We start from the raw sequence: 72,089 nt of genomic DNA on the forward strand, positions 1-72,089 counted from the left end.
TATAAATTTGTAAGTGTTGTTAATATAGTTTCACTTCCTTTTTGCTTAGGGTGGGAAAGCAGTGCAGTATAGGTAATTGGGCATGCTATCGCTGCATGTTGTACTTGAGCAGGTGTGTAGCATTCATTGCAAGTGTCCGGTCTACGAACAACTTTGAACTTACCAGACACATCTTGAAAGATCCCCATGTTTTCCATATATTGCTCTGCACACTCTGCATGTTACTCCACTACAGATCTGGAGCCAACAACGGCACGTGTGCTACAATTAAGGATTCTTTCAGGCACTTAAAATGATAGGTGTAAGTGACTCTGACAATTTCCATATCATCAATGTAATTGCCAGTAATGATCCTCATGAGAATTGCTTTATGTGTCTGCCTGAATCATAACCAGTTGTCAGCATAAAATTCAGCTGCTTAGCCATGTAATTGGGAAATCTAGAAGAGTTAATTTAACATTGTCATTCAGGTGGCACAGTGGTGCTGCAGGTAATGCACCTGTCTCATAGCTCCAACAGCCTGTGTTTGATTCTCATCCCAAGTGCTGCCTGTATGGAGTTTCCATGTTCTCCCAGCAGTCACGTGGATTTCCTTGTTTCCTCCCGCATCCCAAAAACATGGTGGTTGTTAGGTTAAACAGCTGACGTAAATAATTTGGTAAATTGGTTTATTATTGTCACGTGTACTGAGGTACAGTGAAAAGCTTGTCATGTGTACCATTCATACAGATCAATTCATTACATAGTGCATTAAGGTAGTACAAGGTAAAACAAAACAGAATGCAGGATAAAATGTTACAGTTACTGAGGAAGTGCAGTGCTGGGTAGACAATAAAGTGCAAGGTCATAACAAGGTAGATTGTGAGGTCAAGAGTCCTTCTTATCATACTTGGGAACAGTTCAATAGTCTTATGACAGTGGGATAGAAGCTGTCCTTGACCCTGGTGGTACCTGCTTTCAGGCTTTTGTATCTTCTGCCTGATGGGAGAAGGAAGAAGAAAGAAGATCCATGGTGGGTGGGGGCTTTGATTATGCTGACTGCTTCACCAAGGCAGTGAGAACTATAGATAAAGTCCACGGAGGAGAGGCTGGTTTCCATGATGTGCTGAGCTGTGTCCACAACTCTCTGCAGTTTCTTGTTGTCACCATACCAAGCCCTGAGCCATCCAGATAGGATGCTTTGTATGGTGCATCAATAAAAATTGGTGAGGGTCAAAGGGGACATGTCAAATTTCTTTAGCCTCCTGAGGAAGTAGAGGCGCTGGTGAGCTTTCTTGGATGTGGCATCTACTTGGTTGGACCAGGACAGGCTACTGGTAATGTTCACTTCAAGGAAATTGAAGCTTTCAACCTCAGGATCTTTGATGTAGACAGGAGCATGTGCACTGCCCCCCTTCCTGAAGTCAATAACCAGCTTTTCTGTTTTGCTGACATTAAGGGAAAGGTTGTTGTCATGATGCCATGTCATTTGGCTCTCTATCTCTTTCCTGTACTCTAACTCATCGTTATTTGAGAGGTGGCCCACTACAGTGGTATCATCTGCTAATTTGTAGATGGAGTTAGAGTAGAATGTAGCCACGCAGTCATGACTGTCTCGGGAGTAGAGGGCTGAGGACGCATGGCGGAGATGTTGCTGTCTATCTTTACTGATTGCAGTCTGTTGGTCAGGAAGTTAAGAATCCAGTTCCAAAGGGAGGTGTTGAGTCCTGAGTCAGAGTTTGGAGATGAGTTTGATTGGAATTATAGTATTGAAGGCAGAGTTGTAGTCAATAAACAATAGTAGGTGTCGTTACTGTCCAGATGCTCCAGAGCTGAGTGTAGGGCCAGGGAGATGGTGTCCACCATAGACCTGTTCTGGTGGTAGGTGAATTGCAGTGGGTTGAGATTGTCTGGGAGGCTGGAGTTAATGCATGCCATGCCTAGCCTCTTGAAGCACTTCAAGATGATGGGTGTCAGAGCCACTGGGTGGTAGTCATTCCTCTTTGCTTTTGGGATGATAGTGGTCTTCTTAAAGCAGGTGGGAACCTCAGAATAAAGCAGGGAGAGATGTCTGCAAATGTCTGCAAATACCCCCTCTGGCTGATCACAAGATCCAAGGACACAGCCAGGGACACCATCCGGGCAGGATGTTTTCCATGGGTTCACTCTCCGGAAGACTGATCTTACATCCGCAACTGTGACTATGGGTTCAGGTGCATTGGAGGTTGTCAGGGTGGGTGGTGGCATTTCAATCCCCTTCCAATAACTACTTGTGGAGGTGGCTAGTGGGACGATCAGGACTGTGTTAATAGGCACATGTTACAGGGAAATTAGTCATGGAATGACGTGACAGGATTGCTCTGAGAGACAGCAGAAACCCAATGAGCCAAAAGGACTCCTTCTATGTCATAAGGAAGTATGATGAAACACTGAGCTCAGGATCTGTATATTGTTCAAATACTTAATGGCAGTTGCATTACTGGCACTATAGCTCAACCTATGACAGATAGTATGACAAGAACACTTGGGAAACTCATTGCAAATATTTCAGAAATGTCATCATCAAAATCACTGGGAATACATGTCATTTTTGTAAGTGGCCTTGTAGATACAGATCATGGCAATGCTTTGCTTTATCGTACAATCGAGGCTTGAGGAGGAACCATGCATTAAGGAAATCCATTACATTAGAACAAGTCACGTAAGACATGAGGTATTGTGATCATTTATCTGAATTTGTGAAAAGAAAGAAATCTTCATATGGGCAGGGATTGTCAATGATAGGGCCCTGCATTGTAGGAATGTTAATTATTAACCAAACAATAGGTTGTATTGACTACTGCAGCAATGAATTTGGAATCAGAGTTGACATTAATTCATCTATTGGTGCCCGTGCAATGGATCAGGTCTGGGATGAAGGATGTTCACTATGTAGTCCCTCTGATTGACATGAAGGAATTTGTTACTAACAATCTGAGAGGAAAATGCATGTCATTTTACTGAACACACTGGTTTTGATGAAATGTTTTAAATGATTTTTCCCCAATGATTTCACAGGGTTAGTCATGGTGTTATTGTTTTCAGGAGCTTTAAATAACTGAGAGGATAATGATATGTGGTCATAAATAGGACAGACCAGGTAAAGTTGGCAGAGTTCCTTCCCATGAATGTCACCAGTGAACCAGAAAGCCTTTTAAAAAATAGTTTCATGGTTGCCAATACAGAGTCTATTTATAAAAAAAATCCAGATTTATTTCATTACTTGCATTTAAATTGCAGAGATGCCATGGTGATACTCATGCTTGTGGGTCAATGGTTCATAACTTTGGTTGCAGTCCAGTAACATCACCACCATGTTATCATGTTGGTGCTCACTGTGCACAAGGGTAGAAGCTCTTCCTGCTGTAGGTGTTGATACATATTAGCTTTTTTATCTGGAGTTTGAGAAGCTGGAGTGTCAACCTTCTAGTTCACTGCTCTCGGAAGTACTACACTGTCCATAGAGATTAGCATTTCAGTGCTAACTTTATTTCCCTGTGCCATTCAAAGCCCCTGGCATACATCAGTCAGTCCACCTGGACAACAGACATATTTTACAAAGCTCTGGACCGTTAGTGATAGAGCTTGTCAAATGCAGTCACGGAAGTGACTTCCACATTATCTCAAAAAGCTATGACCCATGTTAAGTAGAAAGTAAATAGACCTTCTCATGGGATAACAGCCAGGCTCTCTCAGAAAGACTTGAGGAAATAAAAGAAGTGTTTGTAAACTGCATATGTAATATACATATATTTTGGAGTAACACTATATAAGTACTCTGGTAAATGCGACACTAAAAAAAATTAACAACTCATTGGAAGTGTTTCTACTTCAAGTTTATGCATAACAAGTGATGCATGAAAGTAACAACTGTTTGCTTCTAGTCTGACACCACTAACTATTTCTGTTCTGACAGGTCTAATATTATCTTTGAAATAATTTGAGTGGATAATACTGAAAAAATCCACCCCTATCTGCTTTATGTAAATGTATGAAGGCAAAGAGACTTAGGTGAAAGAATAGGAAATTTATAACAGTATATTGTTTTCTCAGTGCAAACAAGAATGGTTTCATATTTAGATTATAATACAGGTATTTATTTTTCTCTTAGCTAAACCTTTTGCTGACAATCATAGTAAAAAGCCTCCTTAAATTAGCAATTATGTGATTGTGGTATATTTACATGAATGTAACCTTCAAGAGGTTATGGAAGGTAATGAGTGTAAGTATATGTTGGTGTGTCTTGTAGTTCGACCAGAATGTCCTTGTACCTGTCCTTGTTTCAAAGATCCTGGTATTTCTTTGGTGAAGAGCTTCCCTGCACTCTGGCATAATCCAAGGTCCACCCAAAGTATATTACAATTGGCAACAAGTCACAATTTAGCTCTGGAGCGAAAGGTGGTCACGAGAAAAGGTTGTTGCTGTATCTTCAGAGGATCAGGCCTACACTATGGTCATCATGAATCCGCAAGAGAAAACTCCATGGTTGCAAGCTAAAAAGCAGGAAATTTCCTGAACTTTGAAGCTCTAGAGTACATGCTCAGTACTTTTAGAGAACATAGAAAAGTACTGCACAGAACAGGCCCTTCGGCCCACAATGTTGTGCCGACATAGTTCATCCCTTCTGCCTACAGAATAGCCATACCCCTCTATTTTCCTCTCATTCATGTGCCTATCTAAGCCCCTCTTAAAAGCCCCCAATGAATTTGCCTCCACCACCCTGAGGCAATGCATTCCAGACATCCACCACTCTGTGAAAAACGTACCCCTAACGTCTGCTCTGATCCTACCCCCCTCACCTTAAATGCATGCCCTTTGCACTTCGTGCTTTGCATTTGCACTTAGACTGGCCAGTTCAGAGAGAGGGACAGAGAGGCAGAGGGGGACAGAGAGGCAGAGGGGGACAGAGAGAAGCAACAGCAGTCCTCTTAAAGCACCAAGTAATGTCAAAGTTAAATTAAAGCAAGGTAGGTAGTGTTAGCTTGCAGCATGGTAGAACAAGCAGGATATAAAGTGCAAACAATAGGAGGTACAAATACTGTTGTCCCACTTTAGGAAAAGAGAGGAGATGTCAGTTCAGCACTGTGAGGGTGTATAAACAGCCTGCAGGCATACAAGGCTGGTTTGAGCACAGTGATCTATTGGGCCTCTTTCTGTCCTGCATGTCTGTGTGTGAGCAAGATATATGAATCCGTCACATCAAAAAGGATAGGGATGTTTTTTCAATGTGATCGAGGTGGATGACTATGTTGACAATATGCAGGCATTAAATGCTGCATTGAGGGAACAAAAGGAAACAATATTGCTTACTGAAATCAGCTCTAGTGCATATCATACACTCACTGACTTAGCAGCTCTGCAGAAAGCTAAAGACGTCTTATTTGCTGAAGTAGTTCAGAGTGAGAAGAATACTTCAACCTTCTGCATTTGAGATAGCGGAGAGCTATAAATTCAGAACTGCAATCCAAAAGTGATAAAAATATTGAAATATCTACTAAGGCACTATAACATTTCAATTATGCACTGAGAAGATAGGTTTCTATGTGATTTAGGAGATGAAAGAAGCCAACCTAAGCTGTTTGGCACATAAAGCTTCACACTTCACTTGCAGGATTGTGACTTCCATCAAGGATGCCAGTAAGTTCCACCTCAAGTCAGCCACAAATCCTGCAGTCACCTGTAGTCATAGGACAAATCCTAAAACTTTGTCACAGAAAGAAGAACAGCATCACATGATTTTGGTTGTCTTAAGTCAGTGTTCTAGATGCACTGGCAGTCATTTCTCATGCATTTGTTCCAAGAGAGGCATGTGGAAAGACAAATCTGAAGCACTTCCAACATGTTCAGCTAGAACTGCTGAGCGGAAGATCCATCTTGGCTCCCCACTGAGATACATACCATCACATAAGTCAGTCTTCTGCCAATTCAATTCCCAACACCTAATATTAAGAAATTGCTGAGAGCTCTGAGTATGGCAAAAGATAAGTGACCAGACGACAACCTGAAAGTAGTACCAAAAGCCTGGGTTCTACACCTCCAGCCAACCTACTCCAGTCCATTTACAACATTGCCATCCAATCAACAAAATGTTAAGTTGTCCCACTATGTCCTCTTCAGAAGAAAGGGACACATCCAATTTGGTTAATTACCACCTTCCTCATGTACTCTCAATTAACATAGATGTGATAGAAGGCATTGTCTACTGTGGTAGCAAGCAGCAGATATTCTTCAAGATCCTGCTCACTGATACCCATTTTGGGTTTTGCTAGGACACTCAGCTTCACACCTCATCATAACCTTAGTCCCAACATGGACTAAAGCCCTGAATTCCTGATGTGAGATAAGAGTGTCTTCCTTTGAGTTGAATGCAGCATTTGATCAATGATGGCATTAAGGAGCCCTGGTAAAATGGAACTCACTGTACATCAAGGTGAAAATACTCCAGTGGTTGGAGTCATACCTCACACAAAGTTTTTTGTTGGAGGTCAATCACACCAACTCCAGGATATTATTGCAAGAGCTCCTTGGGACAGTATCCTCAGTCTGATCATCTTCAGATGCTTTGTCAATGGGCTTCCTTTCATCATAAGGTCAGAAGTGGGGATGTTTGCTGATGATTGCATGATGTTCGGTTCCATTTGCAAGTCCTCAGCAGATGAAGCTGTCCAAGTCTACAGGCAGCAAGACCAAGACAACAGTCAGGCATGGCTGATGCATGGCAAGTAACATTTGCACTGCAAAACTGCAAGGCAAGAGAATCTAACCAACTACCCTTGATACTTGATGGTTAGACTCTCTTGCCAATCTCCTGGGAATCACAATTAACCGGAAACTGAAATCAACTGGCCTCATGAATAGTGTGGGGTACAGGCACAGGTAGGAGGCTGGGTATCCTGTCATGAGTGACTCACCTCCTCACATCCCAAAACTATTCCACTGTAGCGGTTGCTACCGTGAAATAAAACAAGACGCTAGTCGGAGGATTGCCAAACAAGAACTGGTTTATTTTCCCGCCTTGCGCTGGCCCTTTAAGGGAGACTGTTCCCACCCAATGCAACCTGCAATGACGTAGGTACTACGTTATCAAGACTTTCCCGCACGTGGGTTCTCCCTGTCGCTCGGAAAGACGAGGCCCGCCACCAGCTTGGGGTTTGTCGCTCCGACGCCGCGCGACCCGACTGCCGAGCCGGTTCGCCCGACTAAACGGTGAGTCGCCACACCACCATCAAAAAGGCACAAGTCAACTCCTTACTTGGCAAGACGAATCCAGAGCTAACAGCAGTCAAGAAACTCAGTAGCATCTAGGGCAAATCAGCCCACTTAATTTGCACTGCATCCACTGCTTTCAGCATTCATTCTCTCCATCACCAGCACATGTGCACAATTTACTGAAGTTACCCACACCTCAGCTTTTCCAACAATATCTCCTAAACCTGTGACCTTATCTCCAAAAAGGACAAAGACAGTAGTTGTATGGAAATCCTAGCAGGTTTATGCTCTTGACCTGGTACTATTTTGCACTTTCTTCTTTGTTTAAACCCTGGAACTCCCTTTCTAACAGTGTTGTGGGAACACCTTCACTGGACACTGCAGCAATCCATGCACCACCTCCTTTAGGACAACTAGAGATGGGGAATAACTGCTGGTCTTGCCAGCAAAGGCTGCATCCTAAAAAGTGAATAGAGAAAAAGGCAGGCTATATTTGTGTTGGAGGCAGTTCCATGAAGGGTCAGTAGTCTGAATTCTAGGATGTAGTGTCTGGCTATGAGGAAGGATTAAATAACCTAGTATTATAATCCCTTAAATTTAGCAGAATAAATGATGATTTTATTTCATCATCTTTTAAGAAGTTCGACAGTGTGGTTGCTGAGGGATGTTGCCCCAGGCTGGAGTCTTGAACTATGAATTAAGGATGCAGAATAAAGAGTTAGCATTTTTAGACAGAGTTCAAGATAAATTTCTTCACCCAATGGTTTGTAAATCTTTGGAATTATTTATCCAATGTGTTATGGATGCTCAGTCATTGAGCATATTCAAGACAAATATTAATAATGTTGGAAAGTCAGAAATCTTATTGAATTGTGAATAAGGCTTTAAGGACAAAATGGCCTCTGAGCTGTTTTGTTATGTTTTTGTGTTCATTGCTCTTTTTGCAGTTTTTCATTGTACTGAGGCTGACAGCCACATTTTCATTTATAGTTGGAAATGATATCTAACAGACGATTAGGCTGTCAGCCCTACAGCAGTACAGTGTGGTTATTAATGGTGGATACAGAGTTAAAATAATACCGAGAACCATCGCCCATCACCCCCATATAAAAATTCAGCTGGAAATGTATATGCTTGCTTTTGTTTGAAATGATTGCAAGGGGCACAGGGGTTCCTCCACTGCCTCACCCCCACCACATCCCTGTGAATGAATCTGAGAAAAGGAGGCACAGGTTCTGCATTAGGGGTTTCTGCTTTAACACCTAGATCAGAGATCAAAAGGAGGCAACAGGGCATAGAAGTAGAAAGCTCCACCAGAACATATGAAATTGTCTATTTTGACAGGAAAATAAAAAAGAAGCATGTTATCTAAACATTGAGATGGGGCAGAGAGGACTTGGTGTCCTAGTACAAGGTTCAAAGGCTAGAAGGAAAGCTCAATGAATTTTACTGTTCATCTCATGGGAAATTGAATACAAATTAGAGAGGTTATGCTTCAGTTATAAGGGGCATTGGTGAAATCTCATCTAGAGTACTGTGTGCAGTATTGGTCACTATTTAGGGAAGGGTTTTAATGCATTGAAAGCAGTTCAAAGAGGCTAATTAGAAGGAATGGGTTGTCATATCAGAAAAGATTGGGCAGGCTTGTATCCACTGTTTAGAAGAAACAACTGAAACATATACTGTAATATCTGAGGGACATTGACAGGGTGGATGTGGACAGGATGTTTCCTGTTGTGGGAGAATCTAGAATGATGGATCACTGTTTAAAATAAGGGATCATCCAATTAAGTGATGAGACAAAACACTTCTCAGAGAATCTTTGGAACTCTCTTTCTCAAAGGGCAGTGGAAGCAGGCTTTGAATATTTTAAAAGCAAATTCTCAATAAGCAAGGGCAGGAAAGGTTTACTGTGGGTGAACTAAAACATTGAGGTTAAAATCAAATGAGCCATGATTTTACTGAATGTCAGAGCAGGCTTGAGGGACCAGGTGGCCTACTCATGGTCCCAGTTTGTATTTTCACTTGTCCCTATGTGATTCCATCAAATAGGAGCAATGCAGAAAGAAATTTCATGATTTTAATAGAACTGGCAAGATCATGCTCTGATCAGAGAAACAGAACTGTCTCTCATCAATGCAGCCTTGAAACAGGTACAATCCACAGCTGGAGTGCTTGTCACAATGTTGAGCAAAGAGCAAGCTCACAGAGAACCCAAATGCAGCACACTGGTACAAGACTGGAGTCAGGATGCTTTCTCAGAACCAAACACAGGCAGCAACTGGAAGGAATCTTGCCTCGGGGATCTGAGGTGGAGTCCCAACACAAAAACAGGATATCCTAAGAGGAACCATGAAACTAGGACTGCTCTAGAGCTGACAACTCTCAGCAGCCAGAAAACAAAGTATACCCAAAGGTTGACCAATATTCTGGCAGCTAGTGCTAGAGAAACCCAGGTACTTATGCTAGGCCCCTGATGGGATTCAGGTGTGTGTCATTATGCAATTAGTCATGCAGGGAATCCATGTGCTGCCGAACAAGGCATCATCAATGAAGCCGAAGTGAGGCCAGTACTTGGAACCATGACAGTGCTTATACATCTTGAACCCCAACTCAGTGACAAACAGACTGAGACACATGCACATACACAGACAGACATGTGAACACATACACACAGTGTATGAAGGTGTTCTTGACTGCCATTTGCTCTCCTCACCAAATCTGAACATCCAAACAACACACAAAGCTCAGAAACTAAGGTTGAACCAGCAGATTCTTTGATTATTTGATGCAGAGGTGGCTTTTCAAAGCAAGGAACTGATGATTTCTCCATAGCAGTACTACTGTTCCAGAACCCCATGTGGACTGGTCTGCCCTTTAATGGAAACAATTCGCCTGTCATGTCAGCTTTGTGCAAGCTTTTCATAACATTGATTGAAGACATTGGTCATGGCCAGCAGGAGCAATGAAGTTTAATTTCTAGACTAGAGGGATTAAGATAAGTAGGAATTGGATATCTACACCCTGCTTTAAAAGGAGAGATGGATAATCACAGTAAGTTCAGGTCAATTAGACCAACATTGGTGGTGGGGACATTTTTAGAAATAAATTCCTGGGTGACAAATTAATTAAAATTATTTGAAGTATAAGGCAATAATTGAGAGTTTGTCCAGAATTGATAAAGAAAAATTATGTTTGTCTACTCAAGTTCTTTGATGAAATGATAGAAAGAACTGATGGATATTGGGGCAGTTGATGCTATATATGTTCTTTCAAAATCTGATTAATAAGGCACTTGCTAGCAAAACTTAAGCCTGTGGAATTAAATAGGCATTGGGAGCATAGGTGCATAATTGGCTGAAAGAAAGAAGTGCTTGTATTTATGTAGTATATGTCAGAACAATGAAACCAAAGAAATACAGTGTCAGCAGTGAGGTCACTGTTGTGATGTTAGAAACACTGCTACCAACATAGAACAGTACAGCACTGGACAGGCCATTCGGCCCACGATGTTGTGCCGATCTTGATGCCAATTTATATTATATGCCCTCTTCCTGTATGTTATTCATATCCCTCCATTCCCTTCATATTCATGTGCTTATCTAAAAGCCTCTTAAACTCCACCAAACTGCCTGTTTTCACTACTACCCCAGTAACCCATTCCAGGCACCTACCCCTCTAGGCATAACAAATTTGCCCTTCACATCGCCTTTAAATTTCCCCCCTCTAACCTTAAAAGCATGTCCTCTGGTATCTGACATTTCTACCTGGAGGACAAGATTCTGAATGACTACCCTATCTAGACCACTCAATTTAAAAAACCTCGATCAGGTCTCCCCTCAGCCTCTGACACCCGAGGGAAAACAAGGCAAATTTGTCCAATCTTTCCTTACAGCTCATACCCTCTAATCCAGGCAACATCCTGGTAAACCTCTTCTGCACTCTCTCCACATCCTTCCTATACTGGGGTGACCAGACCCGCACACAATATCCAAGTGCGGTCTGAATGAAGTTTTATATAGCTGCAGCATGGCTTCCTTACTCTTCCACTCAACACCCCTACCAATGAAGGCAAGCATGCCATATGCCTCCTTTACCACCTTCTCCACTTGCGTAGCCACTTTCAGTGAACTATGGACTTAGACCAAGATCCCTCTGTAGCTCAATGCAATTAAGGGGCCTACAATTAACTGTATATTTTCTCCTTTCATTTGACTTCCCAAAGTGCCACACCTCACACTCACCCAGATTAGACTCCATCTGCCACTTCCCTGTCCATTTCTGGAACTGATCTATATCCCATTGTATTCTTTGATTGTCCTTTACACTGTCGACAACTCCACCAGTCTTAGTGTCATCTGCAAATTTGCTAATCCACCCATCTACATTTTCATCCAGCTCATTGATATATATCACAAACAACAAAGGTCCCAGCAGCGATCCTTGAGGAACACCACTGGGTCATGGACCTCCAGCCAGAATAACAGCCTTCCACCCCTATTGTCTTCTGTGGGCAAGCCACTTCCGAATCTAAACTTGCAATTCACCCTGGATCCCATGCATCTTTATCTTCTGAATCAACCTACTATGAGGGACCTTATCAAATGCCTTGCTAGAGTCCATGTAGATAATGTCCACTGCCTTCCCTCATCAAGCACCTTTGTCACTTCCTCAAAAAACTCAGTCAAGTTTGTAAGGCATGACCTGCCCTGCACAAAGCCATGTGACTGTCCCTAAGCAAGCCATACCTTTCCAAATGTGCATAAATCGTATCCCTCAGTATCCTCTCCAATAGCTTCCCTACCACTGACGCAAGGGTCCCTAGCCTATAATTACCTGGGTTATCCCTATTTCCCTTCTTGAACAAAGGCACAATGTTTGCTACTATCCAGTCCTCTGCAACCTCGTCTGTTGCTAGTGAGGACACAAAGATCTTTGTCAAAGCCCCAGCAATCTACTCACTTGTTTCCTTCAATGTTCTGGGATACACAGTATGCCATCAGGTCCTGTGGACTTATCCATCTTAATGATTTTCAGAAGATCCAGCACTACCTCCTCTTTAATCTCAAAATGTCCCAACACATTAACATGCTCCACTCTGTTTTCACTATCTTTCAAATCCTTCTTCCCAGTAAATACTGATGCAAAGTACTCATTTGGTATCTCAGCCACTTGCTCTGACTCCAAGCACTAATTCCCTCCTTCATCCTTGAGTGGACCTATCCTCTCCTTAGATATCTTTTTTTAATGCAAGTGTAAAATGCCTTGAGATTCTCCTAGACCCTGCTCGCCAAGGACATTTCATGGCCCCTTTCCATCTTCCTAATTGCCTGCTTGAGCACTTTCCTGCTCTCTTTATATTCCACAATGGTCCAGTCTCATTTTGGCTTCCTAAACCTTCCATATGCTTCCTTTCACTTCCTGACTGAATTTAGGACTTCTCGGGTCATCCAAGGTTCCCTTACCTTACTATCCTTGCCCTTACTCCTTACTGGAACATGCCGATCCTGAGCTCTGAGCAGCTGGTCTTTAAATAACTCCCACATGTCAGACATGGACTTGTCCAACAGCAGCTGCTCCTAATCAACACCCCTTATCTTATCCTGTCATAATTTGCCCTCCCCCAAGATCCAATTTTATCCTTACTCATAACTATCTTAATGAGCATAATGAGCTGTGGTCACTATTCCCAAAAACTTTCGCCCACTATCAGGTCTGTCACCTGGCCTGGCTCTTTTCCCACAACCAGGTCCAGCATGTTCTCTCCTCTAGTTGGACTCTCCACATACTGTTTCAAGAACCCCTCTTGGATGCACTGAAGAAATCCTGCCCCATCTAAGCTTCTTGTTTTAAGGAAATTCCAGTCAATACTGGGGAAACTAAAGTCCCCCACTATGATGACCCTGTTGTTTCTGCACCTTTCCATAATCTGTCTACATCTCTGTTCCTCCACCTCTCAGTGGCTATTGGGGGGGGGGGGGTCGATGGTATAATCCCATTGCACCTTTCTTAGTTTTGATCTCCACCCAAATTGCCTCTGTGGATGAGCCCTCCAGCATGTCCTCTGAGTGCTACTGTGACATTCTCCTTTATCAATAGTGCAACCCCTCCACCTCTTTTACACCCCCCCCCCCCCCCCCACCACCATCACATCTAAAATAACAAAACCCAGGGACGTTGAGCTGCCAGTCCTGTCCCTCACGCAACCAGGTCACTGTAATGCTATAACATAATTCTATGCATTGATCCAGGCTCTAAGTTCATCCTCCTTACCCATGTTACTCCTTGCATTGAAATAAGCACATTTAAGCCCATCAGCCCCACCGTGTTTATTAGCCTGTCCCTCGCTGTCCTTCCTTTCAGTTTTACTTGTCACACCATCTTTCTTGCCCTCAGCCCTACCACCTGTTGCCCTGCTGCTGTGGTTCCCCTGGCACCAGCAAACCTCCCGGCGAGGACATTTGTTCCCCTCCAGTTCAGATGCAAATTATCTTGTTTGTAGAGGTCCCACCTGCCCTGGAAGAAATCCCAATGATCCATAAGTCTGAAGCCCTCCCTCCTGCACCAGCTTCTCAGCCACATATTGAACTGCACTACATATCTACTTCTCACCTCACTGGCACAGGTACTAATCCTGAGATTACAACCCTGGAAGTCCTGCTTTTTAACTTTCCAGCTCCCTAAAATCACTTCGCAGGACCTCATTCCTGCTCCAGCCTATGTCATAGATACCAATATGGACCACGACCTCTGACTGCTCATCCTCCCCTCTCAGAATGTCCTGTAGCCGCTGTGAGACATCCTTGACCCTGGCACCAGGGAGGCAACAGACCATCCTGGAGTCTCAAATGCAGCCACAGAAGTGTCTGTCTGGGCCCCTTACTATTGAGTCCCCTATCACTATCGCTCTGCCAGACTTCACCCTTCCCTTCTTTGCCTCAGAGCCAGGCACAGTGCCACTGACCTGGCAACTGCTGCTGGTCTCTGAAAGGTCATCCCCCCCCAACGATATCCAAAGGGGTATACCTGTTACTGAGAGGAATGGCCACAGGGGAACATTGCATTGTCTGCCTACTCCACTTACTTCTCCTGGTGGTCACCCACCTATCTGTGGCCTGCACCTCGGGTGTGACCACCTCACTAAAACTCTCATCTATGATGTTCTCAGCATCCTGGCTGATCCTGAGTACATCCAACTGCATCTCCAGCTCCCGGTCTGTCAGGAGCTGCAGCTGGATGCCCTTCCCACAGATGTAGTCATCAGGGAGATTGCAAGGTTCCCCGACTTACCACATCTTGCAGGAGGAGCATTCCACTGCCCTGACTGCCATTTTGTCTACACTAAGTCAAAGGTCACAGATTAACACAAAAATAAAAACCTTACTTGTTCCTCTCCTGTGCCTCTTTGCTGAAGCCTCTTGAGCCAGAGCCAAAGCCTCAGAAATCCCACTCTGACAATGGCTGCTCTAAAATGGCCACTCCACTTGATCTTACCTTCCTTTTATTGGCTGAGTTGTACACACTTAGCCAATCAGAAATGCAGCTCGCACAAGTGGTTCCTTTTCCAAGGCTCCCGCTCTCTCACCGCTCTGCTCAGCTCCTCCTCCCGGTATTCACTGATACTCCTGATACATATTGAAGTGTTGGTAGTAAGCACCCAAGAACAGCAATGTAATAATGAACTGCCTATCTGTGTATTGATGTTGACTGAAGAGATAACTCCTGTACCCTTTCTTGCAATAGTGCAACAGGATCTTTTAAGTTCACCCGAGAGACCAGACTACATCTACATCCGACAGACTTAATCTCCATCAGTACAATAGTGCTGCTTCAGAATATCAGCCTAGATTTTCATATTCAATGGAGTGGGACCTTTTGTCTCAGGGATGAGAGAGCTACTTACTGAGATACAGATGACACAGTTAAATAAAAAAAGGTTGAAAAGCAGAGCACAGTAGCAAATGGTTGTCTTTTAGAATGGTGGGAAGAGTGCATTGTTTTCTAACAGTTGGTCTTGGGGCCACAGCACTATGTGATACATATTAATGATCTAATGTTATATGGAGCATAATTTCAAAATCTACAGATGAGGTAAAACTCAGACAAGGAGCAAAGATAGAGCAAGACTGTAACGTTCTCCAAGATGATTTAAACAGACTGTTGAAAACTGTTTCATAGAAGATGAAATTCAACACTGAGACGTATGAAGTAATTCATCTCAGTAGGGAGAAGGAGGAGAGGCAACATAAAAAATGGTACAATTTTAAAGGGATGGAGGGATGTGGCATTTTGAGTCAGTGCATAGTTTAATCTTTGAAGGAGGCAGGCGAAATTAAGTCTGATTTCAATGTAGATAAGATACTTGTCTTTATGAATAGAAGCATTGAAAATACAAGTATATAATTTATGCTAAACCTTCATAAATCACTGTAAGGGCTCCCAACTGAAGGAATGATGTTGATATTGACAGAGATGGGTTTTCAAGGAAAGTGGGGAGTTGTGGTTGGGAAATCCAATTAACTTGTACACAGGGTGAAGATGGTGTTGAGATTCCAGAAATGCAGGGAAGTTTTAAGACTTGGACAAAACATTCCTTCTCCTTCTAGCCCACAATCAGTGCTGAAAACATGTTTTTCCTGAAGCTGCTTTTTGCTCCTTTGAGCTGCTGGATTTTCTGAGAACTGGGAAGTCAGACTGACCAAGATTAAACCTGCATCTACATCGCTGAGACCGGACGCAGACTAGGTGACTGATTCGCCGAGAACCTGCGCTCCGTCCGCCATGGCCGTCTGGATCTCCCAGTCGCCAGCCATTTTAATTCTCCTCCCTATTCCTACACCACCATACCTGCCCTCAGCCTCCTCTACTGCCAAGATGAGGCTAAGTGCAAAGTAGAGGAACAGCACCCTGTCTTCCGCCTGGGTAGTCTACAACACGGCGGCATGAACATTGAATTCCCCAACTTCCGGTAAGCTGTTCCCCTCCCGTCCCTTTTCTCTTTCCTCTTGAACTGCTCAGCCCCCATCACCCTGTCTCTTTCCCCACCTCTACCCTCTTCATCTGCCCATCACCCGCACACTCTTCCCACTGATTCCCCTCCACCGCTACTCCCATCTGCCCTACCCACCTCCCTCCCTTTATTCCATACTCCACCTTCCTCTCCTATTATATTCCATCATCGTCAACCCTTTGTCACTTCCACCTTTCACCTCCCAGCTTCTGGTGCTATTCCCACTCTCCCCTCCTCCAACTGCCTTTCACCACACTACCCTCCCCCCCCACCTGGATCCACCTATTGCCTGCCACCTTTTACTCCACCCCTTCCCTCCACCTTTTTATGCTGGCTGTCTCCCATCTTTCAGTCCAGATGAAGGGTCTTGACCCGAAATGTCAGCTTTCCGTTTCCCTCCATAGATGCTGCCTGACCTGCTGAGTTCCTCCGGCTTTTTGTGTGTTGCTTGAAAACAGATTCAATGTTCGTCTCCCAGCTTTGTTGTAATACTTGTGGATAGTCTGGATATGGATTGGCTGCCCACCTCTTTACATATGAAAGTGAGGGGGTTGGATGCAGATTATAAAGGAATACGTTGGGTATACAACACAGAAGCAGGCAATATGACCTCAGCACTCCATGCCGGAATGTATGACCCATTCAAGGATCTTCTCATCTTTCCTCATTTAAATCTATCAGTATAAACCGGTCTTCCCTCCTTTATATTATCCTTGTCCAGCATCCCCTTATATATAATCTGTACTATGCCTTCAACCAGTCCCTATGTAGTGAAAATTCCATATCTTCAATACTGGTGAGGTAAAGAATTTTTTTTTCTGAATTGTCTGTTGGATATCTGTGCTTATCTAAGAATGTTATATTGATGACCTCTAATTATGGTCTTCTCCGCAAGTGGAAACATTTTTCCTGTATCAACTCTATCAAAACCTTTCCTCATTTTACAGAGCTAGATTATTCTTCAGCATTTTTTTCTTAAAAGAAAATAGACCCAATCTCCTCATCCTTTTCTGAAATGTATTCCCTCTCATTTTGGGTGCCATACTTGTAAATCTTCTCAGCATCCTTTCTATTGCCACTATACTCTTGTTATAATATGGCAATCATAACCCTAATTAATGTGTCAGATGTAATCTAACCAAGGTTCAATGCAGGTTCAGCATAACTTCTCCCTGTTTTAAATATAACCTTCTAGGAATAAACCCTCTTGCTTGGTGTGTTTTCTTTAACCTCTGCAACTTATGTGATTGGTGCATTTGTACTCTGAGATCCCTTTATTCTTCTATCCAAGCTAGACCTGCACCTTCCATGTGACGTGACATCTGTATTTTTCCTACCAAAATGTAATTGCTCTCATTTGTCTGTGTTGAACCTAATTTGCTAATCATTTGTCCATTGAATTACAGTCTTCCTCAGTGTTGATTAACATTCCTGCCTCTCCACACCACACCACCCCAATATTGTATGCTGTATAAAATTCAGAAAAGTATATTTGGATTCCAGAGCCTAACTCATTAAATTGTCTCCAGCAGTGGTCCCAGCAGTGATTCCTGTGGAACACCATTACCCACATTCTTCCTCTGTGAGCACTTTGCTGTCCTGAAGCCAGCCAGTATTCTCTTATTTATCCTGTTCCACATTCTTGGACCTTATTTTGAACTACTTTGAAGAAATGTTTTTGAAACTCTAGACAAGTTACATCTGCTACACCACTATTGTCTACAATCTCTGCTACTTTAAAAATGTCAACAATGTTGGTGAAACAAGACTTTTGGAATCCAAGCTGAATATCCACTACTATTTGTGTATTGTCCCTTTACATTTGATCCCCCAAAGTGCACTTATTTTGTTTCCAGATGGTCTATTCTCTCCTTTGATATTGGTTTAATCATTTTTCCCACCAACAATATTAGGTTGACTTGTCTATAATTCTCTGGATGAGTTTTATCCCACTTCTGAAATATACTTATTACGTTAGCTATCCACCTACCCTCTGTCACTGCATCTTTTCCTAATGAATTATTAAGGATGTTTTGAGATCCCTCTGCTTCATCTTCCTAAAATTCTTTCAGAATATGTAATTGAAGTCCATCTGGACTGTGGGGTTTCATGCTCTTTGAGGTGAATCAACTTATTTAATGTATCTCCTCTTCCTATTTTAAAGGCATTTACCTTATTACTTACTTCATCATGTCATGTCCACATGTTCTATCTCCCTGGTTAATATCAAAGGAAATAATGAACCCAATTGATAGCTGTACTATTTATTGTCCTGTCCATCCCTTGATGCTTTATTCTCATTCTTTCTTTGCTTTTTTTGTTGGTGTGTTTGGGAAGTATTTTACAAGTATTGTTTTATGTTTCCTGATTCATATTTCAGATTATTAAAGTGTCTGCTTTTCACTACAATCCATGGAGTTTGGAGAAAACGTGTCCATTTCTGGGTGCCACACTTTATGAAGGATGTCAAGGATAGAGAGGTGATAAAGGGCTGTGGAATGACTGAAGAAGTTACAATTGTTCTACATAGAAAAGACAAGTTAAAGAAAATTTGATAGAAATGTTCAAAATCTCTCTTCTCCCTCCTTCCAATGGGCAGAAGATACAAAAGTTTGAAAACATGCACCACCAGGCTCAAGGACAGCTTCTATCCTGCTAAGGGTAACCTAACCTAAGGGTAAGACTCTTGAATGGACCCCTTGTATGTTAATGATGAACTGATTTCTCAATCTACCTTATCGTGGCCTTGAACCTTATTGGTCCACCTGCAATGCACTTTTTCTGTAACAGTAACAGTAACACTATATTCTGCATTCTGTTACTGCTTTTCCCTTTGTACCATCTCAATGTAATTATATTTTAGAATGATCTGTCTGGATGGCATGCAAAACAAAGATTTTTACTGCATCTTGGTACACATGACAATAATAAACCAATTACCAATTAACGGTCATGAAGGTTTTTAATAAAGCAAGTAAGATGAAATTCTATTCAGTGGCAGGAAGGTCATTAACCAAAGGAGACAAATTCACAGAAAATGGCAGCAGAACCAGAGGCAAAATAAAGGGAATAAATATGTAATGAGTTGTGATTCTTGAACTGTCAGAGAAGGTGGCAGAATTCAGTGATAACTGTCAAAGGAAAATTGGATAAAACCTTGTAATGGAAAAGTTTCTAAGCAATAATGAAACTGGGGCCTGGAGACACAGGTGACTGCAGATGGTGGAATCTGGAGCAACTCACAAGATGCTGAAGGAACTCAGTGATTCAGCAGCATCAATGAAGCGAAATGGAAAATCGACGTTTCAGGTTGAGACCCTTCATCTAGACTGCAGTATCATTTCCCTCCATAGATACTCCATAGATGGGCGGCACGGTAGTGTAGCGCTTAGCGCGACGCTATTACAGTGCCAGCGATCGGGGTTCGATTCCCATCGCTGTCTGTAAGGAGTTTGTACGTTCTCCCGTGTCTGCCTGGGTTTCCCCTGGGTGCTCCGGTTTCCTCCCACATTGCAAACACGTACAGGTAGGTTAATTTGGGTTTAAAATGGGCAGCGCGGTCTCGTTGGGCCAGAAGGACCTGTTACCACATTGTAAATAAAATTTAAATTAAAAAAAAAATTTATATTTAAAAATACTGTCAGACCCAATGAGTTCCTCCACAAAACTGGGTCTAATAGGTGAACAATTTTAAAGAGCTAATACCACACGGTGTGTGTTAGAGATTACTCTGGAATTAGGAAATTATATGGAGATAGCAGGTATTAATTAAAACTGAAAACCAGTCATCAGAAAATAAAACCTGTTCACAATTCAACTTCCACTGATACTTTAAGGCCATTGAAACCAATCATTTTGTGTGGGAGATTCTGATCCTGTACCATTGTAATTACACAGGGGAGGAGAATAAATGGATATTCATGTTTTGAGAAGGTGACGAAGGTAATTGTTGAGGATAGAGCTGTGGATGTTGTCTACATGGATTCTAGTAAGGTGTTTGACAAGGTCCTACATGATAGGCTCATCCAGAGGATTGAGATGCATGGGATCCATGGTGACTTGGCTGTTTGGACTTAGAATTGGCTTGTCCATACAAGACAGTGGGTAGTGGTCAATGGGACATTCTAGCTAGACGTCCTTGACTAGTGGTGTTCCACAGAGGTCCGTATTGGGACCTCTTCTGCTTGTGAGATATATAAAAGGATGAAAATGTGGATGGGTGGGTTAGTAAGTTCACAGATGATATAAAGATTGGTGGAGAAATGCCAGATGGAGCTTAATCTGGCCGTGTGAGGTGATGCATTTTGGGGAATCAAATGTTAAGGGAAAGTGCACAATTAATGGCAGAACCCACTACAGTGCTGATATACAGAGGGATCTTGTGGTCCAAGTCCATAGCTCCCTGAAAGTGGCTGCACAGTTTGATAGGATAATAAAGAAAGAGTATGGCATGTTTGCCTTTATTAGTCAAGGCATTCATTTCAAGAGTTAGGAAGTTATATTGCAGCCTTATAAAACTCTGGTTAGGCCGCATCTGGAGTATTGCCTTCAGTTCTGGTTGCCCCATTATAGGAAGGACGTGGAGGCTTTGGAAAGGGTGCAGAAGAGGTTTACCAGGGTGCTGCCTGGATTAGAGGCAATGTGTTTTGAGGAGAGGCTGGACAAATTTAGGTTATTTTCTCTGCAGAGGCAGAGGCTGAAGGGAGACCTGATCGAAGTTTATAAGATTATGAGAGGCATAGATCGACAGCCAATACCTTCTATCCTGGGTCAAAAGGTCTAATACTAGAAGGCATGAATTTAAGGTGAGAAAGGGTAAGTTCAAAGGAGATGTGCAGGGCAAGTTTTTTCCGCATAGAGCGGTTGGTGCCTGGAATGCGCTGCCAGGGGTGGTAGTAGAGGCAAAGACGATATTGGTGTTTAACAGATTCTTAGATAGGCACATGGATATGCAGAGAATGGAGGGATATGGACGTGTAGGCAGAAGGAACTAGTTTAGAAGGCTTTTAATTACTAAATTAGTTCAGCACAACATCATGGGCTGAAGGGCCTGTCCCTGCGCTGTACTGTTCTATGTTCAATGTTAATTGGCCCTCATTGAAACCTTCATGATGAGATCAGGGAAGCCATAAAGTGGCCATCTCCTGTATTAGTACATTGTTAAAGACATAAATCTGCCACTTAATGCACAGTTCAAGGCATGTCTGTTTTGTCACTTAACAGATATGCCTTGAACTGTGCATTAAGTGGCAGATTTATGTCTTTAACAATGTACTAATATATATATTCCGGCTATGTGTATATTCAGGGAGCAATCCCTCAACACTAACAAAAGAGGTATATTTTTGGAGACTGAAGTTTGTGCTCAGAAGCTCTTGGACCAGCCACCAGTATTTGAATATTCAAAGGGTTTCTGCTAGTTTGGATGTATTCTTCAGGAGTTACCTGACTATATTCAATATGTTAAAGTTGTGGCTAACTATAACCATTAAAACTGTAATTAATTGTTTATTGTTGTCACTGTGTTTAAAAAGTATAAAACATTACTATATTGTTGAGTGTGGGGAGAGGAGAAGTATATTCTTCAGAAGATCTGCCATGTTGAAATAAAGACCTTTTATATCTCCCAGCTACAGCTTCCATGTGGCTCTGTTCAGCAGTCACAACAGTGTGTTAAGTAACCTCTGCTTTGCTGCGATATTTTGTAATTTATCTCCTCATCAGAGTGCAGCATCAAAGCCAGGAACCAGATACGATGAACAAAGATAATGGCCAGGAACAAAGTCCAAAGCTGCAGTGTTGATTAACTATCTCACCATAGTGTGGAGCCAATGGAGCTTGGTAAAATGAAGTTGGAAATGTCAGAACTGGAATGGACTTAAGGTGAAAGTGGAGTGAGGGGAAACCTTGCAGTTCGACAGCGTAAGGAAAAGTGTGCATTAGCAGCAATATAAAGGATGAAACAGTTGTTTAATAAAACTGAAGGCTGAAATCTATTCAAGGGATAAGATTTCTTGTAGTTTTACAAATGTTGGTAGCGGTGGAACGTGGAGAAAAGCTTACACTTCATAGCATTGACAATGTAACCCTGAATGTGGCTGCACTTATATACAAGTTTCAAAGAGATTTCAGCAATGTTGGCTGTGCTCATTTGGTAGCATTCTTGCCTCAGTCTACAAATTCTCTAACACAATCCAAAATGATATTCTAGTACAGCATTGATGGAGTTTTATATTGTTTGAGGATCAGTCTTTTGAAGTATCTTTTCACAAATGTATATCAAGTCTCCATGGTATTATTTTAAACAAGAGGAGAGTTATCCTTAATACCCTGACCAATAATTTTTCCCTTTATCATCATCATCAGAGAATTTTATTTGGCAATTAACCAATTGCAATCTGTGGAAGTTTGTTGTGCACAAGTTGTCAACTGCATTTTCCTACATTATAATAGTGACCATACTTTGAAACAGCTCATTAGGTATAAAGGTTTTGGGCAACCAGATGTTGTGAAAGGGCCTATATAAATGCAAGCCTTCCTTTCTATACAAACATTTCAGTTACTATTTTGTAACTGGTTTCTAGAAAAGTAGGTCTTCATACTGGAATAAGTTGGTAATCTAAAAATTTCTGATTTGGAAGGAATGTGAGCAAGTGATTGGACATTGCATGAATAGATTTTCCTACCTGTTGCTTGAATCTATATGAATCTTCATCAAATCCTTGAATCCAAACATTACCTTGAGCTATGCTTTCATTTTAAGAATGAAAATTAAACACTCTTGTGTCCAAATGTGATGTTGTAAATTTATTGCTGTCTAGAATTTTTATGTAAGGAAATTGTACAATTATTAAGCCACATCATAATAATTTCAGAGTTATCATAAAAGTTCACATTTGCAAATTAGCAAAGACAAGTGCAAGTTCTCTTTTTAGTTTGAAATCTATTTCTGGTATAAGACTTTAGGTCAATTGCTGTTTCCATTAACCATTGAGGTCTTCCCTCTTTTAGTTACAACTTTTACAACAGACTTTTCTCACACAAGCTTTTGAATGTTAATCTCTGGCTCCAATTCCAACTAGTCCTCTTTTGAAATCACTCTTGCTTTAGTTGATCTCCTATTTTTGCCCTTACTTCACATGGGCAGCTGGAAAGTAAGAGACTAGTTTTCTTTTTAGTATTGAGCAGTGGAGCCTGGAAATAGGGAACAGAATTAAGGATCCATAATACAAGTTCGGGGACCAAATGAGTCCAGGGTATAAACCTCCCTAGGTAAGTAACTAGTTGGAAGGAACTAGATGTCATTTAACTAACACAGATGTGGTGTCACACTTCTTTCTGAGCTAAAACTGGATAAGTTTAAGAATGTGCATAGAAGCTGGGTGTTGAATGTTGCTAGCTTTGGTCTGTGATCAAAGGAGCTCTGCAGGTGAAGCTAACTGGTTTAAGTTTTCTGTTGGTTATTATTCATTATGTTTATTAGTTTGGCAGCAATGATCTCCAGCATCCTGTACACCTTGGTGTTATGTACCACTTACAATTGCTACCTCAGGACACTGGAGAGGTATTACCAATGCTGCCTCCACAAAATCTTGCAGGATAGGAGAACCAATGTTGGCATCCTCTCCCAGGCCAACAACCCCAGCGTTAAGGTTCTGATCACACTCATCTGGTTCTGGTGAACTAGCCACAGTGTTGGGAATCTCACACATGATTCCCAAAAAAAAACACTGCTCCAAACTTTGTCATAGAACGAGATTACCAGGAATGCCTAATATCCCAAATGATTGTCCTAATGCGGGTCTCGACTCGAAACATCGACAATTCCTTTCCTCCCACCTTTGATGCTTGACCTGCTGAGTTCCTCCAGCAGATTGTTTGTTGTGTGATCCCAAACTATTTACCCAGCTACCACCCGTCCCGCTTGTGGCAAAACTAATGGATCCTGCATGAGGCTCTTCAGACACTCCAGAACCCACAGAACTGGAGTGGAGAGAATACCTAAGATGTGGGGAGAATGGGGAAATCTTGCCGCAAGACAATTGCATCCTGTGTGAGCTAGTGCTCTTGTTGCAAATGGCTGCTGGCTAATGGACACAAAATTCCTTCTCCCTATTAATCTGTAGTAAAATTTTTAAACCCCGAGCACCAAATTTCTAATTTTGAATGGGTGCTGAATCTAAAATAATGTCATCACACACTCACCAAATTTCAACGTTGGAAACGTGGTCAGTTTCAGCTAAGTGGGCGAGTGTGATTGTGCACCATTCAATTTATGTTTGGGCAATTTAGCAACAGGTCAGTAAATCCCAGCATATTTTGTTAGTGTATTGTCTATGATACATTTTTCCAATAATCAAAAGGCTTTGGGCAAAATGGGGAGAGACCAGCATGAAGGAGTAATAGAATAATCTGTAAATGAAATCCTTGATGGTTTTGCTGATGAGGTCCCTCTTGGGGAGTGAATGAATTGCAATTATATTAGATAAGATTTCTTTACTAGTCACATGTACATCAAAACACACAGTGAAATGCATTTTTTGCATAGAGTGTTCTGAGGGCAGCCCAGAGGTGTCGCCACGCTTCCGGCGCTAACATAGCACGGCCACAACTTCCTAACCTGTACGTCTTTGGAACGTGGGAGGAAACCGGAGCACCCAGAGGAAACCCATGCAGACATGGGGAGAACATACAAACTCCTTACAGACAGCGGTGGGAATTGAAACCGGGTCGCTGGCGCTGTAATAGCGTTATGCTAACTGCTACACCACTGTGCCTGCAATGACTATTATCCAATGAGTATTATCTAATGAGTATTGTGATGGCAGGACTATTTCCAGATCTTGCTTATGTTATGATATTCCTTGAGATGTGCCTGTAGCATTCTCACTGTTGATATAATTCAGGGTCAGCTTTGTGGAGGAAACAAAACTATTGGGGCATGTCCTTAATCAAAATGAAGTAGTTATCTGAGTTGTGACTTGAACTTGTACATAGAGAGCAGGGACAGGAGGCTGCTCCTGGTACTCATTCTGCCTGGTGCCCTGAGCTATGTCTCCTAATTCCTTCCCTCCCATTTCTTCAAAGCAGAGAAACAAGCAGACACAACAGGTTTCCAAAGCTTGATCTGCAAGAGTAAAGCAAAGAGAAAAAATAATTATAATCCAGAAAGCACAGAGAAATAATTTTAAAATCTTTATAATGTTAAATAAATTTAAAATCTTTGTAACTGTAAAATAAAAGCCTTAAGAAAACTTCAAAATAAAATTTCACAAAAATAACAAAAACTTAAAACTAAACTTGATTCAGATAACCGTAATAATAATCTGATGAAGCATCATTGACCTGAAACATTCATTCTGTTTCTCTCTCAACACCACTGGTCACCGACCTCCAGGCAGAATACGCTCCATCTACCACCACCATCTGTCTTCTATGGGCGAGCCAATTCTGAATCCACACAGCCGAGTTTCCCTGGATCCCATGCCTCCTGACTTTCTGAATAAGCCTTCAATGAGGAACCTTATCAAATTCCTTACTAAAAGCCATGTACACCACCTCCACTGCTCTACCTTCATCACTGTGCTTTGTCACATCCTCAAAGAATTCAATCAGGCTTATGAGGCATGACCTGCCCCTCACAAAGCCATGCTGACTGTCCCTAATCAGCCTATGCTTCTCTAAGTGTCCATAAATCCTGTCTCCAAGAATCTTCTCCAGTAATTTGCCCACCACTGAAGTAAGACTCACTGGTCTGTAATTCCCAGGGTTATCCCTACTCCCTTTCTTAAACAAGGGAACAACATTTGCCACCCTACAATCATCTGGCACTACTCCTGTGGCCAGTGAGGATGCAAATATCGTCGCCAAAGGTGCAGCAATCTCTTCCCTTGCTTCCGTAAATAACATTGGGTATATTCCGTCTGGCCCCGGTGACTTATCTTATCCTAATGTTTTCCAATAGTTCCAGCGCATTCTCTTTCCTCACATCGACATGCGAAAGACATGCAGGTTGGTAGGTTACCTGGCCGCTGCAAATTGCCTTTATGTGTAGGTGAGTGGTTGAATCTGGGGGGGGGGGGGGGGGGGTTGGTGGTGGAAGTTGATAGGAATATGTGAAAAATAAATAGAATTAGTGTAGGTGGGTGCATGATGGTTGGCACTGACTCAGTGGGCAGTTTTGTGCTGTGGACTCTGACTGAGATTGATGTTGTTTCACAAAAACTAAAATTTAGTAAATGTAAAGTTTTTGCAAGGCTTGGACAAGAGAGAATGTCTGAGAAGCATATTTTTGTAATCTACTTGACTGAATTGTGATTTTTCTGTGTAAATCACACAAATGTAATCAAAGTGTAGTTCACATTGGCCCATTAAATTACACTCATGACTGACATTCACATCTTGAGGGCGGGCATGGAGGATGTCACTTGAAGTGCTGTGTTCATTTGTAGAGTCACAACTTAATGACACAAGAGAATGCAGATCCTCTTGCAGATGAGAAATCTGAAGCAACACACAAAGGAGCTGGAGGAACTCAACGGGCCAGGCAGCATCTGTGGAGGGAAATGGTTTTTTTCTCAATGTTGCAGGCCTGTCTGATGTTCTGGGAGTGATGGCCTTTGCTATTTGTGTAGAGTTCTGGGTTTACCAGGGGTGACCAATGTACCATATGAATATAGTGACCCTCTCGCTGAATCGTCAGGAAGCCTGCAATCTTCTCAAATCCAGAATTTCAGGGCTGCACCTGTACCTGGACTCCTCTACCTTGATCAAATATATTACCACTCTGGACTTTAAAGGTCTTCATTTCCTTCTGCTTAAATAGAGACTATCAGGCAAAACAGGTCTATGGATTTGAGAAGATTGCAGGCTTCCTGATGATTCAGCGAGAGGGTCACGGTATTCATGTGGTACATTGGTCACCCCTTGTAAACCCAGAACTCCACATGAATAGAAAAGGCCATCACTCCCTGAACGTCAGACGGGCCTGCAACATTGAGAAAAAAAATCATGTTCAGTGCTATCTTTCCACAATGCATTTATTTTGAGAGATATCAGCAGTAACCACCATATTTCAGCCACTATACTGCACAGAGGACCTGTACTTCGTGGGGAGAAGGGTTAAACCTTCCTTTCTTGACTCCTAACTCTTGGATGTGAACCTATTAACTCAGCTGAATACCATTACTCCTACAGGCATGGAACCATTGGGAAACCAGTGGAGAGTGTCATCAAGGGTGTCAAGATGAGACTTTGTTGCCTGCATCCTAGGAATAGCTGGATACTTTGCTGCTGTCTGTTTCATGCTCCACAATTTTTGCATCAGTGCCTAAAAGACTTTAGTTGAGGAGAATAAGGAAAAGGGGAAGGAATAAGAGCATAAGGAAGAAGAGGAGGAAGGAGGAGAGGGCAGAAGAGAAGGTAAAGAAAAAACATGTTAACAGAAAGTCCCTCTCTGCTGCCAGGCACATGTCATAGCCTGGTGACTCTCTTGAAGGCTGGCATCTCTACTGGCATCACATACACTATCAGAGTTAATAATTCATCTTGCTATCAGATGATTTAGGAATTCAGTGATTAAAATATCTTTGCACTATCTGACTGGAAGCATCTATGTCAACTGCTGTAGACTTCAACTGCATTTGCTAATCCAAGCTATGACTAATGCCTACACTCAATGTTACATGCAGTTTAGATGAGTCTAATCCTGAGAGAGCACAACAGGTACCGACCAAAGACTTACAATTCATCAACCAGCTACAGATTTATAAAAATGCATTCCAGATGGCATTAGTTTCATATCTTGATATTGAGTCTCTCTGCAAAGGAAGTAGACAGTAGTGACCTCCCAGAGCTGCATGAATGTGGGGTCTGTAAACATTGAAATTCAAAACCTGGAGAGGCTGGGAATCTAAAATAAAAACAAGTGTTGGAATTGCTCAGCAGGTCAGGGAGCATCTGTGGAAGGAGATGCAGAGAATGTTTCCAATTGAAGACTCTTCATCAGAACTTTAAAAGTGAGTAAAACTAATTTGTTGTGGAGAGGATGGGAAAGGAATGGATGGGAACATCACTGATAGAGTGAGGCCAGAGATACACTGTTTCCAAATCCAGCCATCTGATAAATTAATGCCAGTTAGAGAGCAAACAAACAAGGGAGTGTGTAAATGCTGTGACATGCAGGTGAGAGCTGTGTCGGAGAACTGAGACCAAAAGCAGAAGTTAAGAAGTGCCCCGCAAATCTGCGGAGAGAGAAGAAAGAAGTTAATATTACAGATGAATAACTTACAGCAGAACTGGCCAGGAATCTGCTGGAAGAATTCAATGGGTCAAGCAGCATTTGTGGGAGGAAAGGAATTGTTGAAGTTTCAGGTTGAAGCCCTGCATCAGCCCTGATTTTCCCTCCAGAACTGAGCACTGTTAATCGGATCGAGTCAGGGAGCATTCATCAATATTGCTCCGTGAATTACTTGTGAGAAATGTATCTTTCTTCAGTTTGTTACTGTGTGTGCAAGTGCTATGGAACTGTCCTACCCTCTAAGCCCACCACAAAATGTAGTTGAAGGTCACAGTGAACAGAAAGGTCCAGATGGACCCATGAGTCCAGAAGGGTGTGAAAAGTGGATGAAAGTGGCACCCTGTTCGAAGTGCTTCCACATCACTTCCAATTTTCTCCCTCCCCGTCACCACCATCCCACCACCTCCTCCACCCTCCACCCCACTCCCAACCTCTGTCAATACCTTGCATGCTACATCACATCCTACTGGCGAAAGGTGTGGGAGTAATCACCTTCAGGAGCTCCAAACATCCATGAGTATTGAGCTCCAAACATCCGTGAGTATTGGTGTGAGCAGGGATCTGAGCAGGAACCACAGGGTTTACTTCACAAAGGAAGGTTATGGGACTGTACTTGCACAAGGAGTGCACAAAAACTTACACAATTCTATTAAAATTTTGCCAACTACTTTCCTATTTTGTCCAATTTTGGTTAGTTCCTGTTGTAGCGGTTGCTACTGCGAAATAAAACAAGACGCTAGTCGAAGGATTGCCAAACAAGAACTGGTTTATTTTCCCGCCTTGCGCGGGCCTTTTAAGGGAGACTGTTCCTGCCCAATGCAACCGGCAATGATGTATATGCTACGTCATCAAGTCTTTCCCGTGCGCGGGTTCTCCCCGTCGCTCGGGGAAGACGAAGGCCCGCCGCCATCTTGGGCCTCGTTGCTCCGACGCCGTGCGACCCGACTGCCGAGCCGGTTCACCAGCCTGGACGGTGAGTCGCTACACAACCCCGCCCCCAGAACCGGCAATACAGTCCCCAAGGTCCGCAGGCTGTGCCAGCCACCGCTTAGGGGGTCGGCCTCTGCGTCGCGGTGTTGAAACCTCGACCGGTTGTTGCAGATCTAAATGGGCCGGTTTGAGGCGGTCCATCGTGAAAACCTATTCCCTGCCCCCAACATCCAAAATAAAGGTGGATCCATTATTCCTGATGACTCGGAATGGTCCCTCATATGGTCGTTGCAACGGCGCCCAAGGTGTGCCCCTGCGAACGAAAACAAACTTACAGTCTCGTAGTTCTTTGGGCTGGCAGGATGGGGCTTGACCATGCCGCGAGGTGGGAATCAGGGCTAAGTTGCCGAGCTTCTCGCGCAGTCTTTGTAGGACTGCTGGGGGCTGTTCCCCTTGGTCTCGAAGGGCAGGTATGAAATCCCCTGGGACAACTAGGGGCGCCCAGTACACAAGCTCAGCTGACGAAGCACGGAGGTCTTCTTTGGGGGCAGTGCGTATGCCGAGCAGGACCCAAGGCAGTTCGTCAACCCAGTTAGGACCCTTCAGGCGGGCCATCAAGGCTGGTTTCAGATGGCGGTGAAAACGTTCCACTAACCCGTTTGATTGAGGATGGTAGGCCATGGTGGTGTGCAGCTGCGTCCCTAGCAGGTTCGCTAATGCAGACTAGAGACTGGAGGTGAATTGGGTGCCTCTGTCTGAAGTGATGTGGGTCGGAACACCAAAACATGAGACCCAAGTTGTGAGCAGCGCCCGGGCGCAGGAATCAGTCGTGATGTCAGTCAGGGTGGTTGCCTCTGGCCACCTCGTGAACTGGTCCACGATGGTAAGGAGGTACCGGGCTCCTCTTGAAACTGGCAGAGGGCCCACGAGGTCAACGTGTATGTGGTCGAACCTCCTACGGGTAGGCTCGAACTGCTGTGGCGGGACTTTGGTGTGTCGTTGGAATTTCGATGTCTGGCAGTGCGGACAAGTCCTGGCCCACTCACTGACCTGTTTGCGCAGGCTATGCCAGACAAACTTGCTGGCGACCAGTCGGACAGTTGATCTGATGGACGGGTGTGCCAACCCATGTACCAAGTCGAAAACGCATCTCCACCAGGCTGCAGGGACTATAGGGCGGGGCTGACCTGTCGTGATGTCGCAAAGTGGGGTCTGCTGACCTGGACCAACCAAGAAATCTTGGAGCTGCAGGCCTGAGACTGCAGTTCTGTTGCTGGGCAGCTCGTCGTCGGCTTGTTGTGCGTTAGCTAGGGCCGTGTAGTCGACACCCAAGGACAGGTTGTGGATGGTCGGTCTGGAAAGTGCATCAGCAACAACATTATCCTTTCCGGAGACATGTTGGATATCCGTTGTGAATTCGGAAATGTAGGATAAATGTCTCTGCTGATGAGCTGACCAGGGATCGGAGACTTTGGAGAAGGCAAAGGACAAAGGCTTATGATCGGTGAAAGCGGCGAAAGGCCTGCCTTCTAGAAAGTACCGGGAATGCCGGACTGCCAGATACAGCGCTAGAAGTTCCCAATCAAAAGCGCTGTATTTCAGTTCGGGTGGTCTGAGGTGCTTGCTGAAAAATGCCAAGGGTTGCCAACGGCCTTCGATTAGCTGTTCCAGTACCCCACCCACTGCGGTGTTGGACGCGTCCACCGTGAGGGAGGTTGGGACGTCTGTCCTAGGGTGTACAAGCATCGTGGCGTCTGCCAGGGCGTCCTTGGCCTTAACGAAGGCAGCCGCAGCCTCGTCATTCCAGGTGATGTCCTTGCCCTTACCAGCCATCAGTGAGAACAGAGGGCGCATGATACGGGCTGCTGCAGGGATGAACCGATGGTAAAAGTTGACCATCCCAAGGAATTCCTGTGGGCCTTTGACCATGTTGGGGCGGGCAAAATGGCGGATAGCGTCTACCTTGGCGGGTAGGGGTGTTGCCCCATCGCTGGTGATTTTGTGACCGAGGAAATCGATAGAGTCAAGTCCGAATTGGCACTTGGACGGGTTGATCGTGAGGCCGAAATCGCGGACGGGAATACAGCTGGCGGAGGTGGGAAAGGTGTTCTTGGCGGTTACGGCTGGCGATCAGTATGTCATCTAAGTAAATGAACACGAAGTCCAGGTCTCGGCCTACCGTGTCCATCAGCTGCTGGAAGGTCTGCGCGGCGTTCTTAAGGCCGAACGGCATTCGAAGGAATTCGAACAGGCGGAATGGGGTGATAATCGCAGTTTTGGGGATGTCATCCAGATGGACCGGGATTTGGTGGTATCCCCGAACGAGGTCCACTTTGGAAAAGATGCAGGCCCCATGTAAGTTCGCTGCGAAATCCTGGATGTGAGGGATGGGATAGCGGTCCGGGGTGGTGGCGTCATTCAGCCTGCGGTAGTCGCCGCAGGGCCTCCACCCTCCGGTGGCTTTGGGGACCATGTGGAGGTGGGAAGCCCAGGGGCTGTCTGACCTGCGAACAATCCCCAGCTCCTCCATGTGACGGAACTCTTCCTTTGCCAGGCGGAGCTTGTCTGGAGGTAGTCGTCGTGCTTGGGCATGAAGGGGTGGCTCTGTAGTAATGATGTGGTGTCGTACCCCGTGTTTGGGCCTAGAATTTTTAAACCGAGGTGCCAAGGTTGATGGGAATTCGGCTAGGAGCTTGGTGAAATCGTCGCCAGAAAGGGAAATGGAGTCCAGGCGCGGGGCTGGTAGGCTGATTTCTCCCAGGGGATAGGTCTGGAAAGTGCTAGAGTGGACTAACTGCTTCCCTCGCAGGTCGACTAACAGGTTGTGGGCCCGGAGGAAATCGGCTCCTAGGAGTGGTCGGGCGACGGTGGCAAGGGTAAAGGTCTAGGTAAAATGGTTGCCGCTGAATTGTAATTGAAGTGTACGGGTACCGAAAGACTGTATTGTTGTGCCGTTGGCGGCATTGAGTACAGGACCTGGTTGCCTGTCACGAGTGTCGCTGCCGGTCGGGGGCAAAATACTGACCTCTGCTCCAGTATCAACGAGGAAACGCCATCCAGATTTCTTGTCCTGAATGAATAGGAGGCTCTGTTGGCGGCCAGCCGCCGTAGCCATCAGCGGCGGCTGGCCCTGGCGTTTCCCTGAAACTTGCAGGGTGGGCGGCATCGACAGGCATCCGCGCCCCACCTCTGATGGTAGAAACACAGCTGGTCACCCGTGTCGTCGTCTGTGTTCCTGGGGTGTGGCTGCCCGGTTGCTGGGACTGGACGAGGTGGGCGTTGGGCTCGCGGCCTGGTTATTTGGCCGACGGATGAACCGCTCTCACGTTTGGCCTTCCACAGGACATCTGCCCGGGCGGCTACCTCATGGGGGTTGCTGGAGTCTACGTCGGCTAACAGCAGGTGGACGTCATCGGGGAGCTGTTCGAGGAAGGCCTGTTCAAACATCAGGCATGGCTTGTGTCCCTCGGCCAATGCCAGCATCTCATTCATTAGGGCGGATGGGGATCTGTCCCCCAGGCCGTCCAGATGAAGCAGGCAGGCGGTGCGCTCCCAACGGGAGAGGCCGAAGGTCCGAATCAGAACGTCTTTGAAAGCCGGGTACTTATCTTCCTCCGGAGGTGACTGGATGAAGTCTCCGACCTGGGCGGCTGTCTCCTGGTAGTACTTTGTGGAGTCGGAGGTGATCCGCCGAAGGTGGAATTGCGCTTAGGCCTGGTCAAACCAGATGCTGGGATGAAGTGTCCAAAAGGTGGGCAGCTTGAGGGCCACTGCGTTGGCTGCTGCGTTGTCATCCATTGTGCAGGTCCAAACTCCGTTTGGACCATCGGGGTCACCAATGTAGCGGTTGCTACCGCGAAATAAAACAAGACGCTAGTCGAAGGATTGCCAAACAAGAACTGGTTTATTTTCCCGCCTTGCACGGGCCTTTTAAGGGAGACTGTTCCCGCCCAATGCAACTGGCAATGACGTATATGCTACGTCATCAAGTCTTTCCTGCGCTCGGGTTCTCACCGTCGTTCGGGGAAGACGAAGGCCCGCTACCAACTTGGGCCTCGTCGCTCTGACGCCGCGCGTCCCGACTGCCGAGCCGGTTCGCCTGCCCGGACGGTGAGTCGCTACACTGTCAAAGGATCCTTTCACTTTTGTGGGGAAGTCAGACACAGGGAAGCCAGCCTCGGCTGTTCGTTGGTCTGGTTTGTGTTGTGAGATCATTGTCATCCTCTACCGTCCTCCATCATCTCCACCTTCACCTTCATGTCCATCGATCATTATGAAATCCATTCCCAATAGGAAGTAAAACAAAATCTGATAACATAGAACATAGAACAGTACAGCACAGAAGAGGCCCTTCGGCCCACAATGTTGTGCAGACATAGCTATTCCCTCCTAGCTATATAATGCCTATATCCCTCCATTCTCCTCTTATTAATGTGCCCATCCAAGCTCCTCTTAAAAGCCCCCAATGAATTTGCCTCCACGACCCTATCAGGCAATGTATTCCAGGCATCACTACTCTCTCAGTAAAAGACTTACCCCTCACATCTGTTCTGAACTACCCCCTCTCACCTTAAATGCATGCCTTCTGGTATTGAATCACTCAGTGGCGGGAAAAAGATATTGCTTGTCCACCCTGTCTATGCCCCTCATAATTTTATACACTTCCAACAGATCACCTCTCAGCCTCTGCCACTCCAGAGAAAAGAGCCCAAGTTTGTCCAGCCTCTCCTGATAGCACATGCCCGCTAATCCAGGCAGCATCCTAGTAAATCTCCTCTGCACCCTCTCTAAAGCCTTGACATCCTTCCTATAGTGTGACCAGAATTGCACGCAATACTCTAAATAAGGCCTGATAGAGATGCATGATAATGTTGAACATTTACTGCAGTAGTTCTGTAAAAATGATTGGACTTTTCCAATTGCTATAACACTCTAGCTTTGCATTCAATGCTGAATTTAATGAAGGCCATGGACATGACATTAAGCTTGCAATTTTGTTGAAGTATGGCTCCTACTAAGCCATTGCCATATGTTAATAGGCTGCCTGCTTCCCTCCCTTACTGACAGTCCCAGCCACCAATTTTCAATTCTTCAGTCCCAATCTCTCCTATACCCAGCCTCAAACTCCACAACCTCCACCAGTGGACCCAATGGCTCCTGGCTTCTGTTGCCTGAACTGACTCAAATCTTGGACTCAGCCATTGGCATCTCAGTCAGATCTTGGACTGTATCAAAGTATCAACTGGCACCACCTCATTCTTGCACTAACTCTCCTTTAATGAGATTGCAGACCAAATATTTAGGAAACCTCAACAACCAGGCACACATTTGCTTATCCCCTAACTTTATTGATTTTATGTCATTGTTTTAAATCCAGACTTTCTTTCTATAAATAAGTTAATTCAGAGCATCTCTGAAATGATGATATTGACTATATGTGATGGGAGGCCTCATGCTGATGAATCCTATTACGGTAAATTGGCTCCTCAGCTTGAGGCAATCCCATTATCATGTCCTACTCATTTTTATTTCTGAGTATATTTCTTTTCCTCCCAATCATTGCAGTAATTTTACTGATTCAATGGAGCAGAAGCACTGCATGCCAGCCAAACAATAATTTAAGTCCAATTATCTTGGCTATTAATATTCCTTTACTGCACACTTCCAAAAGGTTAACATTTTCAGCAAGCACAAGTGCAAAAACACTCTGTGATTAGGTTATAAAACTAAAAACTGCTGGAAATATAGAGCAGGTTCATCAACATTTGGTGAGGTAGAAAGAAGAAATTTCAAGCAGACACCATTCCAGATCCATAGCCTATAAACTGATCCATGTTGACTGTGTTTAAATGCTGATGGAGCATAACAAATCATTTTGCCATCTGATAGTGCAATGCTTCTGGTTGTTGTCAGTTTATGTATCGGATGACTGTGTGTGGTGTATTATGAAATCAAACCCTGCAATATCTCTGATCCTTTGTCATAACCTGTGTGATGTTTTCCGTGTTCCTGGTCTTGTACCTCCAAAAGACCATGTAGGATACACGGTAGCCTCTGAGAGAGTGCATAGTACAGGAGCATCGCATCAAAAGGGAAAAGGTTGGAGTAGTTCTCATTAATAGAAAAAAATTGCTGCAGATTGATTGAGAAAGCTTTCCAAGGTAAAGATGAAAGTATTGGATCAGTTTGGATTTGGGGATGAAAGGAGGGGCCAATCATTCTATACTTTTCACATACACAGTCCAATCTATTCATGCATTTTACAAATATTCAGCCTACAGAATATTTGTTAAAGTAAGATGATCTATTCAGATTAAATTGAGTTCCATTTTTACCTTTTGATCTGACAGAGTTGGACTGTGACTTATTTCTTGAATGCTATCACCTGGACATGCATTTACTTAATCATTGATTCTCAAATTAATGCACTGTGATGTTGATATAGTCACCATTGTGGCCTCATTATTATCTCAGTGGCTAGCTTTGGTTAAACAAATAAAATAATATTTGGACTGTGTGGCTCCGAGAGAGGTGATACATTTTGTTCAATTGTCCAGTAAGCAAAGGTTAGGGCAAGACTTCTCTGTCCCATTCACTGTATACCCTCTGCCATATTCTTCATGTCCTAGAAAAGGAGGACTGGAACAGCTTAAGCTTTGGGATTCAGAACTTGAACACCAGCTGGCCTCAGTAAGCGCCCCATGATACTAAAAGCTACATACATGGAGTGATTTAGGAGATGGGCATCTTTAGCACAAACATGTACAGTTAGAATGAGTTCCTCCAGCACTTATTGTATATTGCTCCAGAGTCCAGCATCTGCAGAATTTCTTGTGTCACAGTTAGAATGAGAGTGGCTGAATAGATTAAGCTGGAAAGACTTGAGCCCCTAAGTGTATTCACACTCCAATTCTGCACCAAAAACTGGAGGGTATAACGGTTTCTCTGGTATACTACATCCAGAGGAAAGACTATGGTAGCACTGGTGGCTCAGCTGATCAAGGTGGATGCATGACGGTCAGGAAAGTTATAGTGATAGTTGACTCAGCAGTTATCCAAGGGTACAGGCGAGGATGGAAATAAGAAAATAGTTCAGATGAACCTGTGTTTGCAGAAGTGATGCAAGAAGAAGTGTTTTAAATCCCTGGAGCATTGTGATCAGTTTTGGAGAGGTGGGGCCCGAACAGCTGAATGAGTATCACCTCAAAAAGATTGGGTTCAATATCATTGCACAGAATAAAATCAGAAAATGTTGCAAGTATTCTGCAGGTCAGCTGCATCCGTGGGAACAGAAACAGACCTAATGTTTCAGGTTGAAAAGGAAGACCTACTGAATATTTCCAGCATTTTCTGTTTTTTTTAGACTTTGATTTTCATTATGAAGAGGTTTGATAATGAATGAAGGGTTAGATTGCCACGCCAGGGCTATGGATATCAAGTGTACATTTAAAAGGGAGTGTAGATGGCCAAGGTTTAACATGTGAGTTTAGAAGACAGAGGTAACAAAGGCTGGGGGATAAAAAAGATAAAAAAAGAAAAAAAAAGATTAAAAAAAATAAAAAAGATAAAAAATTCAAGGATTATAGGGAATAAGGCCAATGAATTTAGATGTGTGAAAGAATGATATCATAGTTGTTATTGAAACATAGCACAAAGAGGGATGGGAATGGCAGCTCAGTTTTTCCATTTGCAAGGTTTTTAAGTGGTGTGGAGGGCATCAAAAATTAGTAGGGGTGCTGCAGAACTTTTCTCTTACAGCTCTGAGGGTGTGCTAAAAACATCAAAAAAAGTAGGCCATTTGAACTGGTCTGAGAAATAAAAAAAAAGCAGATATATTGCAGGGAGTGTACTACATTGACTGAAATGGGAGCTGTACCTCTGGCCTTGTGATCTAATTAATCATCTCTGGTCTTGTCTCTGTTATTTTTAATAAGTTATGAGGCTTTTGCACCAGTCGCAGAATGATTCCTTTCAGATGTGTTGTTCTGAGCTCTGAGAAGTTTATTTCAAGGACAGAAGGATGGAATTTCAAGGATAACTAGGGAACTGCCTTTGACATTCTCTTGTTACAATCTGTCAACATGTCTGTGGTCCTCCCAGAATGTAGTGCAGAACCCAAGCTCAATGTACTTCTGCATTTTTATTTCATTATCTGCATCCCTATGTTTGTATGTTTCCAAAGCTATCAATTCCATTTCTAATTATTACATAAAGTGACTTAAATCTTGGAAAAGAAATCATTGTTAGTGGCACCTCATTTTGAGGCACACCGCATTCTTTGTCTGGGCACGTTGAAGCTGAAAGGACATGGAAACTCTCCAACTTCAGATAATTTGCTCTTTCTTTCTATTTGTATCAGAGCTGGCCACTTGTACATGCAATTCCTCTTTCCCCTTTTTATTTCCATTTGTATATTCTGGCCCACTCAGCACGCCTTAGTGGTCCTGACTATACAACATCACCCTGACATCATAACATTAGGAACACATTGCACAGATAAAGGAACTTAACTGTCCATTCATTGGTTGTCCATCATTTCACCCTGTTATTGACAGTCCCTTGACCCACCCATTGCCCTCCCCCACCTGCTCTGCTACTTAGACAAGCCTGCTTTCCTTCTTTCTGATGAAGGGTCTTTGACTCGAAATGTTATGTGGTTTCTTTTTCCACAGATCTGCTAAACTGGTTGAATTCTTCCAGCATTTCTGTTTTCATTTCAGATTCCACCATCTGCAGTTTTATTTTTTTAACAATGTCAGTGCCTATCCTCCTATCAAGTTTCCATGTTTATAGCCTGGCTTTCCAAAGTGCTTTGTAATTCACCAGATTACGCATGGACAAAATCCTATGTTTTTCTCTTGGCTTTATGGATAGTGCAGGCATATCCTCAACAAAACTAAAGAATTAGCCCTTCACTGAATGACTGGTCTTATATCCACATATAACTTTCCTGTTCCAGCTGTCAGACTCAGTATAACTATATAAGGCATCTGCATGTCATCTGCTAAATCCACACTATCTGACTAAATGAGCTGTCATCATCCATCACAAACTGCAACTTTTTTTTATTAATATATGTACTGGAAGAGGAATAAAATGTTGGCGTTACTTTGTATTACCAGTGCACAACCCAAAATTATGTAATCTGTCTGGCTTCTATTTTCCCAGTGTTTGTGTTTTTACAAAGTAAGTATTTTGCAGGAATTAGAACAATTGAAATTTTTGGGGAAGTATAACATTTTCAAATGTCTACATGCTGCTGGTGTGGCTGGATCAGAGGTTATAGCAGAAATCTTCATATAATTCCAGACATTCCTGATCACTTCCATGCTGCGAGCAACTTCTTCCAAACTGAAAACCTTGTAAGTTAATTGCTTGAAGAAAATTCCTTACGTAGGATGTATCTTTGCATAATTTTTCAGAAATAAAAAATTGTTTGGTTAGATCTGAACAGAATGGAACTCCAATGAGAGCTATGATGTGCCCAGTTATTTGTGCTGTAACTTCCAAGTAGTGCTGACTGTTAATGGTGTGCAGAAGGCAGCAGGAGGCAAGGGAGCTCAGCTAATAATGAAATGATGATTTGGTTTTGAACCAATAAAACAACAGGACTGTGGAAGAAACCAAAAGGAAAAATGGAAAAGGAGGGTGAATTGGAGTGGTGAAGCGGAGTGAAATCAGACATATACAGAGAAATATGAGGTGAGAAATTGGATGAGGAAAGTAAGAATAAAAGAGATAATAAAGAAAAATAAAATAAAAATGACTTCCTGAAAATTTCTAAGAATACCTTTGGGAAATAGTGTCCTCAGGAGTGTAAAAATATTTAGGAATTTATTATATGTTGTCCACATAACGAAGGGCTAGATTGTAATATCCTGCAGTCTAAAGCAAAACAAAAAGCAAAGAGAGAAGAAGATGGGATAAATCTTAAAATTTAGCATTCCCAGTTCAGGCTGAAGCACTGATGTTCAGCAAGTCTGATTCATGTTCTACAAATGCTATGAATCTGTTATGCTTACTTACCATATTTCCAATATGCAGCCATGTCATAAGAGAAAATGTATCTTAAAATAAAAAGAAAAAGTTTTCATTTTATTTTATTTGACCATCTCCAGCAATATTGGGAGATAAACTGGTGAATTTTGCTAAAGTGAGTTACCTCTTCAATGGAACCAAATGTGGGGAGTTGAGTTCAATCCTGACCTCAGATGCTGTCTGCTTGGAGTTTGCATGTTCTCCCTGTGACTATGTGGGTTTTCTCCGTGTGCTCCGGTTTTCTCCGTGTGCTCCGGTTTCCTCTAACATCCAGAAGATGTACGGGTTGGTAGGGCTGGGCACTTTAAATGTGCTCTATTGAGTTGGTACAAAAGCTAGGGAGACTGGATGAGAATGCAGGGAGAATAACAGATAGGATTACTGTAGGATTAGTGTTATTGGTTGACGGTCAGTGTGGACTTGGTAGAGTAATGGGCCAGTTTCTGTGTTATATCTATGACCCTAACAAATAAAGAACACTTGAATTATTAGAAGGAGCCAAGAGAACAATGTGTATTTATATTGTGTCTGGGTGGCAATCATCCAACCATAACATGTGCTAAGATGCTCTTTGATTTAATCCTTCTCATTGTTTGCTGTCCAAATATCTATAGCACAGGCTCTTGCCTTCTTTGATTTAAATTTGGTCTCATGGTGAGGGAAATCCTTGCAAAGTGGCATTCACTGCGCATTCCTGGTTGACTTGAAAAGATTGTCTCCTTGAATCATTGAAACTCTCAAGGCTTTTGTGCTTCCCTGATGTTGCCAGGTAGGTATCTATGGAATAACAACCCAATAAAAATACATGTTGATAGTGATTTGGAGAAGAACTTGATGGTAACTCTGCTCTCATAATATTACTGCTTTTCTTTCTCAGTTAAAGTGGGGTAAATGTAATAATATTAGACATGGAAGAAAACTTATATTATTTCTTTAATATTTGTAACTATAATGCTCTGTAGACTGATATACAGTATTTATTTAGCTAAGAGTATGGATTAATTTCCTAAATTTCAAACAAATAATTAATGGTACATTCCTTTAACTTACTCTCAATTTTAGTAGACACTTGTCCTTCAGTAATTGTCCTTAACTGGTTGTTTCTGTGTCAAGCTTGGATTTTATTCAGGATAACAAAATTCTAGGACAAAACCGAATGTAAGCTTGCTAGAGGCAGTTAGCCATGCACTGAGACAAAACCATTTACATTTATTTGCAATTTGACTTCCTGCTGAAGTATGCCTGCATCAGCAGGTTTAGGATTTGTGTGGGTTGCATTTTTTTCCATTAAGCCTCATAGCATTTGGGAGAAATTTCTTCTAATTATTGTCAATCTTCATGCTTTTCTGAGCTAGAGGACTGTGGACAGCTAGTCACTGAGCGTACTCAAGGCTGAAATCTAAATATTTTTTATATGAAGATAGAACGATTGGCAAGGCAGTGGAGTTTAGATGGAATTTCTGTCCTGATCTTGTTGAATTGCAGGACAGACCAGAAGGGCTAAATAACCTAATGGGGTCAGATCTCTGCCACAACGGCACCATTTAAACTTGTACTTACTTTTAGAGAAGAACTGGTTTCCTTCATTGATGGTGATGGCATTTACCACCCTGCCATTGCTGGCCACAGCTGCTTCTGTGCTCTTCTATTGGATTCCTCATGGAACCTAATGGGCATGCAATCTTCCAAAAGCTGACTAATGAAGCCAGTCAACAGATTGTATCTGCAATAGTCACATATAACTTTGAGAATCATTTGCCTCTGTGTTATTGCAGAAAATAAAAGCACATGTTGTTGAAGGAAACATACTGCTGTGGATAGATGGCATAAATGGATCTTTTTCTGGTTGGCAAGATGTAACAAGTGGTGTGCCACAAAGAACCTTAACTTTTTTGCAACTTTTATAAATGGCTTGAATGATGGCACTTATGGTTGCCAAGTTTGCTAATGACACAAATATAGGTGTTAAGAGGACATCAGGAGGCTACAAAGGGATACAGGGAGGTTAAGTGAATGAGCAAAGATCTGGCAAATAAAATATAATGTTTCAAAATATGAGATGTCTATTCTGAGAGGAAACTTAGAAAAGAAGCATATTATCTAAATAATAAGTGATTGCAGAGATCTGTGACATGGAAGGAGCTTTATTGACAAAAGATTTGTTTGCTAGTTCTATTGAGGAGAGTTTAAGCTAATTTAGGAGGGTGAGGGAGTATAATGCAGATGTATAGTTGGGGTGAAGTACAGTCATATATAGAAGGAATACTAACTGTCAGTCCAGTTGGCAGAGCATACTTAGGTGTGACAAGCATGTGGGAGGAATGCAATGCTAATGTAAGTCCACTGTTTAAAAAAGGAGATAGACAGAAAGCAGAGAATTAAAGTCAGGTTAGCCTGACATCAGTGGAAGGGAAAATCAAATAGTCCTGTATAATTGATGTAATAGCACTTAGAGGAGAGTGACACAATCCAATAAGGTCAAAATGGATGTACAAAAAGGAAATCGTGTTTTGACAAAACTACTGGAACTTTTGAGGATATAACTAGCAGAATCAGGGGATGTGGTGTAAATGGACTTTTAAAAAGCTTTTGATAAGGTCCCACACAAGCGATTAACTTGCAAAATTAAGGTAAATACCAAAGGAAAGACCAGTAAAGGGTCCATAACTGAGGGAAACTGGTTATTACAGAAACCATGAAGTCATGGCCTATTTCTTCAACTCTGCAAGTAACAAATACCAATTAAATCAAAGCAAGAATCAATCGGCAACAATCCATATGTACTTAGCAATCTCTTTAAGTACCTTTGATGGGCTGTCCATCTCCTGCCAAACAACTTGATCCTTCATTTGTGCTGAACACATGAATTAATAGTACCATTGATTGCTGTTATGACATGCAGGCATTAAATCAGCATTACGTGGTGATTGATGTCATGATCTACATGCTCTTCATACTTCAAGTAGGCTTTAGCATCATATCATCTTACCATCCTTCCCAATATTATAGCCCTTGCAGCTCTTGTTACAAACGTCTGCACACAGATCAGATGCTATTTTAGAAGCAATTCCCCAAACAATGGATGCAGTAATGAGGAAGACAATCATTTTTGATTGATCACATTCAGGGGGGATAAAGTCTCACAGTAAATGAACAAATAATAAAAAAAACTCAGTAATTTTAATATCATCCGTTACATGCAGAAAAAGTACAAAATGAACTGGCAGTAGATGGAAATTAGGGATACAGTTGCTCTGTCAGTATACAGTACATTCTGGGGTTTCTGTTTAATGTTTGGTAGGTACATAATAGATGGCACAATATCATATGACATTTTTATTTTCATTTTAATCCCTCATCTGTTACGCCTGTAACTCTGACATTCAGCATTACTCCGTGGAGAGAGAACACAGGAAATACGAATTTAAATGACTAATTTACTTCTTTTAGCTTATAGCGGAGAACAGCAAGCCAATCTACCTTGCCAAACTTATAGCCTTGCTGCACCTGAGATTTTTAACCTCGTGGCCAACATCTCCAGCACCCAGATTCAATGTATAAATTACCCTAACCCCAAGGACAGGGTGAGCAGCAGGGGCACATACTCAAGGGCCAGTTCTTATGAGGGCCATTCTTCAGTATGGGAAAGGACATTTAAGGTGACTGGATGTCCAAGTCTGTTGGTCCTTTTGCTGTTGTTTCATATTTTTCTGCCAATTAGGCACAGTGATTGTGAAAGAGAAATAACAAATTGCTGTGTTTATCCCACTTCAGCTTCCTTCTTCCAATTTCATCTTTTTTATTTTCTACTTTTATATTTGCCCGTCTTATTGCACACAGTGATACGGGAGAGATCCTATGCTGTCAAAGCAGAAACATTATGTAACAGAACATACTGCTCTCTTTCATATTTCCAGTAACATGGTTTTCAGGTAAAATAATTTGGATTATTATTAGGACTACCCTTCCACTCAACATCTTCTAGCTTCCACACTAGGATTGGAACATCCAAGCAATGAAAATCAAAAAATTGCAGATCCTGGATATTTGAAATAATAAAAAAACAAAAAATACTGGTATTTTCTGGTGTTCAGCAGGTCAGGCAGCATATGTGGAAACAGAAACAGAGTTAACATTTCAGGTTGAAGATCTTTCAGCAGATGAGAGTACTCTTACTCTGATGAAGAGTCTGTGACCTGCAACATTTACTCCTATCTTTCCACAGATGTTGCTTGACAGCTGAGTGGTTCTAGCATTGTATTTCTTTTATCCTAAAGCATTATTCTGAACATTTTGCCTGTAGATGAGAGATTGCTGTTGTAACACGTAAAGAGCTAGTCTACTACTAAAAGATCAGAAATGCCCTAAAGATTAGAAAGGTTGTTGGATTGAACACCTTGATGGGAATAGTGGTCTTTAGCTTGTAAGTGTGGGGAAATGGAGGACACATTAGGACCCAAGAGTCATTGCTTAAACATCCCAAGGCCTTAGGATATTCTGAAAGCAACAGTAGTGCATACAAATGCAAAGGAAATCCACAGAGACAATTCTCCTCAACATTTACCAGTGGGGAAGAAGTGGCTAAATGGTGTCCTGGTGGGAGTGGGTGGAAAGATTTGATGTCCACATGATCAATTACCAGCAGATATCACTGTTGCTCCCTATATTATATTGGCTGGAATGGGCTGGAATCAGAGAAGACAATCCAGCTCTATAACTCTTACAAAAACAGTCGCCTGTATTCTGTTCCTATCAGATTCCTTTGGCATAAAACTCCCTTAGGTTCTTGTGTTTTCTCCATATCTCTTTTTCATAATTATGTCTGTCACACACTGATGAATCCTTTGTTTGTTTTTCACTCTTTCTATAAGCCTTCTCTCTATACTTGCTCCTGTTGTAATGCCCTAGAGTACTTGTATGACATACACAGATTGCACTCAGTATTTATCCTTTACCAAGATCACAGCGGCATATATTTTGTTAGGGGTGGGAGTAAGGGAAGATTGTTGGAGAAATGGCGCAGGATGTATTGTTGAGTGAGTGAGGGTACGGGGCAGTAGGTTTTGGAGACATTGGTGAGGACTAAGGCAACAAGGCCGGTGAATGGTCTATGGTTGGAGGAAGCATGGATTATGAGGCTGAAATCATACAAGAGAAGGAGTGGAGCAGCTGTAGCTTGAGATGCTGGGGAAGGACAGGATTTAAGAGTAATTGTCCATGAGGCATATGGGAGCGCTAATCCCTGGGAACACCCCGTGGGAATGTGGTCACATGCCTGGAATATTTCTGGTGACGGCCAGCTACTGCGAATATGAATGAGTCTGCTGATGCACTGAAGTATTTGCTGATGGAGTGTGGGTGCTAGAACCAATGACAAAGAAGAGGTCAGAATCACCAAGAGTGATTGGATGAGCTAAGTGGACTAAGGCATTAGGGAAACAGAGCATCAGATTGAGTGGGGAGGTTGGGATAGAGTGAGGACAGGTTACAGACCCTGTGAAGCATGAAGGGAAAGGGAATGAGACCACTGGTGAAATGTTGTTCTTATGCAAACAGTTGGCTGAGGGGAAAATGCAGAAGATTGACTGCAGTGAAGATAACTAAGGGAATGAAGAAATAAGAGATTTTGGAGCATGAATATGTTAGAGCTAGAGGCATTGTCAGGAGAAATGGAAGCAGTAAGGAGTTTATAATTCTTGTCCATTTACTATTTTGATTGATTGACTTCTATTTGTGGGAGAGTACTAGTAGGTTCCTTATATAGCTGTTGTCATTTGCTGTGCAGATGCCCCCAAATTTGGGATTACTTATATGTATGCAAACACCGAGTTTGTGGGCAGGTGTTTGCCAGTGTTTTCCAACAGTATTCCAAGGCCGGGGTCTTCATGAGGAATCTGTTTGAACAACCTGGACCAGGTTGAAGCTGGCAGGCATAACATCTCTAGTCTTGAACGGAGACATTACGAATACATGCAAGGGACCAATGCAAGCTTTATATACAACATACTTTGAAATTGTTTCAGTTTATTTCAATGTTTGTCTTCTTTTAAGAATATTTAAGCATTCTTTTTCTTTAACTTTATGTACATTAAAAAAAAATAAGCTCAAACATACTTTTTTTTTCATTTTTGAATGGCCACAAAATCTGGCTCATTATATAAACACACATTGCTCTTGGTCATATGCAGATGCATTTATATGTTTGTGGAAACACCATAGATGATAAAAAGGTGATCTTTACTTTGAAGGTAGAGTAAGACTAAGAGTACAAGTTGGGTTTAAGATCATAACATAAATAAAAACACCAAAATTTTTGAACTTCTCCGAACTTTTGGATGATGCGTTGATTTTCACTGAGTACTTAAGGGTTTGCCTGTCTCAGAATGACTTGTCAAACTTATACATTTTAACCACTCTGGTTGTGATGCATGGTTCAATTGCATCATGCATCTACCCGGATGAGCAAGATATCACCATCCATCACAAAAAATGACAATTTTTATTGTTATGTATACAATGAAAATGGCATACAACTGGTATTTGTATAACCAGTCTACAGCCTTTAATGATGCTGCCTCTCTTGGTCTGTTTTGTTCAGTGTTTGCAGGATTTAATTGTCAGTGGAGCTTTTATTTCTGGTTTATTATGGCAATAACCTGGATTTTAACTGTGTGCAGGAGCTGGCAATGGATGATAAACTGTCAGGTGCTGGAAATGTGAAGCAAAGGCAATCTAACTTCCTGTTTTCATTCCTGTGGACTCTGTTTGTCCTGCTCAAATCCACCAGTGAGAGCTGATTAACTGGGCAGTGGGAATGGGATTTTGTTTGGAAATGGAGTGGAGACACAACAATAATCTTCAGTTGTCAGCTAAGTGGTTCAGAGCGAAGTTAGGAAGCAGAATAAAGATCCTCTAATGGCACAAGCAGGAGTCAGGCAGGCTGAGCTGGATCTCAGAGATTGCTGTTTGTGGCCTGGTAGCTGCTCATGGTTGCTGCAACATGCAGAAGGACTGCAGCAGTGAAACTGTCAGCAGACAGTAAGCTGCAGAGTTGCATAACTTCAGTTTGGCTTCTAAGCAGGGGCTGGGATCAACTGAATTTGTGTCAGTCCTTTGCAAAACATTCTGGGCAATCCCCTTCTCCTATTTGGTCCCCATATTCTAGCTGATGTGTTCCCCTCAAGTGACGATCCAATTTCTTTTAGAAAGCCATGATTGGCTCTGTTTCCACCATACTTACAGACAGTGAGGTTCAGATTGTAACCACTCCAGTTAATAAATGTTTTCCTCATATTTCCCCTGAATCCTTTGCCCATCACATTACAAATTGCCCTGGTCCTTGAACTACCTGCTAATGGGTTCAAATTTCCCTCTGTTTACCCTATCTACACCAGTCATGATTCTTTACACTTGCTTCAATTCTCCTCTCAGCATTCTTTGTTCTGAGGAGAAAACCCCAGTTTCTCTTGACTAAGCCTGTAGCTGAAGTCCTTCATCATTAGCACCATTCAAATAAATATTATCTTTACCTTCTCTAGGTTCTTCACGTTCTTCTTAAAGTGAGGTGGCTGGAAGGGGAAGTAGTGCTCCCACTGTGGCCAACCAGTGTTTTCCAGAAGTTCATTGCAGCCTTTCTGCTTCAGTGCTGGCAGGATCATCCAATTCACCGTTTACTGGGTGTGTAGTGAAGGCCACACCCTGTGCCATTCCTTTTCTACTTGCTATCCCTCCCTACAAAACCCCAGATGGAGTTTGATAACCAGAATGGTTGGTGAATCCCTCTGGACACAAACTTCATCGATACATCCCAAAAGCACACGGTGTTGGCATGCTTCAAACGTCAAACTGGTGAAATTTTAGCTTAAAGTGTTCCATAACTTCATCTTCCAACTTTTTCAAGAATCATTTGAAAGAACAAACTGATATGCATCTAACAATGACACAATTTGATCTCTCTGTTGTAAAACCGTATTTTTTTAAATACCTTTCTTTCTCTTGGTCTGGTCTGTGTTTCAGAATTTTAAAAAATAAGCATTTGATAATAGTTTAAAGGTGAAGTCTTACTTGAAAACTCTTTCAGGATCTTCCTTTGAAATTAAACAGGTAAAAAAGAGAAACATTCTATTGAAACCTGGGAAAAGTCAATGAGTGGTGCACGGCACTGCAAATTTTCAGGTATTATCTTCCTTGGAGTTACAGACACAGTTGGATTGGTTGGATCCTTTAAGATGACAGAATAATACATTTGCTGAAAACTTTAAGTTATTTTCAAGCTACAGCCCTATTGGAATACTTGGATGCTGGATGCTAAAGATGAGCAATGGGTTTAAATCACTTCATATCCTCACAAGATATCAAACCTAGTCCCTTATGCTGGATTGAGGTGTTGATTTAATTTTAATTCTGTTCCTATTTTGCATGACCCATGATACACTATTGCTCTGTGACAGATACAGAGTTGGATTATTGAGGTACATTACCTATTATATGCTTTTGACAAGATCAATTTCTTCCTAGAGAGTTCCTGACGCTGATGTGGAATGCAGTTTCCATCCCTAATTACAAAATCTCTGCAGTCTGAATACTTTATGGTGGCATCCGTTAGTCTCGCGAGACCATGGGTCTGCGCATGGAGAGTCTTGTTTCAGTCGGTAGTGGTAGAGCAGCGTCTGTTGTGACTGTAGAAGCCTACACGGAAGTGACAGTCTTGGCTGCAGTAACTGCACTTGAAGGCGCTGTCCTCCTGTGTACCTTTGGTGCTGTTTTTCCGGCGAGTGCACTTTTCTTCAGCAGCTCGCCTCAGCTTCTCTTCTCCTCATTTCAGACCTCTGTGTAGCTCCAGCCTCCAGCGAGAGCGATCACTTGCAATTGCTTCCCACCCCTCAACGTTCATGTTCAGTGACTTCACGTGTCTCTTGCAGACATCTTTGAAGCGAAGGTGGGGCCATCTTGCGCTCTCTTGCCGGAGGCTAACTCCCCATACAGCAGGTCTTTCAGGATCCTCCCATCTGGCATGCCATGTACATGGCCCAGCCAGCGGAGATGGCGTTGTTGAAGCAGGGTGAAGAGGCTGGGTATCTTAGCGTGGGTCAGGACCTTGTTGTTGGTGACTCTGTCAGTCCACTTGATGTCCAGGATGCGTCTCAGGCTACGAAGGTGGAAGGCATTAAGACACCGCTCCTGTCTGGAGTAGATGCTCCAGGTCTCGCTGCTGTAAAGCAACGTGCTGAGGACGCAGGCCCTGTAGACTGCAACCTTGGTGCATGTTGTCAGCTTTCTGTTCTCCCAGGCTCGCTTTGCCAACCTGGCGAATGTTGAGGCTGCTTGTCCGAACCGTCTGTTGATCTCGGAGTCGAGGGAGAGACTATCTGTGATGGTGGAGCCAAGGTATGTGAACTCGTGGTCTACCTCCAGCTCGTAGTTGTTGATGGTAATGGCAGGGGGGTGCTCAACACCTTGACCCAAAACGTTCGTCTTCTTCAGGCTGATGGTCAACTTAAAATCCTGGCAGGCTCTTGAGAAGCTGTCCATGAGGCTTTGCAGTTGCTCTTCAGAGTGTGCTGCCAGTGCCACGTCGTCTGCAAACAAAATGTCCCTGATGAGTACTTCACGAACCTTGGTTTTCGCCCTTAGCCCTTAGTCTGAATACAGAATTCACTAAAAACATAACTAAAAATAATTGATACTTACCTGTGTATTAATGTATAAAGATTAATCTTTCACAGTGATTGAATGATACTGGAATCTATAGGTATCAGTATTAATTATAGTTGCAACATAAAAGCAGAGTAACCTAAGGTTTCAGCAATTATTTTACATACTAGGCTCACCTACCATTGAGGCAGGTGCCTCAAGAAGGTGGCGTTCATCACTAAGGATCCTCACCATCCAGGACATGCCCTCTTCTTGTTACTACCATTGGGCAGGGGGAGCCAGAAGACACACACTCAGTAGAATAGGAACAGCTTCTTCCCCTCCACCATCAGATTTCTGAATGGTCCATGAACCCATGAAAACTACCTCCTTATTCCTTTCATTTTGCACTATTTATTTATTTTGTAATTTATAGTAATTTTATGCCTTTGCACTGTACTGCTGCTGCAAAACAACAAATTTCACATTTCAGCGATAATAAACCTGATTCGGATTCTGATTCCGATTCACATGTTAATGTTTCACTTTATTGGAAGAAAATGATGCCATGATTTATAACTCATAGCACCTTGATCACATTTTTCCATCTTTCTTGAAACGAAGGATCTCTTTTGTTTTGCTTCATTGCATCATGCACTGATTATTATTCTCTATTTCAGCCTTGGGACCAAATTTAATAGAGCCTAATGTTTCTGATTACTGAAACAGACATTCATTTTTTCAAGCCTACATATTTATGAGAGTGAGACACCAAAATATTCCTCCGAGATCATATTGGAAGATTCCAATGCACATGGTCTTTGTATCCACTATAACTGCAAAGACTGACTGTTTCAATCATTACTCATGCATGAGGGGTTTTTGTTTCTACACCAGGCATTTTAGAAAATCATCCCTTTCTAATAATTCCTTAAACACTATTAGGTATATTGTTTGGGTGGGGATATTGAGAGTCCTCTAGTTCACATCTCTGTAGTCTCTCTGCAGATTTGCTGCTCCATCTCCCACTCCCTATTTGAGGCCCGTAGAGTGCCCCCTGTTGTGAGAGAGCTCCCTTCTTACTTAACTCCAATCAAATGGATCCCATCCTGGAGGACTTCTATCTAAAATGCTGATATCTTCCCTGATCAATACAGCCATCTCACATTTTTTCCTTTTCCTGTCTGTTGTGTATCTTTGTATCCAGGAATATTAAGTATCCTATCTCCAGTCATCTTTCACTTATCACTACTGAATCATGGCTATTTGTACCTGCGGCTCACCAATTGTGTTCACCACACATTGTATACTTATACACTTACATTCTAAACTTGCCTTTGTTCTATATTTAGTTTCTTTTTGTTCTTCTCCCATATTTTACTCTGCAGCCTCCATACCTTTCACTCCCATTCCTTTGTGAACTTTATTCTTCCAATCTACTGCTACATGCTGATGCCCATCTCCCTGCCAAATAGACGCTTCTCAATCACAGTGATGAACTTTGCCACAGGGACATTAGTTCCAGACCTGTTGAGAAACAACCCATCCAAATTGAACAGATCTCTCCTGTCTCAGAACTGGACCCAGTGCGCCAAAATCTGGTGATTTCCTTCTCCCACCACGTCTCTACCCACACATTGATCTGCCTTAATTTCCTCTAGCCAGCACAGAGCACTGGGACTAATCTAAAGTTAACCAGATTTGCATTCCTATTTTTAACTTCTTTGCAATTAAAAGTTGAAACTATAAGGGAGGAGCCTTGCTAGTGAGAAAGGTGCCATGTTGTATGTTTAGGAAGTTTCTCCACTGATATTCACAATGATATATGATTCACAATGATATTTGATTAAATATATTTAGTTTTAATAATGCATGCTGGCATTAACTGCCAGAGTAAAATATTTTATAATAGATTCTAAGGTTTCCTTCAGGTTTTAATTAAATCATTGATAGCAGAAACAGAAAAACTCTTGAAATAATAATCATATTTTTGCAATGTTAAAGCTGCATATTACAATATTCTTTGAAGTATTCAAAAACTGCTTCAAAAGCAATTTAAAAATCCAAAATGGTTGCAATTTGCTCACTATTTTACTATCTTGGGTTGATGTTTGTTTTTAGACCCTAAAGTCTCTTTAAATAAGGACACCTTATGTTACAAAACACCATTAGGGGTTATTTTTTAATTTGGGCCACAGAATAAAATATGTGTGATGTTTGATCAACATCAGCAATTTATGCTTCCCTAGTCATTTCAGTACAGTCATATTTCCCACATTGTTTTGTAGCAGCAACATCAGGTTGAAATTGACAACAAACCAAAAAAAGAGGCATGAGCCCAAATAACTTGGTCAAATAACTAAGTTTTTTAAAAGAGAAGAGGTAGAGACACAAGAATGTTTCTTGAGGGAATGCCATAGTTTATGCTCCGCTTAACTACTTGTGCTCCTCAGACCCTACCAATATATGGCATACATATGCTGCTACTCTGATAAAGACAATAAAGTTAAACAACTAGTAAATCTAAATGCAAGGTAAGATTGGGGAAATATTGCACAACAGATATGACACCAAATATATAAAATTGAAAAGATTTCATATGATTTGATTTTGATAAGGTTCTGACAATGCACAAATCCAAATAAAATGCATTTTCAAGCATTATGATGAAGACTTTAGAGCACAAGTCCAGACTCCAGTACTGCATACTGCATTATTTTAGTGCACCCATCAAATGATCTTGGATTGCACAAAATTCTAAATTAAAAGAAAAACAACAATCCAATTATTTGCGCAATAATTGACTCCCATTCCCAGAGGTACAGAAGTGTCCTGACAAACATGTTGCCGTTTGTTTTGATATGAAAGCATTTAATCCACTTAAGCCGTGGTCATGCATTCTGTGGGTTAGTCATTAATTTATCACTCACCATCATTTGAACTCTGGAATATAACTTCGGCTGCTTTTGCCAAACTATTTCAGTGACCTGGCACAAAACAAGACTCCCTGCAAGACTCTTACAACTCCTAGTGACCTTTGCCATATGCCTTTGCAATTTATCAATTGTCCCAATTTCTCTTAAACCTAGCAGCCACAATCTCTGTGAATGATAATGTGTCTCAACATTTGTAAAAAGGTACTTTCCGCTATATAATGCCAGTTTTATTGAGTCAGCTCCAGAACTGAAGCTACATCCAAAGGTGGAGTTATGCTTCTTATACATTTTCTTACTAGTGTCTGTTAGCAGATTCTGCAAATAGTTAGGCTTTTCTTTCATGTAGCCAAAGAATCATTTTCCCCATGAAATATAGTTGGAAAAACTTAGCAAATGAATAATTTAGTGGCATTGTTTTATTCATTGTGTGAATATTATCAGTTGCTGTAATTCCACCATTCTCCACACATTAACCTATTTCAAAGATAATTTCAATAGAATGACAGTTGCCTGGAGTATGAATGGGGCCAGTACAGATGAAACTTTTGGTGTATGGTAGGCCAGTGCATGTATTGTCCAAGAGCCTTTTGCTGCACTCCATGAGGAGTGCTCTACCAAACTACCAATAACTAATTTGTATGGAAGCCTCAAGGTCAAGACAAAGTAGTTCACACTCCCTGTGGACCCCCACAACATTAAAGAGCTCTTGAAAATAGAATCATAGCATGGGCCAAAGGAAATAAACTAGTTGCTAGTCTGGGAGTAACTTATGATCTCTTTAAAATGCGCTGGTACATGGATACTTCTTACTGATCAGTGGCTTATGTTAAGGAAGGCAATAGCTGCACTGCTGTGCCCAAAAATTATGAAGGTAAGAACAGAATGTCCACAAGGTGTTTGGGCAAAATTTATTGTCAAATTCAAAGGACAAATAAAAACTTAGCAAACAAATTACCAGAGGGCAGTGAACAGCATCATGGGATATATTTGCTGACTACTTGGACCACCAAGACTGCTGTTTTCCATTACTGCACTTCCCAATTTCCTTTGTTATTGCTTTGAAAATTCTTATCTAATGATACAGACTTAAGATGGAAATACTCATTATGTCAGCCCATACCTTGTGTCTGATCAGCTACAGATGCCCTTTTCCCTTGGACTCAGTAGTGACTTACTAATGAAAAGCACGATGATGTTGGAGGAACTCAGCAGGCCAGGCAGCATCCATGGAGAAAAACAAGCGGTCAACATTTCGGGTCAGGACCCTTCTTCAGGACTGAAGATAGGAAAAGGGGAAGCCCAATACATAGGGGGGAAAAGCAGAGCAGTGATAGGTGGACAAAAGAGGGGAGGCGGGTTGGGCACAAGGTGGTGATAGGTAGATGGCAGGTAAGGAATAGTGATAGGCAGGTGCAGGGGAAGAGGGGAGAGCAGATCCGCCAGGGGATGGGTCAAAGGTAAGGAGAGAAAGGAAATAAAAGGGGTAGAAAAAAGAGAGAGAGGCTAGGAAAGGGAAAAAGAGAAGGGGGGGAATTATTTAAAATGGGAGAATTCAATGTTCATGCCATTAGGCTGCAAGGTTCCAAGATCGAAAATGAGGAGCTGTTTCTCTAGTTTGCACTTGGAATTCTCCTGGCAGTGGAGGAGGCCGAGGACTGACATATCAGTGATAGTGTGGGAGGGGGAGTTGAAGTGACTGGCAACAGGGAGATGAAGATCGCGGTTACAGACAGAGCGCAGGTGTTCCGTGAAACAGTCACCTAGTCTGCATTTGGTCTCACCAGTGTAGAGGAGGCCACACTTGGAGCACCAAATGTGTGTTATTATGTAGTTATAATAAAGAACTACAGTTCCCAGCAGGCAATACAAGGGGTCACATGGGGAAACAGGAAGTGGCTGGGAAGAGCAGGAAAAAGCAGCCAGCCTGTCTGTTGCAAGCTGTTGCAGCCTGTTGTTGTTTTGTTTTAATATATGTTCAGATGTTAAACCCAAGCCAAGTTTGTCTCAGGATGAAGAACAAACAGAACATGGTGTCAGAAGTTGGTGTGAGGTCTGAACAAGGAAAGTAAATGAATACTGTGTGCAATTGAGGAAGAGACTCAGTGAGTATGAAAGGAAAGCTGTAAAAAGACGGAGAAAAAGCCAGCTGGCGTGGCAAAGGAGAACATTGTTCCTGAAGTTCAGCAGTCACCGGATTTGCCAAGAGAGATTCAGGTGAGAGGCCGAGAGTTCCCATTATGGATAAGCTAAGTCCTCCCAAGCCTATGCAGTTTACTGGTAATCTAGCCAATAATTAGAAAAGCTTCAAGCAGCGATTCAACATATATTTAGATGCTAGTGGAGTGGGAAGGAACGATGAAAAATTGAAAGCTTCTATTTTTCTGCACGTGATTGGCGAAGATGCTTTGGACACCTATAACAGCTTTCAAATTGATGAGACAGCTTTTGAGTTGGGCTCCGTGATGGAAAAATTTGCAGAGTATTTTATCCCAAGTAAAAACATCACATGTGAGAGATATAAATTCTTTTCCGGTGACCAGAAACAAGGCGTTAGCTTCGATCAATACTTAGCTGAGCTTCACACACTGAGTAAATCTTGTGAATTTGGAGATGTGAGAAACTCACTAGTTAAAGACAGAATAGTTTGTGGAATTTCAGATAATGGACTCAGAGAAAGACTGTTGTGTGAAAAAGACCTGACCCTGGAAAAGGCGGTGAAAATGTGTAGGTCAGTAGAAACCACACGAGCACAAGCTAAGGAGCTGTACAGAGCAGAGACAACAGTACATGCTGTAAAAACAGAGAAGCAGCTCCCAAGGCATTTCCAAAAGCAACAGCAAAGCAAAGAGGAAGGCTCAAACAGCAAATGCAGCAGATGTGGAGGTAGACACATTCCAAAGATGTGTCCTGCTTATGGGAAGTCCTGCAATAGCTGTGGGAAGAAGAATTACTATGCAAGGTGCTGTAAAGCTGGGGCTAACAAGAGAAAGGCGCACACAGTTGATGAGAAAATGGAGGAATTCTTTGTGGATTCTGTACAGACTGTGGCTGCTGATAAAACAGAATGGATTGTTCCAGTAACTGTGAATGAGACAGTAATTGCATTCAAGCTTGACACCGGAGCTCAGGTGAATCTGTTATCCATGGATGATTATAAGACTCTCACAATAAAGAGTAAGATTTACCCTGTGAAGTTAAAAGTGACAGGCTACACTAGAGAGAAAGTTCCAGTAAAAGGGGGCTGTATTGGTGACCTTTAAGCACAAAGAGCAGCACTTAAAATCACAGCTACTGATTGCAGAAAAGAGAGTACAGCCAATATTAGGTCTGAGTGCATGTGAAAAGCTCAACCTAGTGAAAAGAGTTTTCATAGTAGCTTCACATACCAAAGATGACCACACAACACTCATGGAAGAGTATGCAGATGTCTTTGAGGGGCTTGGATGCTTACCTGGTGTACACAAAATTTACATAGATGAGGCAGTGGATCTTGTTGTCCATGCATGCAGGAAAGTTCCGTTTCAACTTGGAGGTAAACTTAAACAAGAACTAGCACACATGGAACGAATGAATGTCATACAGAAAATTGAAGAACCAACAGATTGGGTGAGTTCACTGGTCATTGTGCAAAAGAAAAATGGAGCATTGCGGATATGTCTAGACCCAAGAGATCTCAATAAAGCCATCAAGAGAGAGCATTTTAAATTGCCAACATGGGAGGAGATCATGTCCCGGTTTTCAGGTGCCAAATGGTTTAGCAAGCTCGACACATTGTCTAGGTTTTGGCAGATGAGCTTGATGAGGCAAGTTCGAGACTGTGTACTTTTAACACACCACAGGGAAGATATCGCTATGTTCGGCTGCCATATGGGATCCTGTCCGCACGAGAAGTTTACCATAAAACCATCCACATGATTTTCGAGGGCATACCTGGTGTCGAGACCATGATGGATGACATCATCATCTGGGGGTCCACCAAGAAGGAACACGATACTCGACTGAGGCAAGTGCTTGATGTGACAAGGAATGTTAATTTGAAATTAAATAAAGAGAAATGTGAGTTTGGTGTGAAGACACCAACCTTCATAGGAGATGTCATATCTGAAGAGGGAGTGAAGCCTGACCCAAGGAAGACGTCAGCCATTAAAAACATGGAGAGGCCTCAAAACAAAGAGGAGGTGAGACGTTTCTTAGGGATGGTGACTTACCTGGCTAAGTTCATCCCTCGACTGTCAACAGTGTCAGCACCACTTAGGTCACTCCTTGAGCAACAAAATGAATGGGTTTGGTCTCATGAGCAAGAAGAGTGTTTCCAGACATTGAAGAGGGTCCTAACTGAAGAGCCCGTGCTGAAGTTTTATGATTCGGAAAGGTGCATCAGGATATCAGCTGATGCATCCCAGCACGGCCTTGGATCAGTACTACTGCAGCAGCATGATGGCAAATGGCAACCTGTGGCCTATGCATCAAGGGCTTGAACAAGTGCGAAAGCCAACTATGCACAAATAGAGAAAGAGCTTCTCGCCAATACATATGCATGTGAAAGGTTCCATCAGTACATCTATGGGCAGGCTATTGAAGTGGAGACAGACCATAAACCAGTTATGTCCAAACCACTGAATGACTGTCCCATGAGGATACAGCGCATGTTGATAAGGCTGCAGAAATATGATGTGAAGATGATCTACACACCGGGAAAATACATGTTTGCTGCTAATGCTCTGTCTCAAGCAGTCGACAAGACAGAAAAAAGTGACCAACAGGTTAATGCAGATATACAGGCCTATGTTGACATGATAGTCACCTCTCTTCCAGTATCTCCAGATAGAACAGAGCAGATTAGGAAAGCAGCAGAGGCAGATGAAACAATGAAAGTACTCAAGGATACAATATGGAAAGGATGGCCAGCAGCAAAGGATGACTGTCCAATCTGTATTCAGGACTATTGGGCATGCAGAGCTGAACTGTCAGTAGTGAAAGATATGGTTTTCAAAGGGAACAGGTTTGTGATTCCAGTGTCACTACGCGAGGAGATGCTCCAGAAGATACGTGAAGGGCATCTTGGGGAGGAAAAATGTAAACGTAGAGCACTTGAAGTGATGTACTAGCCAAGAATGAACCAAGACATCAGCCGGACTACTGCTTCATGTGAAATATGCCTTACCTACAGACCAAAGCAGCAAACAGAACCACTTACACAACACCCTGTACCAGACAGGCCGTATTTCAAAGTTGGAGTGGATTTGTTTGACTGTAATGGGAAGAGCCATATTGTTGTAACAGACTACTTTTCCAATTACCTGGAGGTTGGGACACAGTTATCACATTCCTGAAAGCTGTGTTTGCGAGGCATGGAGTTCCATGTGAAGTAGTATCAGACAATGGTCCACAATTTTGGAGCAGTGAATTTGAATCCTTTGTCAGTGTTTGGGGGCTTTCGACATATAATCTCAAGCCCACATCACCCCAAATCTAATGACCTAGCAGAGAGTTCAGTTAAGGTGGTGAAGGGTCTCTTGAAGAAAGCGCAAGATGGACGAGAGGATGTCCATAGAAGTCTAATGATTTACAGAAGTGCTCCACTGCAGAACGGCCTTTCACCAGCCCAAATGCTGATGGGTTGATGCATACGCACTAACCTTCCAATACATGAAAACCTGTTGACACCTGAAGAAGCACACAAGGTCAAACAGGCTAAAGAGGAAGGGAAAGAAAAACAGAAATGGAATCACAACAAGACAGCGAAAAGCCTACCAGTCTTGAAGCCTGGGGATCAAGTGCAAATCCGAGATCATGATTCTGACACATGGTCCATGCAAGGACTTCTGCAAGAGGAAGTAAATCCACATTCATACCAGATCCAGACAGAGCGAAGGACACCTCTGAGGAGGAACCGCGTGGATCTACAACCACAAGCTCCAACCCATGGCTGTGACCCATCTCCTGTCAGTACACCAAAGGGGCCAGCATATGGAGAAAATGAACATGTGGACCATAGTTCCCAGGAAAACACCAATGCCGCAAATGAAAGCAATACACCTACAAAAACAAGTACCAGACCAAAAAGGACCATAAAACCACCTCAGAGACTGATTGAAAGCTGCTGAGTGGACAAGGGTTCTTGGCAGGTTTATAAGGACAAAGTATTGTGATTGTTTTTTTCTTTAAAGGGAGAAGATGTGTTATTATGTGTTATTATGTAGTTATAATAAAGAACTACAATTCCCAGCAGGCAATGCAAGGGGGTCACATGGGGGGAACAGGAAGTGGCTGGGAACAGCGGGAAAAAGCAGCCAGCCTGTTTGTTGCAAGCTGTTGCAGCCTGTTGTTGTTTTGTTGTTTTAATATATGTTCAGATGTTAAACCCACGCCAAGTTTGTCTCGTGATGAAGAACAAACAGTAGATGCTATTAAGGGAGGTGCAGGTGAATCTCTGTCTCACCTGAAAAGACTGTTTGGGTCCCTGGATGGAGGTGATGGAGGTGGTGTAGGGGCAGGTGTTGCACCTATGGCGGGGGCAGTGGAAAGTTTCCGGGGTGGGAGTGGGATGGGTGGGGGGGTGGGGGGAGTGAACTAGGGAGTCGTGAAGAGAGTGGTCCCTGCGAAAGGCAGAAAGGAGTGGGGAGGGGAAGATATGCTTGGTAGTGGGGTCATGTTGGAGGTGGAGGAAGTGGCGGAGTAGTGTTGGATTGCGTTAGATTCCAGCATCTGCAGTCCTTTGTTTCTCTAGTAATTTACTGATGTTAATTTTCTCTGTTCTGTTACAAACTTTGCTAGTGTGAGCAACTTCTCATTAGATGCCAAGATTATTGCAAATGTTTCAGTCTTCCTTCAATCTAGATGACTATGAGATTGCATATTTCAAGCAGCTGGAGTTGCACAACGTCGATACTATACATACAATTACCCAGTCTTAAATCGTCCATTTTATCTTCCAATTCTTTCATTTTAATTTGTGCACCTATGGTATTTTATATTTCTTAATCAGTTGTTGGAGTGTCACAAGATCCCTCAAAGTTCCTTTAAATATTGATATCCAGAACCATAGTTGCAGCAATTTGAATTTGTAATCCAGATGCCTATGCTTCCTCTAAATATCTCTCAACTTTGACGGGCTTCAGCTTGTATTGAAGTGGAGAAGGAAATATCAGGCATCAGAGGCTATATGATGGCTGAGTCTGTAAGTGTTGAAAATCAAAAAAACTGAATATCTGAAATAGGGCAGGCACAGTAGTGTAGCGGTTAGCATAACACTATTACAGCGCCAGCGACCTGGGTTCAATTCCGGCCGCTGTCTGTAAGGAGTTCGTACATTCTCCCCATGACTATATGGGTTTCCTCTGGGTGCTCCCGTTTCCTCCCACATTCCAAAGATGTACGGTTAGGAAGTTGTGGGCATGTTATGATGGCACCAGAAGCATGGCGACACTTGCGGGCTGCCTCTAGAACATACTACTCAAAAGACATACATGTGACTAATAAAGATATCTTATCTTATCTTAAAAACAGAAAATGTTGGAAACACTCAGCAAGTTAGACAGTATCAGTGAAGAGAGAAACAGAGTTAACATTTCAAGCGAAGACCTTTCATTATAGGTGGTGTCATATGACAAAGGGTCCTCAACCTGCATTGTTAACTTTTTTTTAGCTTTCCACAGATGCCGCATTTTTTGTATGTGTTGAAATGGTGGAAAGTATGGGTTCCAGGATCCATGGGAACACATATACTCATATTTTCTTTATGTTTTATACAGGCTTTCAGGCAATACTGGCACTCCCCAAACCTAGATTCATAGATTCATCGAGTTATGCAGCATGGAAACAGGCCCTTCTGCCCAACTTGTCCATGCCGACCAAGAAAGCTGTCTGTGCTGATCTCATTTGCTTACATTTGGCCCATATCCCTCTAAGTAGTTCCTATCCATGTACCTGTCTAAATGACTTTAAATCTTGTAACTGTACCTGCCTCTACCACCTCCTCGGGCAACTTGTTCCATAAATTGCCACCCTCTGTGTGAAAAACTTTCCCCTCAGATCCCCTTTAAATCTTTCCCCTCTCACCTTGAATCTATGCCCGCCTGTTTTAGACTGCCCTACACTGTCCTATCTTTGCTACTCATAATTTTTTAAAACTCTGTAAGGTCACCCTTCAGCTTCCTTCACTACAAGGAAAACAATCTCAGCCTATTCAGTCTCTCTTTATAACTCAAGCTCTCCAGTTCAGGCAACATTCCTGTGAATCCTTTCTGCACCCTCTCCAGCTTAATCACATCCTTCCTATAATGGAGACAAGCACATTGTGTGGCCTATCCTTACATGTAACCAGCAGTCCACAAATATACAATATTCAAATATCTACTCGTATAAACTGCCCCATTAAAGTTGTCTAAAGATTCCTCCTGAGTAGTCATGTGTAGTCTTGTCCTCTGACAAACTGCCCTCTGAGTCATTCTTTTCTCATGTCCTGTCTGTGGTGCACATGTGCCTGATGGTCACTATATGTACCTTCTTACTATTAGCTAGATATATATACAGTATTACATATAGTGCATACTATATACTGCATCATATATACAGTACATGCTATATATACTGAATTCCCAGTTAATAACGCATTTTAAAAAAAACTTGAAATAGTCCATTTATTAGAGAATATATCCATACAATAACAGCACTTTAATTTATTATGGAATACAATAATTTAATTTAATGTAATGCAAATGAGTGCCATGGCAATTGTATTTTTGAACAAATACTAAAATTTCTATTTATTTTCTAATTTAGGTAAAAAATTAACAAGTTTTATTTTAATTGGATTGCCACTGTGCTGAGTGTTGTTTCCCACAATAGTCATAGAATCAACTATTACCAGGTCTCATTAATAGCTTACCAAATAAAAATACAACAGTGTATGGCTTTCAGACATTGGGAGGGGAATTGTCCTGGCCAATAGTTGTCTCTCAACTAAAATCAACAAAGTAATTTGGGTTTGCCAATGGAGGCTCTCCCAATCATCTGACATTACCTTGCAGAAACTCTGAGAATGACTAACTATTACAAGCTGGGGACTGGTAGCAAATAAGTCTTCAGGTAAACAATAATGCAGGCAAAATGTGTGAGATGAAAATTCAGCAGCAGATTTAACAAGTGTAGGCCTTGACCCAGCATAATATGTTAGTGAAAGCAGGGGTGAAAAGTGCTACTAAAGCAAATAAAAATGATTTATATGAAAAGAAAATGAACATAAGTGATCTGAGGACAGATAAATAACTTTAGTAGGAAACTGTGCAAAACCATTACTATGAGTAATAAACTTATGAGGTCAAGTTCATGCACATTAATCCACCTGTGGAGAAAGTGCTGTGTATCATCTAAATATTGCATAACTACAACTTGTCAAAGTTTCTTCAACAGCACCTGACATGCACCCTGTAGCTGCTACCTAAAATGTATGGTTTTCATGGGAACATCCCCACTTGCAATTTCACCAAGCCGCGTCTTATTCCAGCTGGGAAATATACCAGCCCTCCTCCCAGTTTTCATCAATTTCTGCTGATCTGTGATTTGCTTGATAATATTGTGGAAGGCTGCATGTCTCTTTATTATGGTTGTTTTGTTCTAAATGTTGCAAATATTCTAAATTTAGAGTCCTAAATGTTGGCCTTGGCCTTAATCTCCATTACTTGGAGTCGAGTAATAGGGTGAATATGGTCGGGATAGCTGACTGGCACAATGTGAAGACACCATATGAACTCTAACCATTAAGATTTTCTCTTAAGCATTAGGTGGTTTCAGACTACTTGAAAGTGGAATTGTATCCAAATAGATACAATTCCACTTTCTGAACAGGGGCTGACAAGGTGCTATGGATGTACCCTGCATCATTAAGAAGCGCACAATACTGGTGAACCCACTGCCTATATTTTACCTGCTGCTCTCCATGCCAGGAGAAGGAGACAAATTCATGGTTCCTTTATTGGAAAATTATTGTCACATCTCTGATGCAAAAGTGAGCAGCACATTAAGCAAGGTTACTGATATTGTGAGCACCCACCTGAAGTAAAAAAAAACTTAGTGCCAATATCACCTTCACAGAGTCAGAATCAGAATCAGATTTATTATCACTGACATATGTTGTGAAATTTGTTGTTTTGCAGCAGTACAGTACAAGACAAAAATTACTGTACGTTACAAAAATAAATAAATAGTGCAAAAAAGGTATAACGAGGTAGTTTTCGTGGGTTCATGGACTGTTCAGAAATCTGATAGCGGAGGGGAAGGAGCTGTTCCTGAAACATTGAGTGTGGGTCTTCAGGCTCCTGTACCTCCTCCTCGATGGTAGAAACATGAAGAGGGCATGCTCCAGGTGGTGAGGGTCCTTAATGATGGATGCCACCTTCTTGAGGCACCGCCTCTTGAAGATATCCTCGATGGTAGGGAGAGTTATGCCTGTGATGGAGCTGGCTGAATCTACAACCCTCTGCAGCCTCTTTCGATTCTGCGCATTGGAGCCTCCATACCAGGTGGTGATGCAACCAGTCAGATGCTCTCCACTGTACATCTGTAGAAATTTGCACACACAATCTGAACAATAATACAAATAGCTCTGGGGCTCAGTTCTGTCCATAACATATGGTAGATGTCGCCACCTTGTTGGAAATAGTGGAGAATCCTAAAATATTGCTCCTCAGTCAGGTTTCTATGGACATCTGCTTCCTGTAGAATCTGGTTAACCCCAGAGTTCTCCTCCCGATCCTGCTGTCCCTTTTCTAGTAGGTTGCCATGCTCTGAAGCTCTTTCCTCCTCCATACTATCTTGCTGGAAGCTCAGTGGAGTGGGCACTAATGCACCCATTGACATCAACAAAAGGGCATGGCTAAAGGGGTAACCATGGATTCCAGGTCCAATACATGAGCCATGCTTGAGTTGCTCAAAAAATGTGTGTTCTTATCTCCCAACAAAATTGGATGCAACTCAGCATCTGTTACACTGAGAAAACTGGTGCTCTCTGGCTCAACTTTGCAGGTTCTCATCTGAGCACTGAGCATCCAAAATAGTGATTGTAAAAGATAATTAAGCTAAAGCACCCTCTACAGAGATAACGCAATTTGGATATCACAATTATTCCAGAGAGAAATTCAGTTTTCTCCAAAGAACTGAACTTAAGCTCAATCATTACAATCTACGTGCCTTCTACCTATAACAACGGAGAAGGCCATTCAGACCATCAGGTTGATTCTGGTTTCCAGGGGAGAAATTCCATTAGTCCTATTCCCCCTCTCCATTTTGTCCCTGTATCAATACAACTTGTGTTTTCTCCCAAATGCCCCTCAATTCTCCTTTGATTCTTTTAGCCATTAACTTACACTGAGGGGTAACTTGCAGAGGACAATTAACCCACCTTTTAACCCATCTTTGGGATGTGAAAGGAAACCAGAGAAAACCCACACAATCACAGAGAGAAGATGTAAACTCCAAACAAGTAGAATCCGGGTCCCTGGAGCTGTGGGGCAGTGGCACTAGCTGCTGCAGCACCATGCTGCCCTTATGCCACTTTGCCACCTAAGTCATTGAGAATCTCTAAATAGCACAGGTGGTGGAGCTGAACACAGTTCCTTAATGAAATGCATTAGCTTGATGATTTGATAGAGCTGGCATGCAATCCACATTCACCATCTGTCTGCATCAGTTACTTAGGGCATGTGTATGGCACATTATCCAATTTGATGAGGAGCACTGGCCACACAGGAGTTGCACTAAAAATATGTGCTCCTGATCCTCAAACAAAATGGGAAGCAAATCAGTGCCTGTTGCACTGAGGAAAAAACGTCACTCCACAGCCTAATTTTGTGGTTCTGTTCTTAATACTGAGCATTCAAAATGTAACATATCCATAAAAACAGAAATAAGAACATACAATATAGGAAATGAGTGGCTGCAAAGCTCCTTGAAGCTGCTCAACCATTTAATAAGTTCCTGGCTGATCTTGTCTTTGCCTTAACTCCACATTCCTACCTGCTACCCACCACTCTTGACTCCCCTATGGACTAAAAATCCATTCATTCCGCTCTTTTGGGTAGAGAATATCTTTCTTTTTACAATATTTTTATTAATTCCATGAAAAGAAATACAGAGTACATGCATCAAAAAGAGAATAAAAATACTACTGAATACATTGTGTTAAATCATACTTGAGATCACAATAGCAGTTCAGAGAAAGCTTACTGGACATACTTGGAATAGGTGAGTTATTTGAAGAGGAAAGGTTTAGCAGGCTAGGATTGAGGAGCTTAGGAAGAATGAAAGGTGACTTAAATGAAATGTGTAAGATCCTGAGGGGTCATATGTAGCTGTTGTGGGAGAATCCAGAATTAGAGGTCACATTTTAAAAATAAGGCATTGCCTATTTAAGACAGAGAAGAGGAATTTTATTTTCCTCTCAGAGGGTCATGAGTTTGGACCTCTCTTAATCAAAAGTGTGTTGTGGTCATCAAGGCAGCAGGTACAGGAGCCTGAAGGGCCACAGCTCAAGGTTCAACAACAGCTTCTTCCCCACTGCCATCAGGTTCTTGAACCAACCTGAAAAACCTTAACGCTACCTTAGACTATATTTCTTTTTCTCTCTCTCAATTTGCACTAATGTTGTTATGTTAATTTTTTGTGTAAGTTATGTATAACTTATGTTAATTTAGTTTATGTTAACTTATGTTTGTCATGTTTGTAATGTACTGTGCTGCAAAAAAGCTAATTTTCATGGCATTTATACCCTGTGTATGCATGCCGATGACAAGAAACTTAACCTTGAACTTGAATTTGGCCAAGCACGCCCTCAAAACAGAGAACTGGGAATGGTGGGAAGGTTGGCCAAGCTGATCTTAAAAGAGTGGAAGATCCAAATCCACAAAACTATTCAGACATTTAGTCTGAACTCACAGGTCAGTGATACTATTGGCAAGAACAGGTGCTACTGACTACATGCAGGTCTCTTGCTTAGTGACTGAATATTTAACATAAGTGTCAGTCCAGGGAAAGACAAACAGCAGAGAAGCAGACACAATGAAGCCTCCGTTTACTGCCTCTACCTTATTTGGAGGACTGCATTCAAAGCTTCCCCCCAACTCATTATCTTTTGAAGTGATTAACATTTGCCTTCCCACTTTGCCATCCAAGCGAAGTTTTTGGAAGGCCACAGCAGGGTATGATTAATGCCCATCAGCAAGCCAGGGCAGTGATAACTCCACCCCTGATGGTCAGCAGTGAAGAACTTTGACAGCAACCAGCGAAGCCAGTGAGGACCACAGTCACCAAAGACTCCATCCAAGGAAGCGAACATGGCACCAGCCCCACCTGAGGTATGAGACCAACCTTTGTGAAGAGCAGAGAATCCCAGACTCTGGGAGTCCAGAGAGAAGCCTGTAACTGTTGCAGACTCAGGGCAGATAGTTAGCACCTAAGTTAGGTATTGCATGATCAACTCTGTGTTGTGAGTGTGTGAATAAAGCAATGTTTGCACCAGGATCTGCTCTGTGTCCTTTTGTTTACCTTGAAAGTACAAAGCACCTGGGTAAAATACACTTAAAGTGATATTGGTCGAAGTGCTAAGAAGGAGTAGGAGCAACAGAGGAGTAAGCAGTGTCTTTGAATTTTGTTAAGGCACAGGTAGATAGTTGATATGCAAGGGAGTGAAAGGTTATCACAGATAGGCAGAAATTGAGTTGAGGTTACAATTAGATTAGCTGGAATCTTTTTGAATAGCAGAGCAGGCTAGAGCGGCCAGCTTGAACTACTCTAAATTCCTATGTTTGTATGTAGGAAATGTTGTACATTCAGCTATATCCTGCCGCGTGCATCCCCCAGCCCTACACTTTGCCTTTTGAAAGCACCATCATGATAAACAGTTGCTTTTCAGATCGGAAGAGAATGGACATTGGAGCTCCCTAGTCTTAGTGCCAGGATCGCTGTTTTTCTTTGAGATTTATTAATGGATGTGCAGAGTAAGATTTTATAATAGCAGATGGTACAAAAGTTAGTGCTGTTGTTAACAATGAGGAGGACAGTAGAAGGCTGCAAGAAGCTAAAGTTGTTCTCAGTGGAGCAAAGAAGTTGAGAGAGGATTTGAGAATAACTTCAGCTTCTGCAATCTAACTTTTGAAGTTGAAATTCATCCATGGAACCATTGTATTAATTCTTTTATGCACCCTCTCTAGGTTTTTTACATCCTTGTAAAACTGAGGAGACCAAAGTGGGATACAATACACACATCGTGGCCTAACAAGTGTTTCAACAGACGTTCCCTGGTTTTGTTCTCTATAATTCCATTTAAAAGGAATTATGAAAATGTCCTACCATATTGGGAAAGATTTATGCCCATATGTATCCAGTTCCCTGCATTCCTGCACACCTTTTAGCACTGTGGCATTTAGTCCGTGTTGTCTCTTTCTTTAGCCAAAATATATCAGTTTATATTTCTCCGTATTATATTTCATCTGTCATTATTTTTCTGCCCATTCTAATAGTCTACTCATTGTTTTTCCAGCCTTTTACTGTCCTTCTCATTGTGAACAACATCGTTAAGTTTTGTGCCATCTGCTATTTTGAAATTTTACTCTGCACACCCACATCTAGATTATTATATGTGCATGAGATAATGACTAGTGCACACAGGGTAAATTGAGAGAAGCTTTTACCACTAGTGTATGGTTCAGAGACCAAGGGTAAAGATTTCAAGTGATGGATGAAATATACCTGTTAAAACAACCGACATCCAATCCATTGTATTCACCAGTCTGAGGTGGATACAAACAAGCATTTTTCTGTGATTCCTACTTTACAATAAGTAACATTATAAAACACTTGCCTGAAAAATACTTTGGGACATAAAGGGTTGGGAATTCATTCTTGGAGGCCTTGTGGCATAAATGGTGGGGAAATGAAATACAGAAATCCACAACTCAAAGAGAAGTCGGAGGTGGTGAAGCACTGGGGATTTAGATGATATGGGAACCTACACGTTGAACATTCAGGTGATAATCTTATTGCTACAGCAACAAAAAGACAGCAGAAAATCAGATATTTGAGGACAAAAACTCTTTGAAGGAATGTGACAAAAGACAATAACGGAGAAAAGCCTGGTATCATTATTACACCATTGTCATTGGGGGCTCTTCTATAATTCAGAGCATTCTGGAACTTTTACATATTTCCCACAAAACACACAGGTCTCCTGACACCTAAGCTATGGGTATATGAGTGAAGATCCTTTGCCATCCATCCATTAGGTGGGTAAAATAAGATTAAGATAAGATTTTCTTTATTAGTCACATGTACATTGAAACACACAGTGAAATGCATCTTCTGGCTAGAGTTGTTTTTTTAACTGAGAGGACTGACAGCCTCCAACAAGGAAGCCCTGGACCTCTTGCACTGGCTCCTTATAACACTGACTTCTGTGGTTATCTGCTGATCCTCCTCATTGTCCACAGTGAATAAGTTATAACAGCTCCCAAACAGATGTCACAGGCAATGCACAGTTTTTTTAATGGTTTGTGGCAATAGTCTCTTTAAAAACAGGAACACCTAATCAAAATCTGAGGGAAATATTTCTTTCACGGAGCCATACAGCACAGAAATGAGCCCTTTGGACCACCATGTCCATGCTAACCTTTTACCCATCTACACTAATCCCATTTGCCTGCGTTCAGTGTGTATTATACGATATCTTTATTTGTCAGATGTACATCGAAACACACAGTGAAATGCATTTTTTTGCGTAGAGTGTTATTAGGGTAACCTGCAAGTGTTGCCACGCTTCCGGCGCCAACATAGCATGCCCACAACTTCCTAACCCGTACATCTTTGGAATGTGGAAGGAAACTGGAGCACCGGGAGGAAACCCACGCAGACATGGGGCGAACATACAAACTCCTTACAGACAGCGGCCAGAATTGAACCCAGGTCGCTGGTGCTATAATAGCGTTACGCTAAACGCTACACTACTCTTCTATGCTTTGCCTATTCAGATGCCTGTCTAAAAGTAGTGAGTGTACCTGACTCGACCACTTCTTCTGGCAGACACAAGAGACTGCAGATGCTGGAATCTGGAGCAAAAAAACAAGCTGCCAGAGGAACCCAAGAGTGACGCTGCATCTGTAGAGCAAAACAGACAGCTTCAGGTCGAGACTCTTCATCTGGCAGCACGATCCAGATATTAACCACTCTGTGTTTAAAAACTTTCCCCTCAAATCCCCTTCAAAACACTTCTCTCTCACCTTAAACCTTGGCACTCTTGCCCTCTTGAATGTTTCACAAAGGAGCTGTAATAAATTTACTGGGCATATTGACCACAAGAGTGCATTTGCAGAAGAAAATTATATTCTAGTTATTTTGATGAAAAAATGTTTAGCTCCTAATCAGTCAATAAATTAGCACCCCAGTGTTAGTTTTCAAGTTAAGGTAAAGGGCTGGGACTCACATAAGGCATTAAAATGAATGAAAGTTGGAGGCAGTCAGTCCTCCCAGTTAAAAAAAACAACAAACTATTTTTAAACTTTAAAGAAGTGGAGAGAATGTGTTATGTCATGGCATAGATTATGCAAAATAATTTGGTGTAGAAATTTTTATTTTATACAACATCAGCATTTACGTGGGTTCTGACAACATAAGTTCAAGAACATCGCACTAAATCATCTGAGCAGCAGAGGGATTATAAAATTCACAGAGGCATTAGGTAGCAAGAAGGTGCTTATGGGAAAATGCCCAAAATACCAGACATATTACCTGAAGTAAATCTGACCTGAAAATAAAATCAACAAAGTTTTGTGATTTGTGATGCATCAGCAAGATTCACTGATCTCTCTGTAGCTCAAGCATTTTGGTAACATCCTTCTGCTAGATTCCAATAAATCGTCCAGATGTTTGACAGGATGCTGCCCTGGAGTCTTGTAGAAACAATTCAGGCACAAAGTGAAAGGGGATGTGAATGAAAAGCGGATGGAGAATCAAAATCTGCCTAGTGGTTAAAGGATGTTTGTTTAGACTGCAGGGAGTAAAGAAACAGCGTGTTTCAAGGGGGCACAACTGTTGATCCTACTGTCTTTTGAAGAAATATAAATGTTCTCAACCAGGTGTTGTCAAGTCTTTCAGACTTAAGAGAATAATCTCAAGAACATTCCTGGGAGTAACTCAGAAGAAAATTGAAGGGGCAGTTGGATTGGATTTTAAACTTTAGAACATTTTTCCTCAATTATAAAAATATTGAACATGGGAACAATAGCTATTGACAAAAAGTTAAATTTCAGTTAATGAAGGATCTATTTATTTTCTACTAATACTTTGTCTATTTAAAGCTACAAATGCTCATATTCTCAAGACCAAGTCCCTTCTGAAGCTTCTATTGCAAGACTTTTCTAAATCCTCAGAACACAACCATCCTCAGCTCCATCTCTCTCACAGGCAGAGCAGTGTGTCCATCATTTTTTTCTTGTCTGGGACACTCTCTCTTGGAAGATACCAGCCCGAAATCCGAGAGAGTCAGGGGGCAGAAGTGAGCATAGTTGCTATTACTAAGGAGAAGGTGCTTGGGAAACTGAAAGGTAGATAAGTCACTTGGACCGGATGGACTATGCCCCAGGGTTCTGAAAGAGGTAGCTGAAGAGATTGTGGAGGCATTAGTAGTGATCTTTCAAGAATCGTTAGATTCAGAAATGGTTCTGGAGGACTGGAAAATCACAAATGTCACTCCACTCTTTAAGAAGGGAGGGAGGCAAAAGACAGGAAATTATAGGCCAGTTAGCCTGACTTCAGTGGTTGGTAAGATGTGAGGGTTCATCATTAAGGATGAGGTTTCGGGGTACTTGGAAACACATGAATAAAATAGGCCAAAGTCAGCATGGTTTCCTTCAGGGGAAATCTTGCCTGACGAATCTGTTGGAATTCTTTGAGGAAGTAACAGACAGGATAGACAAATGAGAGTCAGTGGATGTTGTTTACTTGGATTTTCAGAAGGCCTTTGACAAGGTGCCGTGCATGAGGCTGCTAAACAAGATAGGAGCCCATGGTATTACAGGAAAGGTACTAGCGTGGATAGGAGATTGGCTGACTGGCAGAAGGCAAAGAGTGGGAATAAAGGGGGCCTTTTCTAGTTGGCTGCCAGTGACTAGTGGTGTTCTACAGGGGCTGGTATTGGGTCTGCTACTTTTCATGTCATATGTTAATGATCGGGATGATGGAATTGATGGCTTTGTGGCGAAGTTTGTGACTGATACAATGATAGGTGGAAGGGCAGGTAGTGTTGAGGAAGCAGGGAGTCTGCATAAGGACTTGGACAGGTTGGGAAAATGGGCAAAGAAGTGGCAGATGGAATACAGCATAGGGAAGTGTATGGTCAAGCACTTTAGTAGAAGGAATAAAGGCATAGACTATTTTCTAAATGGGAAACAAATTCAGAAATCGGAGGTACAAAGGGACTTGGGAGTTCTAGTGCAGGATTCCCTAAAGGTTAACTTGCAGGTTGAGTTGGTAGTAAGGAAGGCAAATGCAATGTTAGCATTCACTTCAAGAAGACTAGAATATAAAAGCAAGAATGTTATGCAGAGGCTTTATAAAGCATTGGTCAGACCACATCAGGAGTATTCTGAGCAGTTTTGGGCCCCACATCTAAGGAAGGATATGCTGGCATTGGAGAGGGTCCATAGGAGGTTTACAAGAATAATCTTGGGAATGAAAGGGTTAATGTATGAGGAGCGGTTGATGGCTCTGGGCCTGTGCTCACTGGAGTTTAGAAGGATGAGGGGGTATCTCATTGAAACCTACCAGATATTGAAAGACCTGGATAGAGTGGACATGGAGAGGATGTTTCCACTAGTGGGAGAGTCTAGGACCAGATGGCACAGCTTCAGAACAGAAGGATGTCCCTTTAAAACAGAGATGCGGAGGAATTTCTTTAGCCAGAAGCTGGTGAATATGTGGAATTCATTGCCACAGATGGCTGTGGAGGCCAAGTCATTAGGTATATTTAAAGCAGAGGTTGATAGGTTCTTGATTAGTAAGGTTGTCAAAGGTTACTGGGAGAAGGCAAGAGAATGGGGTTGAGATGGAAAAATAAATCAGCCATGATCAAATGGCGGAGCAGACTCGATGAGCTGAATGGTCTAATTCTGCTTCTCTGTCTTATGGTCTAAGAGATGAGGAAATCTCATCTAGGCATGCAGGGTTAATGACTAGTACCAAGGAATATGGGTCAACATCATTGTGTCATGGTGCCCAAACACCCTTGACCACTGCTGCACAACCATCAGAGATGCATACCGATCCATTCCCCCCATCTCACTACCACCCCCCCCTACCCTGCCCACACTTGGGTAAATCATACAACCAGGCTGTGCTCCTTCTCCCTGTGTACAAACAGAAACTGAAATGTGAGGATCCAGTACAGAAGGTCATATAGGTCTGAGGAAACAGATGAGCTTCTATGCAGCCAACCTAGATGAGTCTGTCACCACCATCGCAGACTTTATCAGTAAGTGTGTAGAGGACTGTGTATCAAAGAGGTCAATCTGGGTGTTCTCAAACCAGAACCCATGGATGAACTGGGAGATCCACTCCTTATTAAAGTCCAGGTCTGCGGTCGTCACCTCAGGGGACCCTGACCTATACAAGAAATCGAGATGTGACCATTGTTAAGCTATCAGGGATGCCAAGTGACAACACCAGTGCAAAATCGAGTCCCAGACCAGCCGTCAGTTGTGCCAGGGCTTACATGCTATAACGGGCTACAAATCAAAGTTGAGCAGCATCATCGGCAACAGCGCATCCCTTCCTGATGAGCTTAATGCATTCTATGAATATTTTGAACAGAAAGGGAATGGAATGTCACTACTTGCCCCGCCAGCCTCCAATGCATCTATATCTACAAGTCACCGTTGCAGATGTCAGATCAGTCTTCCGGAGAGTGAACCCATGGAAAGCATCTGACCCAGATGCAGCCCCCAGCCACGTCCTTAGATCCTGCTCAGATCAG

Source organism: Pristis pectinata, chromosome 2, assembly GCF_009764475.1.
Source record: "Pristis pectinata isolate sPriPec2 chromosome 2, sPriPec2.1.pri, whole genome shotgun sequence".
Taxonomy (NCBI): Eukaryota; Metazoa; Chordata; class Chondrichthyes; order Rhinopristiformes; family Pristidae; genus Pristis; species Pristis pectinata.